Source organism: Micromys minutus (assembly GCF_963924665.1).
Source record: "Micromys minutus genome assembly, chromosome: 26".
In the NCBI taxonomy this organism is placed as follows: domain Eukaryota; kingdom Metazoa; phylum Chordata; class Mammalia; order Rodentia; family Muridae; genus Micromys; species Micromys minutus.
The window spans coordinates 42,469,107-42,541,195 of NC_137961.1; the positions used below are offsets into that span (position 1 = coordinate 42,469,107).

Here is a 72,089-nt window from a genome sequence, read left to right on the forward strand (position 1 = left end):
GGAGTGCTGAGGGTGAGAAGATAAGGAAAACACACCAGTTTTCCATCAAGTCTCTAAGCACTGTGTCAGAAGACCAGGACATCATGTTTGAAGGCCGCATCTAGCCATCTTCTATGGATTCTCAGGCCAAAGGCCACTAAAGGCTCCTCCAGTAGCACAGACAACCTAGATTCTACTTTTCTTTGCTTCATTCTTATAGGACAGCCAGAATAGCCTCTCTGGTGCAGTGACTTCCTTTGGCTTGTTTCAAATCTACCAGCCAGCCTGTGAGGGGCTATGGTGCCTGACACATGGAATAAGAGGGCACACCTGGAATACAATGTCTTAAGTACCTGGTAACAACTAAGATTCCTTTCTAATAGTCCTGGGGCAATGATGAGCTAAAGACACTTTGGGGCTAAAGAGATGGCTCAGTGGTTAGGAGCACACTTGTAGAGAACCCAACTTTTGTTCCCAGCACCCATGTCAGGCTGCTCTCACCCTCCTCTAAATCAAGCTCAAGAGAATAAGATGCTCTCTTTTGGCACCCCCCCCACTCACACCCACACATAGAACTACAATTAAAAATTTTCTGAAAGGGATATACTATTGTGACAATGTGCCCAAGAGAACTGGGCCATCCTCAGGAGTCACATGCAGGGAGGACAGGGCTGGCTTTTCCCCTAGAGAGAGATTTGCAGGAGACTGGAGCTGCAGGCAATGGTGGCAGGTGAGCACTCCTTGACAAGGACTGTTTTTTGGGACCAACTCCTACCCTCTATTTAAACATGTTAGGCATGACTCAAAAGACGTGGGGAGGGGCAATGGACCTCTTGAGTACCCACACTGAACCTCCACTCACTGCTTTTCACTATGACCTGTTTACTGCCTTATTGAGGAAAAGTGGCTCTTGGGTTCTAATCCCCTCCACACACCCCAAAAAAGAAAAGAAACCACAGTTACAAAGATAGGGTCATTTATTCATGTTATATTACTGCATTTCAAAGGCAAAAATACAGATGTCTGTTCTCAACATCAAGGTCAGAGACCACCCCCAGCCCCAATGGTAAATACATCAGTACACATGGAATATCAAAATACATACACAGCATCACAGGTCTAGAGTGGCCCAGTGGGCAGTGGAGACCCTGCCAGGCTAAAGGGCAGGGCTTTTCTTTTGCCTTCCTGTGCCTCTGATCTTTCCCAAAGGCCACACTACACAGGTCACCAACAAAAATATAGACAGAAAGGCACAGCATGTGACACCAGGGTCAGAATTCCCAGGTGAAGGAAATGTTCCCTATCCTCTCAATCCTCCTGTCCCCAATGTAGATGCTAACAATAGCATTCCCTGGGCTAGGCAAATGCCCAGGCCTAACAGGGCCTTGGGTGCGCCTTGGGCCCAAGGTGCCCCAAAGGATGCTGGAAAGGAGGAAATGGAAGACAACTTCCCTTGGTTCTGAGAATGGACCACACATTTGACATGAACAAAACCCAACAGGAACAGCATAGAGAAGGCAGAGGTTTGCTTTAGGAGAGAAAAGACGTAACACACTCAATGTCTGTGGTCTCCCTTCTTTTAAGGCACTTTGGAAAAGTCAGGATCTAGGGACTGAAAAAAAAAAACTTCTCTCAGTGCATCCAGTCTTGGTTTTAATGGCTGTCTAGAGGCACGAGGACCAAAGAGAGCACAGATTTTGCACGGCCTGGCTGCTTTGGCTGGGGAAAAGAGTTTCTAACCCACACATAAAAAGGCTTCTGGAGAAGGCAGCAAGTTAGAGACTGTGGTGCTCAAAGCAATAAAGGCACAGGCAGGATCGGGGCCGGCCACACTGCCTCCATACGCAGGGCTGGAGTCCAGGCTGCCACAGCAGAAAGGACTTCGCTCGGGGATTAGATAGCTGACCCTTACAGTCCCAACCCAGGCTTCCTCTTTGAAGTCCTCTCAGCCTGAGGGTCTGAGTGCCCGGCCTTATCATCACAGGCACACCCCAGGCTTGTGAACGGCACCTCATGGGGTTAGCCTGAGCAGTGGGAGCACCTGCTAAAACCCTGAGTGGTGATGAGGGCTTTATAGGCACCAGGATCCTCAGGAAGAACAGGGATGGGTTCAGGTAAACTTTCCAGACCTCTAATTAAAAGGCACAGTCATGCCGGAGAACGAATAGTCTGACCCTGAGCACCACAGGAAACGTTGGGGAAGGAGAGGAGAGGAGGAAGGAGAAGGAAGGAGGAAAGCGAGAACTGATTACTTTGGGTGGGTCAGAGAGTGTGGTGCGGAGGCTGGAGGGATGGTAAACAACCTGGCTGCTAAGATTTTTCAACCCCACAGCCTAGGGCCATGCGGGGGTCAGTTCTAGGAGGTTGAGGGTCCTTCCACCTGCCCACCTGGGGGAGTGGAGGGCAACAGATGCTGTCTCCCAAGTTTCTGACCCAGAGGTCTGGCAGGATAATGCTGACCTGTTCCTTTAGCAAGGGATCTGAAAATAATTTTGCTCTTTACAAAACCTGGCCTGCCAGCTAAATCAGAGGCTCCTTTGTGACTACTACAGTATGCATTATTTTTTCCCCTAAAAAAGACTCAATCCCTTCCCCCACATTTAAAATACCACAATAAAAATACATAGGAAATTCAAGTTTATATAGCATGCTGAGAAAAATAAAGTCATGACTTAAACACTCAATAGCTATTCCAATTTGGATCAACACAGAAGCAACCTACAGCATAATCAAAACGTGATTTATTCTTTAAAATACTACAAACTGCTTCTAAAAACAAAACAAAACAAAACAAAACAACAACAACCTCTTTACATTCAGAAATGAGACAGGGATCTGGAGACAGGCCACGTAAGTGCCCAGGCCCCTGCTCTGAGGGCAAGGCCTTGGAATCCACACACTAACAGGACCCCAAGTTCCAGGCTCAAGTTTTCAAAGTCCTTTGCTAAGATAAGACACAGTGATCGTAACAGTCGCACACCAATGAAGAAAGCAGGAAAGGGGCAGAACACAAGACTTGATTGAAATTTTGATTTTTGTATAAAAAAGATCCAAGAATATCTTGTCAATCGGAATCCAGCAGCTGTCTCAGTTTGTCATGAAGTATGAACATCACCAATCAAAGCAAAGTTCTTACCCCTGTCACAATTTAGCAGTTTCAACAGTGGGAATTCGACCCACAGTCACTAAGGTTTGAACTGTGTACAGTTCTGACTCTTTGGGGGTGACATGTCCAAGAAACCTCTCCAAAGGCTGACCGATTTTACACTGATAAACACCTTGTAGAATTTCATCCAGTGCCGAGCCAGATTGTGGGTAAACGTTACATTCACCCTGGGCACCTGGAAAGACCTCTGAATGATAAGAAAGGAGAACTGTCATTCAGACTGTACAAATGAGAGGGACCAGCCCAGGCGACTGGCAGAAACACACATCTGAGGTCTCTGGCCATCATTAGGTCTCTTATTTGTACCAAAACGCTATCTCGGTGTCCCGATGTCCACTGTGATTTTGGTATATAACGGGTGTCTCTGTATGTCCAACACCTGGTAGGTTAGTGAGTTCAAACCATCAAAGCGCATAGTTTCCTTTGTGTGTGCGATCCGGTCAAACCTACCAGGAGGAATGGTGCAAAGGGAATGGGTTAAAACATAAATCTTAAGAAACTGGCCGACGTCCGTACTTCCCCAACAGCCCTTTTGCCCAGTGTGGTTACCACAGATGGAATAGCTCTACTTCACTGGAGTTACAGGGCCCTGTGCAAAGCCTGTCTTACAGCCTGTTCCCTTTAAAGGAAGAAGAAACACAGGAACCCACAGGGCTGGAGGAATGGTACTGTCTGCTCTTGCAGAGGAAATCCACACAGTGGATCACAACTCCAGTGCCAGAGGGTCACATAACATCTGCTGACCTCTAAGGGGACCAGGCACACATGTAGTACACATACTTACATGCAGGCAAAACACCCACACACATAAAGTAAATCTAACATAAATAAACAAAAGGACACACAGAGAACATACCTCTGAGGATTGGGCTCATTTTTCTTGTCTCTTGAGTGTCGGATCATGCGACACCTCCCTACCACAGCATTTGGGCGTGATATAGACATGCCTTTATGAACTAATCTGCAAAGAGTAAAGGGGAAGTCATCACCATAGCCCAGCTGCAAGATGGCAGACTCATCCACGGTTAAAAGATGTTCACTAAGCCCAAACCCTCATCATCATCCTGGGACAAGGCCCAGAAAATCTTTAGTTACATTTTAGACTCCTTTCCAATACCCTGAATTGTCAAATTCTGCAATTTGTAGTGTTTACATCATTAAAGCCCCAAATTAAAGCATCAAATATGTAAGTTAGAGGTGGGCACATGTGGGTGAGCTGCATGTTTCTGGCCAGGTCTTCCTGTGGGCTCACCTTAGTGTCTGGCATACATAAATGCCTTCATCTCTTGGAGAACTACTCCATCCCTGTATTTACTTGCCCATCTTTCCAGTCCTTCACTTCATGTCTTTCCCCCTCCCAGCGCTCCTGACCATTCGGGTATGTCTGTGGTATACAGCAGTCCAGCGCTGACCATTTGGGTACGTCTGTGGTATACAGCAGTCCAGAGGGCTTGCCCAGGTCCGGTTATGTGGAGGCAAGTGTGTCTGTCTGAACCCTGTCAAGGTTCTTAGCATCTTCCCTGCTGGATGGGCCTGGCAGTGCTCTGTATGCAGTAGGTACTCAATATGTGCAGGCTTACTAACCAGTTTGCACACTCTAATATGAAGTTTATGTCAAGGCCCTTATTAAGAACTTGGAGCTTTGGCAAGTTCTCACATAGTGGTAACCTTGAACGGCACGGACGATGTTCTGACAGAAACTTTCTGTTAACTCATCAAATGTGTTCCAAGTCAGGTAAAAGCTCAGATTGGTTCCCAGATGGCTTTTACTACCCCAAACCTACAGGAGACAGGTTTGCCAGTTATAAAGGTACCTGGGGGTGTGGACAGGGTAAGACTGGCAAAATGGTTGTCCACACAGGCTCATTAAACTTTTATCTGGGTTTTTTTTTATTATTGTTGTTCTTGTTTTTGATACAAAGACTCACTATGTAGATGTAGCTCTGGCTGTCCTAGAACTCTCTATGTAGACTAGACTAGCACTGAACTCACAAAAGATCACCCTTCCTCTGCCTTCCAAGTGCTGGGATTAAAGGCATGTGCCACCACAGCCAGCATTATTGTCTTTTAAAAAATGATGTATTTTATGTGTGTGTGTGTGCGCGCGCGCGCGCGCGCCTGTGTGTGTGTGTATAGACACCTGAGTGCAGATGCCTACAGACTCTAGAAAAAAATTCTCTGTAGCTGGAGTTACAGGCCATTGTAACTGTAAGATGGTCTGCAATAGTAGTATGTACTTTTACCTGCTGAGCCATCACTACAGCCCCTAATCTGTCTTTCCTCGTCTGTGGGATGGAAACTTGCTTTATTAAAAAAAAAAAAATAGCAGGCCCATAATGAGATGCAAGTCTTTGAAAATGAGACTCTCACATCAAGGGGTTGTCCTGTCCCCACATCCCGTATCACTAGAGCAGTCTGGGTCACAGATGCACACACTGCCACGGGTTATGACATTCAAGCTCTCATGCTTGTCTTCTAAGAGCCCCAGAAGATTGGTTTTCTAAAGACTCTGCTAAGCACCTGTAAGACCTACCAGAACATAACAGATCTAAGCCTAGGGGCTGAGTGGGGACTGCCCTCCCTCCTGGGTACTAATCCTTCCAGAATAACCCAGCAATGACTCAAACACTGGAAGAAAAGCTAAAGAGAAGAGAAATAAACTATGAGCATTACCTGTTAAAAATGTCGTCATCTTCTCCTCCCCAACCCCAATAATTATTTGGAAATCCATTGATGGCAAGAAACTGTTGTTTACTAAGAGCAGAGACACCTCCAAAATACTGAACATAGGGCAGGCTGGAGAGGAAGAACACAGACAGAGGCCCATGGTTAGCAGGTTCACCCCAAGTCATGACTGAAACGCACTAACGGGCCTGGAACTCACTATGTAGACCAGGCTGACCCTGCCTTTGTCTCTTAAGTGCTGGGATTAAAGGCATGATCCACATGAACAGGTATGAACTTTCTCCTTAGGTACAGGGAGGAAATCTCCCTGAATGATATAAAATTGATGATTCATGATATGAAAATTAATTTATTTTACTTACTTACTATCTTTCCAAATCCAACCCTGAACCAAAATTTTTCCTTTAGCTTTTGATGTTTAATTTGTGTTTTTGTCAGGGTTCAGATTACTTTAGTGACATACACATATGTAGAATCTTTCTTTCTAGAGTTCAGTACTGAACCTATGGTCATATAGGAAACCAGTCAGTGACGGTAGGCTAAGTCCAGTTCTTCCAACTGTGGTTCTGAAATCTGCTTTCTATGTACCTTGTTACTGCAAAAAAAAAAAAAAAAAAAAAAGGCCGTGTGCAGGAAAGGCTGCCAATGTCACACGGCCCATCCTTGCTCATCTTATTTATGTACTAATCTCTTTCTTCCAAAGGCACAAGGTTTGAACACCAGTCTGACAGCTGCATCTCTGGAAACTGCCTCAAATTCTCTAGTTATTCTGACTTATTTTTCCACATTTCCAAGCACCGGACACTGGAGGCTTTTGTCCCTGACCTCTTATATCTTGACACTTTCATGGTTAGGAAGAATGGATTCTGCTCCAAAGGCCATGCAAAGGTCTGTCCATGGGCGGGCCCTCTAAACGTCAGTTTCCTGTTACCCTAAGCATAGCTCCTAACACATTAGGCTCCACTTAATTCTAAAGTTAATGTTTAAAATCTTGATTCGTTTCCTTACATGAACCAGGGAAAATGCCGGTCAAGCCACACACCCATAACTGTGCACATGAGGTGAAAATCAGGAGTGTTTCTTTCCTTTTGGAGAGGAAGTTGTGTGTGGAGTAAAGGTCTCACTTTGTATAAAGGCTAGCTCTGGATTCACAATTCTCCTGCCTAACTTGGCCTCTCATCACAATGTCTGGAACTTAGTTCCACCTCCGCCATGACACATGTGTACACACACACAGTACACACACACAGTACACACACACAGTACACACACACACACACACACACACACACACACACAGTCTCAAGCTCAATTGCCTAGGCTATCTTTGAATAAGATGATCCTCCAGGGACAGAGTGTTTCACTGGTTTAGAAGGATTATTTTTAAAAGACTCCTGGAATTCTGCTTGAATGAACAATGGATTCAGATTCGGATGATACCACTAAAGGGTCAAATTATCTATTTTTGGCATACCTCACACACCTTTTTTTGGGGGGGGTCAAATTCACAAATGGGGACTGAAAACATGGCTTCAAGCATGCTATGCAACTACTGAGCCATTGTTCCAATTCATTCACATATATACATACATACACATACATATATACATACATACATATATATATGTATATATGTGTGTATGTGTGTGTGTTGTTGTTGTTGTTGTTGGTTAAAACCAAAGGCTGATGGACAAATAACAGGTCTTGTTAATCAGTGGTTTTCAGTGGAAGTGTGTGCTATCTTGAATAGATAGTTTTTTGCAATATCTCTGTTACTTTTCTTATCTACCTGCTCTATTTGTCTGTCAGCCACTGTTGGTATTGTGGTTTCTTGTGCCTCACCATTACTCTTCAGGAGAAGACTAAGGAGGGTCAGAGTACAAACCGGTTAAAGGGAAGACACTCAAGAAGAGGGAAGACAAGCAGGTACAGATTAACTCCTGAGGTGTCTAAATGGGACGTTCCGGGTAGGTCCTGAATAGCTCTGACCTCCAGGAGACCTATGCTCTATGTGGTCCTATGGGTCTCATATGGGAGGATGAGAGGCTGCGAACACCTGAGTCTGACAGGGTGGCTGTGTTCCCACAAAGGCTCACAGGCCACATATACCTGCACCCAGACTAAACTCTAGTAACTGTGACACAACTTCTTGAAGCTTCAGTTATTGAAGGACGGGAAAGATGATGCTTTTCAAATATGAGTTATCCTTTAATGCAAACAAGGGTGGACTGTGAAGTAAAATGCACATTTACTTACTTCATATTAATTTTTTTCCTTAAAGACAGGATCTTCCTATAAAGCTCTGACTGTCCTGGAACTCAGCATATAGCCAGGCTGGCCTCAAGCTGTAGAGATCTACCTGCCTCTGCCTCTAGAGTACTGGGATTAAGGGTGTGTGCCACTATGCCTGGACCTTTGACTTTTAAAGTTCAACAACTGACTATAAAACTACCTTCCCCACATGTCAGTAGGCACAGCCCCTGAATCTTCACTAGCTCTGTGATACAAAAGTTACAGCCCCAGGTTTGAGCAGAAACACATGTTTTTCTTAGAAAAAGAACCAGGTAATCTTTCAAAGTGCTGAAGGCCATCTGTGAAGATATCCAATCTCCAGAACCCATGCTTCTCAAACTATGTGGGGCAGAGGGGGATAGAAAATGAGGAGATGCAGCCACTGTTGGGAGCCTAAACTTAAGAGCCATGCCAAACACTAAAAACTGTTACCAACATACATAGTAATTATAGGGCCTGCTGGATTCTTTCTCCAGCAATGAATGACTGGAGATTTTTTTTTTAAAGCAACCATTTCTCAGAGGTGGTGTTCTTCTGCAGAGCCCAGAGCACTACAGAGGACCTACATTTTTTAGTTCATACCTAAAAAAAACTTCCATAGTTGCAGGAAACTCTGGCTAAGTATGTCTTACCTAAACCCGAACTTGTCCATTGCAACAGAAATGTGCCGAGGCTGTGAAAAACACCTGTAGGCATTGTGATCATCCATCGGAATGAGGTCCACATCACTGAATACAAAGCAGTTGTAATCATAGTCTTTCAAGGCCTCTTGAAAGCCAATATTGAGTAGCTTAGCTCGATTGAACATGGTGTCTCCAGCCTAGTGCAGAAACAAGAAGTGGTATTAGATGTCACAAAACCTTTGAGCAGAACACTCACAAGGACTAGGGCTCACGAGTATGTGAGAAACTGAACAATATTGCTCACTGTGAAGTATGTATGATAACAGACTGCACATAGTCACATAAGCATCGCCAGGGAATTGGCCAAACAAGTCATGGGTGTCACATAATGAATAGAGTTCAGACAGACAGACAGACAGATAGAAAAGGGCTGGATGTGGTGGCATCCACCTGTAATCTGGCATCCAGGAGTCCAAAGTATGTAGATTATGAGTCTGAGACCAGCCAAACTCTGGAGCCGCTTAGAATATCGTGAGACTCTTCTAAAGTAAGTGTGTGTGTGTGTGTGTGTGCGTGTGTGTGCACGTGCGTGTATGGGAGCCCACACTGCTCTAAAAGAGAAGGTGAAAGGTATTTAAACAATGTCACTTATTATAAACAGACGCCAGCAACAGTACACAGAAAGTGTTGAGAATTAGGGCTGCCCTTTCACCTCCAATCTGTTCCAGTCTGACTGACATATTGTTGGACTTCTACATGTCTATCAGACCATCAATTAGGCGCTGAAGGGACATGGTAAACCTTACTCAGTTCTTGTCTTCATAATGCTCATTGTACAGCAGGAAGCAGTCAGATACACAGGGATAGAGATAAAGCGCCTGCTTTAGGTCCAGCTGATAAGGCCCAGGGTATGAAATCTGATGGGAACTGTTCATGTTTCAATGACTTACCTTGTTTATTCCAGTAGCACCCATGAAAATGTAAATGACAAAAAGACTCACACTTTTGCTTTTCAGTCAACTAGTGCCTTACTGTTACCAAATAAAAGTGTAATAGTTGCCGTCTAGCTTGATGGATGGATGATGGATGGATGGATTGTGGATTTGATGGACAGACAGACTGATGAGCAAGTAACAATGTACAATGGTAGATGATGGCACTTTCTATAAAGTTCCAACCAAAGCAGCTCCTTGAAGATCACTCTGGGGGTGTCGATTCTTACTGGCTCCTGTGGCCCATGGTGAGCAGAGACGGTCCCAACATGGGCCCTGCTGCCCTTGAGCCCAGCAGTTCACAAAGCTCTTCTTGAATATGTGCTTTCATTCTGACCTCTAGTAGTGCCTCAAAGCAGTGACAGCCCCACACTTCGGAATCCTCACTTACTAAGGCTCTTTTCCTTAAAACTCTTGGGGATCAAAGGATTGGTACCTCCACTCTGAGTGCCATTGTCCCACAAGGGGCCTGTAGCCCATAGATGAGAACTCCTCTCTTGCAGAGATGGAGTGTCCATCAAGTAGATAATACAAAAACAAACTACTTAGAAAAAGGGAGGTACCAGGAAGTCAGAAAACAATGAATAAAGAAATGACTTAGCACACAGGAGCTCCTTTTTCCAGCTCGATCAAAGCTCTGCAACGTAGAACAAAAAGAACAGTGTTCTTTGGCTGCTCTACCACAAAGAGTAGATCTGAAATTCTGAATTCAACTAGTTCCATGTAAGCCATGGGGCAAAAAGTCCACTGAGTAGAAAATAAATAGGAAAACCAAGAAGTTATTAGAACCACTGTTATTGTGACAATATATTGATAATGTCCACTGGGGGATTGTAGATTGTCTTGAAGCTGTTTGTATTTTAATGTTAATTCCACTTCCCCAAGAAGGGCTGCCAAGAGGTGGGTTCATCTGAACCACCCCATTTAAAAATGAAGGAAATAGAGTGACTGGGCCGGACGGGGGGGGGGGGTGTCAGAGGGGGAGGAACCAGGTGGGATTGATTGATGTTAAAAACTATGAACATTAAGGATTTTATAGGCCTAATATCTCATATAGAAGGGCAATTTGTATCTTTGTCTATTTGATGCAATCTTGTTGTGTAGAGGGTTTGTGGATTGAGAGTCGAATATATAAAACTGAATGAAAAGCAATCGGGCTGTAGAGTTGTGTTTGTGGGATTTTGGGGTACAGAAACACCCGGGACAGAGGAGGAGAACAGGTGGTAGTAAACCGCCAAGAAAAGGGAGTTGTGCGAACGGAGTGAGATACGGGTGGCAGCTTGACCAGGTGCCCAAGGCTCAGTATCAGGGTCAGGTCTGAGGAGCAAGACCTCAGGGCTGATAAAGAGATAAACTGATTTTTATTTTTTACTATTTACTGCAACAGGGGATGTCATATACAAGGCACAGAGTGAGTGCTTCTACCCTGTAGTATATGAGTTGGTCATCTTGACAGCTTTTAAAGTCATTGTCACAATCCAAATTACACTTTGGAACACAAAGTCCTAATGACCACTTTTCTAATAAGCAAAAGGGATGAATTCCTAAAGGATAACCTCTAAGGATGTCCTAAGGGTATCTCCAAACTCACAACTATGCCCTTTCTCTTAGCATACTCCCATGATCTGGGGTGGGGTTCCTGGTAGCCTTCTCTGAGCCACATAGGACCTGCTGCTGACCATGACTGTTTGATCTAAGCATTGCTCAAGACTATGCAGTGTTCACTTTCCAGGGGCTCAAAATTTGGAACTATGAAGATGCACTTTGGGGGCCACAGCCCATAAATAGAAGTACACAGTTCCTTCAACTCAGAAAGGACTCTAGCTGTCTGGACCACATTCAGAACTAGTCAATTTCCCAAATAACCTGAACACTCTCCCTTGGCCTCCTCTCAAAACAGCATCATCGATATGAACCAGGAAGAAGGAAATATACATGGTACGAGCCAGTGGATGTGCTGTGGCCCACTAGGAACCCGAAATGGGAAGACAGGCAAATGTATCTTCCTCTTCTTTCGTTGAGACTGCAGAAAAGTAAAGTATTTTCTGGATTTCTTTGGGTGAAATGCTTTCCTTTCTTGGTCAGAAAGGCAGCATGCAAAGCCAATTATCGTTTTCTAAGATGTACTCCACCTCCTTAGAGAGAATCCTAAGGGTATCTCCAAACTCACAACTATGCCCTTTCTCTTAGCATACTCCCATGATCTGGGGTGGGGTTCCTGGTAGCCTTCTCTGAGCCACATAGGACCTGCTGCTGGCCATGACTGTTTGATCTAAGCATTGCTCAAGACTATGCAGTGTTCACTTTCCCTCCCCCAGCCTCCTTCCCACCCCATCACTATCTACTGTTTCAGTCAACTAAGTGCAAATTTATCAAGCATCTAGTGCCAGACCAGGCCAAATACACAACTGAGACAAGTGGGTACTTTGATTCCAGTTTCTCTGCTTACTGCTAAGTGAATTATGAATTATACATCTGGGCTCAGCTTCCTGCTTTGTCACAATACCGCATGAAAGGCCTTAGTACTACCTAGGGACAATCCAGTGACTACCATGATTGTGGAAACAGGCTTCTCCTTTATCTGGAGCTATCAGGCTGTCCCATGGCTGGTTCCTGCTGCTACTGGTGACACCACATTCTTTAGCATATGCTTATGGCCTTTCTTACTAGCTTCAAAAGTCACCCCCTCAATTCCTGCTTCACTGATAGGGCATTTCTAAACAGGATTAGGCTTAACTGAATTAGCCCGTGGGTCACATGATTGACCTCCAGCTGCAGAAGAAAGTGAGAGTGAGGTGGAGTGTGAGGATGCCTGGTGGAAAGTCTGGGAGAAGCTTCATCCTGAATGAAGCACATGTCTTTTTTAAAACATGACTCAGCCTTTTTGTTGTTGTTGTTGTTTGTTTGTTTTTACTTTGATTTGGGGTTTTGGTTTTTGTCTGTTTTGAGTATTGAGACAAGATCTCACCATGTACACCAGGCTGGCCTCAAAATCACAGAGACTGACTACTGGGGTTGAAGACTGGCACCACCACCATGACCAGCATGATTCAGCTTTTAAAAGTGGGCTTCTCACATCTCACATTGGTAGACAAGACCACTTCCTAACTTGAGGGAGGAAAGAGGCAGAAAGAACAGCTAAAATCTCTAAGGACAGAAGCAGATAAGAGGAGACAGACTGCGCTGGGGAGGAACATCTCATGGTAAGAGATTTGTAAAAACTACGAAGAAAAAAAAAAACATTTAGAAACAAGAATTCAAAATAGCAGTAGAGGTGGGCCTTCCAGGCCATAGGGAGCCTTACACTATGAATTATGTGGAATGTGTGGTGGGCTAATTCCTACTCTTCTTATAGTTCCTAGCAGCTGGCTTACAATTTTTATGCATAATAAGTTGGTGACCTTGGCTTCAGACACAGTCTCCAAGAAAACTTGATTCTGAGACTTAAGTCTTTCTCCCAGTAAATAAATAAGGGCCCATACTCTGGGAGGCAATTCTGTTAGCGACAGCAGTCAGAAGGGTGAGCACAGACTGGAACAACAGTGAAGGGATTGGGGTGAAGTATGCAGGTCAGCTTAAAACCCCAGGTCCAGAGGCCAGAGCAGAAGGCCCAAGGCACAGAGACTTCCGGTATAAGTCCCACAGCAAAAGGTGGCCCTAAGAACTTCCAGGGTGTGTGAGACAATAAGCTAAAAACAGACTTCTCTTTCAAAAAGCAACCTGTCTACTTGTACCAGTTAACTATAAAAACGTGGAACATATTTCTTAACATACAATCCTTGTGTGAAAATCTAGCCCAAGGAAACAATTCTGAATGCAGAAGAAGCCAACAGAGAGCAAACCTGAGACTTGAGGATATTTGCTACTGTTTATTCAGGCTTCTAGTAATAGAAAGGATTAATTGTAATAGAACCCAGTGATCAACTATTATGAAAGCACTGAAGTTATGAATATGGAGGCTATGAAACAGCGTGGGAAGATGCTGATGATATGGACCTGAAGAGAAAGACAAGATATAAACATTTACATACATACACTATGAGCTCTACCGGGTTTAATCTAAAGTCGGCGAAGTCTCTCAGGCTCTGCACCATGAGCTGGCTTCCACTGATCTCGATGTTTTCCCAGCAAGCCCACAGCAGCCCTGTGCTTGTGTGGGAGGCACCACAGCTGGAGGACAGCACAGTCACAGGGGCTTATTCACAGCTTCCTCCGGCCAGAAAGGCCTGGCACTGTGTCAGATGTGAGGACATTAGCAGAGTGCCAGTGGCAGCGGCGGTGGCAGCGGAGGCGGCAGCCGTAGGTAAGTCGACCTTCCTTTCTTTAGTGGAGGCAGAGGACAGAGAGAAGGTAGGTGAAAAGAAGCCGCCCACAAATAGGAGCCCCTTCTTCAGCTTTGCTACAATCAGGACTGACAAGTAAAAGAGCCCACTGGAAGGGAAAAGGCACACGCAAAGGAGATGGGTGAAGGGCAAACCTCAGGCTGCAACAGGAAAAGACTTACTGGACCACCCTTATAATAAGGCCAAGTCCAAATAAGCCACCATTCCTTTTCTGTTCACTAGGAACTGAGTAAGTGCTATGATACTCCCCAGAACACACAATGTGGTCAGAGGGAGACAGCAGAGCAGAGGGCGGCACTCAGACACTCCCACCATCCCACTCCACCCCCATGCCAGCAACACCCCAAAGAAAGGGAGGGTCAGTGACTGAGCCCTATCCCTCCTAAAGTCCCGTCCCCCACACATTGACTGACAGCTGGAAGAGGAAATAGAAGGCAGAGGTGACAGATAACAAAGATAATCAGTCAAGACAGAAACCACATTATGAGAGCCATAAAGCAGCCACCCTCATGGACAATTGATCCTGACTTCCTGGAGGAACTTTCTCCTTATTAGCCTACAACAGTCCTGGGAGGGAGGGGCTGGAGATGACTCAGTGGTGTAGTTACACTTGTGGAGGGCTGGGGTTTGGTTCCCAGTACCCACATTAGGAGGCAACCAACTGCCTACCATAATTCAAACTCCAGTGGATGCCCTCTTTTGGTCTCTATAGGCACCTACATTCATGTACACACATACACACACACACACACACACACACACACACACACACACCCCACAAATTTTCAAAAAACATCTTCAAAACAAAACAAAACAACACCACAGCCAGACAAAGTTCCATCTGCCCTCCTGGCACAGGCTGTCCAGCTGGGTCTGCCTGGAAGTCACAAGTCAGAAAGGCTCCTGGAGGCTTGGCAGCTACTACTCACAAGCTGCTGCCTCTCTCACACACACACCAAATATACCAACATGGCGATCAGGACTTTCCTTAGCACTCTGTCTAATCCCAGCCTGCTATTGGCCATGATCTTATTGCTTATGCAGCCTTCAGAGCAGCCTTCACTTGAAGTCTATGGAAGTCAAAAAACAAAGGAACACAAAAGACTTTGTTTTCAGTTTGGGGCTTGCTATGTAGCCCAGGCTAGCCCTGAGCACACTATGTAGTGAGGCTAATCTCCAACTTGCAATCATCCTCTTTTGTACTACAATTAGAGGTATGAATCGCCTATCATGTGATCATGAGCAAACACAGGGATAAAGCACATGTGTCTTTCCCAGAAGGAAAGTTACCCTAAGGTTTATCACAGGCAGCCGTCGCTCTCGTCAGCAATGCACAGGGACTCAGGTGAAGGGCCCTGAGGAGGGGCTGTGCAAGTTTTGAAAGGGTCCTAATATGGCCAAGCTAGGTGAGGAGGCTTTGCTTCCAGCAGGAGTGGACCCAGCGAGAGAACCAGGGGCAGGGCGTCAATAAATGAGACCCATGGTCAGACATGGTAATGAGTCTGGCTAGGAACTAAGGGTCAAGGGCCAAAACGAGGCACAAAAATGTCAATTGTCCTTTGGGAAGAAGTATAGGTCACCTCTATTTCAGGGGCTTCACAGAACTCATGAAGTAAAAGAAAGAGGTTTAAATTTATCCAGAAAAGGGTACTGAGGGGAGGCCCATGCACAGAGCCACTGGAGACATGAGGAGGTCACAGGTTAGGAGGACAGGCAGTGCCTGTGGCATGGTGTATGAAAGGTGACAAGGAGAAGTGGCTGGAGGTAGGTCAGGTCTAGTCCCCAGGTGGCATCACACACTCAGGTCTCAGATCACTCAGGCTCTCAAGTCTATGGCAGGGGAGGTTGTTGAAGGCTTCAAGGTAAAGATGTGACAGGCAGAGCCGGGACGATGAGGAGACAGAGGTGGCAGAAGCACCGTAAGTGACGCTGGAAGAGAAGCCAGCTGCTGACCTTGAGACAAAGCACCATGGTGGTGATGACCGTCTGTAATTTATGATGGAAACTCTAATGTGTCTTACTTCTGTCTGTCGGTCCTTCTGCCCCTCTCTCCCTTCCTTTCTTTCTCTTTTTCATCTAAGGCTGGTGCTACCTATTACCTGACTTCATGCTTTCCCAGCTGAAACATGCATGACAGAAGGCATTCCTGTTTGCTATATGACATTCCCTTCCACACTGAGGTCCATCCCAGCGCTGGACTCCGCCAGATACCCAAATGTCAGAGTAGAACCCATGACACCAAGTAGGATGTGATGAGACTCTCGCAGGACCCACATATGTATGGCAAGAGGAGAGACAGAAACCCAAAGGATACCTTTGCCCCTCTCTGTAACAACTGGGGAGTACCTCCCACACACCCCTTCAGCACACTTATGTTGAGCTTAAGTTTCATAGTGGCTGGAGGGGCCTACATTGAACAAGGTTAACAGCAAGTATAAACCACACAAACTCACTGCACATAGGACACAACCCTCCTCTAAGGAAGTTTATAAGGCATGGCCCCTAAGTCTTATGAGAGCCTATGTCTGACTCACACCGCTATTCATTATTTTCTAACCCCATAGAGGCCCTAACAGGTGAGAGGCAAGACCGGATATTGGTACTACTTGGGCTAAAGTAGAAGGCAGGAAAAAGCATAAGGAGTTTATCAGCCAGGTACCAGGCAGAGGCAACAGGCAAGGATGAAGGATGGAAAAGAGTAACAGCTAATGTTTCCTGAGTAGTCAGGGGCATATGTGACCTGCCCATGATCAGACTGGGAAATGGCTTTCCAGGTATGGTGCTCACTCACAGCCCCAGATACCAGGCTTTGGGAAACACACAAGAAAGAGGAGAAATGGCCCACTGGGAGGACATTATTGATCCTGGGAAGCTAGGTGGGGTTTAGTTACAACCCACTGTCATTTATGTGACCAGCAGTTATCTGTTTACTCCCTGCCCTCGAGGGTCCAGGCAGGTCCTAGCAGACAGTGACAGGGAAATGTGCTGAAGTTCTTTCTCCCTTTGCTTCAAGGCTGACACTCAGCTTAGACTTCACGAGTACTCAGCAAGCATTCCACCACTGAGCTACACCCCCAACTCCTAACAGAGATTCCTTTTCTGACACTAAGGTACAAGTGGGGGAAAAAGAGAAGGGGGTTGTTCCTAGTATTCCAGGGAAGGTAGGCAGAAGCAGAGAGCGGGTAATTTACGGTTATTTCCTCCAAAATGTGACTCACAGAATACTCATCATCTGTCTAGACTAGCTAAGGAAGTGCTTCAGTAGGTCAGAGGTGATGTTCACGGGAGGACCTGTAACAATGAAACCTGCCTTCCAACAGATTTAGGAACTCCTCTACTAAATATATGGAGGTACAGCCTTCTCATTAGACAATCACCGTCCAATCACATGCTTTTGTTTGATAGTTTCTTTGTTTTTTGAGACAAGGTTTCTCTTTGCCCTGACTGTGCTGGAGCTAGCTCTGTAGACCAGGCTGGCCTCAAACTCAGAGATCTGCCTGCCTCTGCCTCCAGAGTCCTGGGATTAAAGACATGCACCAAGAACTTAAAAATTATAAATTCAATAAAAATGAAAAACTTTGCTTTTTTTTGGTATGCTTAATAAGCAGTACTGTTTTCCCTACGAATATAACTTTAGCATTTCAAGTTAATCCTCAATATTGAAATTCATGTATATCCTGTAATCTAGGTGAGTACTTGGGTGCCACGTTTTATTGAGATGTGTTTGGAAAGACTGTTTGCCCCTTTACTTCAACATAAACTTTGAGCCTGCTTGAGGTAGTAAAATTGTGACTGTCTTTATTTTTATTTTTATATTTGCTTCCATAAAAGTCTGGAGGCTTTATGTTACAGCAGGGAATCTGGGATAGCTGAGGCTGCCTCAGTTGCTAAAGGAATGCTTAAAAAAGTGTAAGATCCCAAAGCTTCCTGTCCGCCTTAGGAAGGTGAAGACTTTGCTACAAAGCAGTTTGCTCACAATTTAAAATCGCATGTGAACCAGGGTGGTGGTGGTGCACATATTTAATCCCAGCACTCACGAGGCAGAGGCAGGTGCATAGCTCTGTGAGTGTGAGGCCAGCCTAGTCTACAGAGTGAGCTCCGAGACAGCCAGGGCTACAGAGTGAGACCCTGCCTCAAAGGAACCTTTAAAAAGGCTTAGATCTACTGAATCTCTGGGTGTGGTGACAGAGGCTGGTGAGTTTTCAGCATTTCTATCCTAAGCAAAAGAGAGCCTGACACACAGTCTGAGGGGCAGCAAGAAACTCACTCTCTGAAGCTCTAAAATAGGACCCCCAGACTTTTCACCCATAGCTGGCTGTACATGGGTGAAAATATGTATGTACAATAGAGACATACATATGGTCTCTTATGGATACCCCACAAGAAAGATACTGACTGCCCAGCTGGATACATTTCAAAGTTACACAAACATCTGAAAAAAATGGATTGTTTTGTAATTATTATTATTAGTAGTAGTAAGAAAACTATAGTAACCTAAAAATGGTAAATAATCAGTGTCTTACTTTGTGACAATTGGAGATGACTTTTTCTTTCAGATTTGCTGGAAGGTTACTCCTAAAAAGCCAAGCACGCTCTATCTATTTCTCTTGGCTAACAGACCTAATATCAACAAGCAAGCATATTGTTTGGCACTTAGCTCACCGCACTGTTTAAAGAAGGACAGCATCAGTGACAGAGTTGGCAAGCCCTTGTAAAATGAGATGCTCCCTTCCCTCAGCGCTAACTGAGCACACATTTGTGTCCCCGAGCTCTACCTCCCTTGTCCCATTTCCCAAACCTCACCTGATTGATGACGTAGATGCCATAGTCGAGTTGCTGGCGCTGAAGGACTGGATGCAAATAATACAGCCAATATTTGAGGTGCTCCTGCCGGTTACGGAATGGGATAATAATGGCCACCTTGTGAGGAGAGATACAGTCCTTGGGGGAGTAACGGCCGCCCATCTTTACCTCTGGGTTCTTCTTTGCCAGAAGCTCCAGATCCACAGGAATATTAAAGTCAATCACCATGGGGCCAACTAGAGAGGTGAAAGGAAGAAGTTAGCCAGCCACAGGGCCCACTCTGCTGGAGACAGCATTAGTTGACAGTTCCTCCCTCTGCAAGAGCGAGGAGACAGGGTGCTGTAAAAAAGGCATCCGTGCCCATCCCTACTGTGACCAGTCACCTCAGAAGACCTTGTTCCAGGAACTCCTAGTACTGGGCAAACCCAGACAGTTAGTTACCTGTGGAGCACTCCCTGCACAAGAGATGTCCTCCTTGGGCTGCACTGTAAAACTGAATCACTTTCTCAGAAATCCTGAGCTCTGCCATCTGTGTGGTTTTAGACAAAAGACAAACTCGGCTCTTTCTAAACCTAACTAAATCTAACAGGGGAAAAGGAAGAGAAGGGTGTGGTGTGGGCAAATCACTGTAGAGGAAATCAGATTCAAAATGAAGCCAGTCAGAGAGTAGAAGGGATTCAAAACAAAACAAAACAAAAACTTAGAAATAGTGGCCAATAAAGTCGAGGGATAAATTGAGAAGGCAAGGTCAGGATGACTCCCAGAGTTCCTGTCCCGGAAGAAGAAGTTAGAGACATGGATCAGTAAGAAAGTGCTTGGCTTAAAAGACTAGGGGAAGGCAGACAGCAGATTCTGACATGGTCAGCTACAGAGAGAAGAAAGGAGCCTGTGGAATACACAGTGGTCCAGGTACAGCCCAAGACCACAAGCCCAGGTCCACAGTACTCCACGCTCCTCAACAACCTCAGAACAGGTTCCAGAAACATAAGTCCCAGCAAGATGCTCAGTAGAAAAACTATGCTCAGGACAAGTCAGAATGGGAACCTCAAAGATTAAATTCTGCTTCTGGGAAGCATCCAAGGGCACTGAAAAACAAAAGAACAACAACAAAAACAAAAACCAAAAAAAAAAAAAAAAACAAAAACAAAAACAAAAACAGGGCAACCAAGAAGCCCTTTGAAGTTTTCTACCTCTCCATTGCCTAACTACATCATCACTGAACTGATGTTGTCATTTGGGGACTGTTAGTCTGTGGTGGCCAGCTTCATATATCAGACAAACCAGGCACCAGAGCACAGGGAGGAAGCCATAGAAGGTGGGGCACTAAGCAGATCAGAGACACCTAAAATACACGAATGACAAAGACTCACGCCTGCCCACCCCTGTGCCGGCTCCAATCGATCCTTTTCATCTAAAACATGCAGTAGCTCACATGCCCAGGGAGCAGTTGCCTTCCTAAAATCTACATCTAGCAAAGGAAGCCATGAGCCTGTGCCCCTGTCTGGAAAGTGTTTCTGGACAGCTGCCACCTTCTCTCCCCCCCCCCCCCCCCCCCCCCCCGGGAATCCTCCTCAATCTTATCTCCCTGCTCCTTCCCCACAGGACCTGTTCCCATTAGTTCATTCTCTCCCGAGACAGTTCTGATCAAATCCCCTTCATGGTGAAAGCTGTGTGGCCTGGCACAAAACAAGCCAAATGCCTTGAACAGGCCCTCTGCTGTAGTGGTCTTCCCTAGGTTAGCTATTTCCTTAGCCATTCCCACTTCCTTGAACCAATTAACTTCTTTGCATTGACAGGCAGGCCTCAGCAGAACTTCATCCTTTGATTTTCCTTAGAAACACAGAGCTTAGGCAAAGAAGGACAGCCTCAAACTTAAAAAAGCTGTGCCTCGAATCGTCCCTCTTGGAGGTTAGGGGTCCTGCAGAATCATTTCGTAACAATACTGCTATTGTCACAGCTCTGACCTCCCAAGATGACCTGAGGTGCAGCACTCAGCTCCAGGACAGTTAGTGGTCACCTGGCACAGGGGATCTCAATCCTATCATGGGGATCGCCTGAGGCCCAAACACAGTCTCAGCCCAACTCAGCTGATCACGGGAGGGACATTAACAAAAAGCTCAAAGATCTTGGGTTTAATGTGCCGTGTATGCATGTGTTCCTATGAGTGTGTGCAGGGTGTGGTCTCGCTGAACCTGGAGAGCAATGACTTAGCTAGTCTGAGCTCTGGGAATCTGCTCTGCCCAGCACTGGAGCTACAGATGTATCTGCCAAAACTAGGAGCTAGGGGTCTGCCCTCAGGCCCTCATGCTTGTACGTTACTGGTAAACTGGACAACACAGAACTTGGTGGTTCATTTTCACAAGTCTTGAAACCTTCAAACAATGAAGGTCCTTAGAGATTCCCACTCTTGCTCATGAAACCAACTAGGCTTAGGGGCCTCCATTCCCCAACCCTAAGACAAGACCTCTGGGAGATGTCAAGGTACAGTGGACTCATGACCAACCACTGGGTTCTTCTTTCTTCAGGAAAACCCATGCCATCTACAGAAGTATTGAAAAACATAAACCCTATTTACAAGACCCCAAGAGGAGGCATCTGGATTGCCTTCCTACCAGCTTGCTTATACTTTCTGAAACCAACCCAGAAGGCAGGAGTTCACATGTGGTCTGCCAGGCCTCCACAAGTATACACCTGCAGGGAGAAAAGTGTACTGTGCAGCCCCGGTGGAAAGATGCTGAGTTAAGGAGCCCCAAATGAGAGAGAGAAGCCTGTACCCTAATGCAGCCGCAGCAGTGGGTACTGGACGATCCCTGAACAATTTCCATCTACTCCCATTCATAAATTGCAAGGATTGGACCTGATGAATTCTAGTCCTGACAGGACCAGGAAGAACAAACCCCAAACTAGGATCTTCTGAAATTCTTTTTCTTGTTTTCTTGCTCCCAAGATGGCATGAATGACCAAGCAGAAAGGAAGAAATGCAGATCCTAGATGGGTAGAAGGAAGGATAAGAAGAAACCTTAATTACCCAGCACCATGACCACCCCTACCTGTCACCTACGCTCTCGAAGTGTCTTGCCTTGGTAACAATCACTGTCTCTTTCACTCGGGTGAAATGACCATTCCCCAAATTCTGTTTCCATTCCCTGTGATTGTGTTCCTCCTTGGCTCCAGTGTCAGCCAGGAAGCTTTGGACCTTCTGCCATACCTCAAGGATACACCAACAGTATCTGTAGTTCACTAGATTCGGGTTAGCAAAAGCAGTGACATGACCTAGCAGAAACAACCAGGCCTCAGCCTCAGCTCGAGTCAGCAGGAGGGACCAGCAGGACACCAGAAGTTCAGCTGTGCCTCTCACAGGGAAGTGAAGGTCAGCAAAGACTGAGACTCACAAGCATTGCAGAGCGAGCTGTACCAACAAGCCACACTATCTCTGTACTATTTATACCCTCCAAACATCACATGTCCTCATCACGGTCTTGGTTCATCACATGCATCCAATTAGCCCAAATCCTTGCAAGTGGCAGCAAACTGCAGTGCCCCAGAAGGTTTTGGGTGCATTTCTCCCTATGGAGTCCTGAAGAATCTTTCATCACGTGTCCTTTCATATGCTTGCTTTAGCAGAACATCTTCTCTCCTTGTCTGCTTCAGTAAAACTTTCCTTCACTAGTCTGTGTCCACTTTAATGAAATGTTCCTTCAGGTGTTTGCCCCAGCAAAACACCATCCAACCAACTTACCAAAGAACCCTTGCGTTTCCACTTCAGAGTCTAGTTTCTTGGACTCTTCTCATTGAGGTAGAGCTGGGTGTGTAGCGGAGGTTAGCTACAGATACTGTTGGTATCCATGAGACATTTGTGAGTGGATCAAGCTGCTGCAGCCTGTTAACCTCCAAAGAACCTTTCTAAACAGGTCCACTCCCCACCCCCTCACCCCTGCCACCCCGTATCCTTTCTTTTCCACTACCTCTGGTGGGTGGTGGGCTACAAGGAAGGTTAAAGCATTTAAGAACCATCATTAAAAAACAAAAGTTACAAGACTCCAGGCAGGCAAGGACTGACGGCTTTCTCAAACGGGCCTCTGCTACCAGTGCTCAGAGCTGCCTATGGATGCAGGAAGAGGAACAAGAGGCAGCAGCAGAGGCCTAAGTACTTCATGCTAATCCTCAGGCCGGGCCCAGGCGCTCTCTCTGTGTGGAGCACGGCGTGTGCATACAGGCTCTCTGCGCTGCTGGGCTGGCTTGTATGTTTTCCTGGCTCTGAAATCTGGGAAGCAGGGTTATGAAAGCACAGATGTGAGTTGTCCTCAGCTCCCCAGGCCAAGCACTGCCACGTGGACCTCGCGGCTGGGAGTTTGGGTCATGGCCTCTTGTGTAAGTTGCTCAATAACTTCAATGTGTGAGTTCAACTTTGTAAATTCTGCTGCTTCCTTGAAGAATACAGCAAACACAAATGCACATCTGCCCATATATGTATCAAAAGCAGAGCTAAGCCAGGGGCAGTGGCCACACATTTAATCCAAGCACTCGGGAGGCAGAGGCAAGTGGATCTCTGAGTTCAAGGCCAGCCTGTTCTACAGAACAAGCTCTAGGGCAGCCAGGGCTACACAGAAAAACCCTGTCTTAAAAAAACAAAACAACAACACTGACAGTTAGGCTGGAACCCCTGCTCAGCTCCTGTACAAACTGGGAAACCCCATCTCTCCCCCTTCTACCAACCCCGGCCGCTTGGTGAAAGCTCCAGGCTCACAAGGTTTCCGGCAGCTCACACGAGAGTGCCTGCCCAGTGGACACCATCCCAGCTCGTGGCTGGCACAGCCTCGCTTTAGCCTGGATGTGTGACTTCAATGAGCTCCATCGGTGAGACCATGAACGCACCTGAGAGTTGCCTCCTAATAAATCTGCCTTTATCTACTTTTAATTTTCCTATCAACAACAACAAAAGCAGGACTAAATCTAAGCCAACCCTAATACAGACTCAGCCCTCACTTCCACGTTGGCTGGGCACTGCTTCAGTCCTCTAGACTCTGCAAAACAGGCTGGAACATCCAGTTCACTGATTTCCAGCTGACAGGCTAGTGAGTGGTTCAGGAAGTAAATAATCCTTAGCCTGAGGTTGAGTTACCAGACTAAGAAATGCGGAAACCAAGTCGGTCAAGTTTAACACAGCCCACTAGCAGAGCGTTCTTCCCTCCACAATCAAGTGTTTTGTATCTGCTCAAACGTCTCCCCCACACCTAGGAAAGTAAGAAACCATGGTGGATTTTCATAGTGGAATGGCTTTTTAAATTTTACTTTTAAAATATTCTTCTTGATATTCAAGGGTCAGGTCCCTAAATTCCTTCTGAGCAAGAAAACCCACCATTTGGGGAACATGTAGGAGAAGACATACAGGATTGCCAGGAGACAATCGCCCTCAGAGCTATGATTTTGTATTTGTTCGTATTCCGCGGCCAGGTCTCAGATCTCTTCACCTCGGCCCTCTTCTGGCCTTTCCCCCAGTGAGGTGCTGTTCCACGGATTCAGTGTGTGTGTGTGTGTGTGTGTGTGTGTGTGTGTGTGTGTGTGTGTGTGTGTGTGTGTGTGTTGGATCTTTCCTCTCTGTGGCTCTGATTCAAAAGGGCAGGAAAGCACCAGAGGTTAGCAACAGCAAGACTGGGCTTGAGAAAAATATTATTAAACCAAAGCTAATGATACAAGCCAATAATCACAACACCTAGGAAGTATAGCTTAATCAGAAGATCAAGACCAGCCTTTGCTACCTGAGGTTCTATCTCAAAACAACAAACAAACAACAACCCCCCCCAAAAAAAAACCAAAACCAACTCAGGCGGTCTTTAAATTAGAAATGAGAGCAGTGACTACTACACGGAGCTCACCCCAAAGCTTTCCTTCAGCCCGTTGAGGGCTCTCTAGGTATGTGCACTGACTGTCGTCACCAAACCTATTCATGCTTCTAACATGAACCCCTAGGAAATTTGTTCTTTATTTTCATCCACTTACTCAAAATATTCACAATGCCAAATTCACTCAAACATTTACCTCATTATTAATTACTATGTACCAAGTGGTACTAGGCATACAGAAGGTGGGCTAAGAAGTGGCCAGTTGCCCTTAGTGTGGCTGCTGAGAAAAACACAAGACAAAACATTAGGAAGGCCAGCACAGCTCACCACAGTGGGGAATGTGAGCATGGTGACCTGGTACCAAAGAGGGGACATCAACCCAGTGCCATGGAAGAGTCAAGGAAAGCTTTGCAGACAAGTGACTAGCTCACCTGGGCCTTTGGTGCCCCTTGGGGTGGGAGTCATCACACAGATTTGTATCCACTTGCCGGTGAGCTGCCTCTTCTAACACATAAACACACCAACAAAACAAGCAAAACAAGACCCCAAACAAACAAAGTCTTTCCCCCAGTGGCCTGCTGCTCGCTACTGTCCTAAACGACAGACGTGCACCGTGAACTCCAAATGAAGATTTGACGCACATGAAGAACCCGGAACGGACTCTTCATTCCCACGTGAAGCATTTCTTACTGACTTGTAAAATCTAACTCAGGGTGAGGCGCTCACTACCACACTGAAGACCTGAGTGTGATCCCCAGGAGAGAACTAGCACCTCCAAGTTGTCATCTGAGCATTACACCCATGCTATGGCACATGCTATAGCACGGGTACACACATCACATACATACATGCCACAGCCTAGTTTGTTAAGACCAGGCTAGTGTGATGGCTCAGTGGATGATGTACCCACTGAAGACCTGAACTTAAACTTGGAGATGGATGGAGAAAACTATCCCAAGTTGTGACTTCCATGTGCAACTATGATATGTGCACCTCAAACACACACAGAGATAAATAAACTGTCATTTTACATTTTTAATTAACAAAATTTAAACTCTCAAGCAATTTCAAAGGCACTATGCCCCTCTCCCACCCCCTTTAGAGGCAGGGTCTCACTCTGCAGTGCTGGGTGACCTGGAGCTCCCAGAGACCTGTGTGCCTCTACAAGGTGCTGGGACTAAAAGTGTGCCACCACACTCAGCATAATTTACTTCTTAACTCATTGTTTCTGTCATTGTATTGTACCTTTGGGACATGTCTTTAAAGCTGAACTAATAATCATTTAAACTATAACCCAGGAAAGGTGATCCCAGCTTTAGTTCCACTGCCAAAGAAAACATCTTCTAATATAAAGATTTCAAATGAGGGCTGGCAAGATGGCCCAACAGGTAAAGTTTCTTGTTGCCTAAGGATGCAGACCTAATGGGGGAGGGGAGAACCACCTTCCACACTTGTCCACAAGTGTGCCATGGAACACATACTCAAAGACACACATACATTAAATAAATAAACGCAAAAAAAAAAATAAGATGTAAACCATATAGCTGTGGGTTTTCTGTTTGTTTGTTGAGACAGATTCTCACACAGCCCACGTAAGATTCAAACTCCCGATGTTGCTGAGGTGACCTTGAATTGATCGAGTCTCCCTGTCAAGTGCTGGGATTCCAGTGTACAGCTCTGCCTGTTTAAATCACAGGATCTCACTATGGAAAAACGTTCTCTCTCCCTACATGACGCCTTGAGCACAGGCTCCACACCCGTTCTTTCTGCCACCTCAACACCCACAGTTAGAGCCGGAGAGGGTGGGGAGCCCCTTCCAACAGGAAGCACAACACATCTGTGGTTTAAGAACTCCATACTTAGAGGGAAAAAACGAAGTATTTAATCAAAAAGTACAAGAATCTGCCAGACTAGACTGACAAGGCAAGGCAAGAAGGTCAAGCAGAAAGCCACGTCACGGTGGGGACGCTTCCTCCTCTGTCCATCTCTCTGCTTGGGACAGCCTTGTCATACACCCACAAAGCCCCACTTTGTAACCTTCCATGTCCAGAAAGTAGTTCACCAACAATGAGCCACCAAGTTCTTGGAACTGCTATTTCTCACACAGTGACACATGCCTGTCCACATCATTAAAGACCTACACAACCTTTATGCACTGTGGCTGGCTTTTGAAACGCTGGTGAGAGAACCACCTATTGTACTTGAGCCACACAGAGGGGGTCACACTGGGAGACTCACCCAGACATTCTGAGTAGCCCAGAAAGCAACATCATTGATTTCTATTTTAAATTTCTTTAGTTGTGTGTGAATGTTTTATTTCCATATATGTACACCATATGTGTGTCTAGGGCCCTCAGAGGCCGAAAAAAGGACACTGGATCCCCTGGAACTGACATTATACACAGTTATGAGTCCCCATGTAGATGCTGGGAATTGAACTCAGGTCCTCTAGAAGAGTAGCAGCTGATGTCAGCCACTGAGCAATGCTCCAGCCCCGGGAAGCTGCATCTTGATATGAGTGCTAGGGTTGTTTTTGTTTGCTTGACTGGTTGGTTGGATTGAGTTTGGGTTGAGACAGGGTTTTGTGTAGCAAACACACTCATCTCTATACACACTCATCCATCTCTATACACACTCATCCATCTCTATACACACTCATCCATCTCTATACACACTCATCCATCTCTATACACACTCATCTCTATACACACTCAACCATCTCTATACACACTCATCTCTATACACACTCCTTTCTAGACTCCTCAGCAAGGTCTGTTTCCAGGCACAGCTTCTGATTCATCAGCTGCTGACACTGCTCAAAATAAGTTTAAAATTTAAATTTAAATTTTCTCTAGGCCACAGGAGAACCTCACACTACCATACAAACCAGGCTTTTCACCCTATGCTATTCCTTCCTGTGAGAAAGAAGCCAATCTCCAAATCTCAATGTCCGATTCAGGCTGTAGGACGACCAGAAAGGCCTCAGCCTTGGCCATTCAGTCCATGGAACTGTCATTAAAATGCATTAAGACTTATAAATCTAAAAGGAAACAAAGTTATGACCAGTTATATCACCTTGAAGAGTCAGAACTCACCTCAAACCAGACCCTACAGACTTCTGCCCAGGCCAGAGGAGATACCACAATTCCTTCGTATGAAGGGTAAGACAAGAGGGGCTGACCTTGCCAGGAGCAATCTTGGATCTTAAGAGTTCCCCTCCCTTGCCTTTAATAAACCTTTAGACCATCATGATCCATGGAGGACAGGCGATCCTAACAGTCCTGCCTATGCTGTCCTCATGCTATTCTCTCTCTCTCTCTCTGAATTCTTAATGTCAGGCTCCAGGGGGTAAACTGAGGGAGACAGCATAAAAGTTAGGTTTTGCTTGACTTTGCCAAGCTAAACTCTTGTATGCATCAGTTGGCTATGGCCCTTGAATCCAGTAGTGGCAGTGGGAACAAGACAGTGCAAGGAAACTTCCTGAAGATTCCAGAACTACAGTAAACTGACAGTTTGCTTCTGTTCAAAAGTGGAAAGGTTTCCACCAGCACTGAAAACAGAAGACTCTAGGCTCTAGGATTGAGTTTGTGGCTGGAGGTCAAGAATGTTTATGGCCCACTAGCTTCCATTAGCTTGGTGTTCACCTTTGTGGAGGAAATCCAAGAATGAATTTCTACTTTGTTTGGTGCAATCCTAAACAGAGATTTACCTCCTTTACCTCTTAACCTGGATTCATATAATGTGTGCCTGGCTTTTTCTGTCAGTTCCTGAACAAAGGTTCCTAGAAACCTCATGGTAGGTGGGGAGGTGGATAAAATATTTACTGTGCAAGCATGTGGACCCTGAGCTCAAATTCTCAGATCCCACACAAAGCTGGGCTTGGAGCACACATCTCTAATCCATGTCCTGTGTAAGGTTGCTCCACAGAGCGATATCTGGGCAAGCAGCATGGGAACCATGGGAGTATCTCTAGGTACTCAGAATCAATAGGCTAAGTGTACACATGGCAACAGGGATGGACCCAAAAAACCCAAAGTGAATCCCTGGCAGCTAATTCTTGTTTTCTACATACATTCTCTCCTGAAAAGAACTAAGACTCACTGAAGAAATGGCTGGTGCCAGGGCAGAGTCAAGGAAAGAACAGCCTCCTAGAATACCTTACTCCTTCCTGAAAGAAGTTGCTCCAAGAACAACAGACTATATCAAAAGGATAAAACAGCTACCCAGTGGGAGACAATTCCACTGGTAAACCTGGGATGGTAAGCATTGGAATAAAGTAAAAGCCAAGAATCAACAGTCTAGCAGGTTGTTTAGGTATTTAGGAATATATATTCATATACATATGTATATAACAACAGTTAGTGAAGAAAACAAGACCATAAATTGAAAGAGAGCAAGGAGGGGCACATGGGTGAGTTTGAAGACAAGAAGACGAAGGGAGAAATGATGTAATTATAATTAAAAAAGAATTTTTAAAAAAGCATTCATATTCTGCATTCATAAATCAAAGAGTAGAGGAAAGGAGAGAACTAATGGGAGAGGGACTCTTTAAGTACCAAATACAAAGAAATCAACCACTATAGTAATTGATTCAGGAATAAATAAATAACTATAGATGTTAAAAACACTCCTGTGGAGAAAAGTGGGAGGAATAACAGAATATTTACATAATAGGCTGAGGAGAAACACAAGTATAAGGCCAGCCTCGACTACATGGTGAGACCCTGTCCAAGCAAAACACACAAAAAGAATAATCATGAACAAACAGCAAACCTGAGGAAATGTCTACAAAATAACCGGCTTGTACTCTTCAACAAGGTTCTGTCAAAATACAAAGGAATTCTGAATATAATACACAATTTCTGATTTTCTTTTTAACCACAGTATTGGTACAGCAGAAAAATCTTCATATGGTGGTGTATTTAATGCCTAGGATTCAGGAAGCTGAGAAGGAACATGAATTCTAGACCAGCCATATTGCAGAGATCTAGTCTCAAAACACATGGGCACACTGCACATACACACACACACACACACACACACACACACACACACACACACACGTCTTCTAAAGCTGGGGTTCGGTGGTAACACGCTTACCTATCATGTGTGAGGTTCTGGGATGGAGGAGGGCTTCGGTGCAGCTGTCCTGTATAATGAGCTCCAGGACAGTGTGTACTGTACAGTGAGACCTCATCTCAAACAAGACAGAGCTGTCCAGAGTTAAAGATGGGAGACTCTGACTAGTAACTGGGACTTTGGAAGGGACTAAACTGTTGTGTATTTTGATTTTGGTGGTGCTTACACAAATATACGCATGTTTGAGTCCATGCAACTACATGACAAATAAACCAATTTTACTGCATGTAGATCTAAAAACTGTGGTGGTTTTAAGTTAGAAGGACATCGTACACACTCCAGTGGTCTCTCTGTGGCAAGTAGAGACACGTGTGCTGCAAACACAGGAGTGGGACTGCTTACGGTGGGGTCAGTGGCAAAACAATGGCAAAGTATGTCCGTGAATAAGGCAGGAGAATCGATCAGTACAGCAATGGAGAACTGAAGACTGGTAAGAGGGGGAAAGAAGAACCTAAGAAGTGGCCGTATAGAGTGAGGTGTGTTTGTTCTTCAAGGGCTGCCGGTGGGGGTGGGAGGGAGGAAGGCATGTGACTCCTAGGCCTGCAGGTCTGGGTTATATGTTAGCCATGACAGCCTGCCATGAACTTCATCCAGAGCAAACTTATGTCTCTACTCTGGCTTTTGACTTCTCAGCTCCCCGAGTAAATTCTGATTTTCTATGTAGGGCTGTCTGCATCTTCAAATTCTTTTTTTTTTAAAGACAGGTTTCTCTGTGCATCCCTGTATTATACAGGACTTGAATAGATCTGTAGACCAGGCTGGCCTCAAATTCACAGAGAGCCCCACCTGCCTCTGCCTCCCAAGTGCTGGGATCAAAGGTGTGCACACAGCCACATCCACAGAGCTATAAAGCACTTGCTGACAGTTTTACTCTTCTGGTAAAACAGCAATTTAGCATCCCAGCACATACGTATGGAAAGCTGTATTGCTACATCAGTCAGTCCTTTGATCAGTTCCGGAGCCCTGATGTAACTTCCTGACCTACAATGCTACTTACCTGTATCTCCTTCTCCCTCCTCCTAGGACCAAACTTTAGCCTGTAGAAAGCCTAATAGGTTATCTGGGCAATCAGCCAACCATGAATTCCAGGCAATACTAAGCTATCAGAAGCACTGTAAATGCAGCTATCTCTAATTTCCCTGTACAGGGTGGGGATAATTATAAACATACACATTCTTACCACAGTGCCTGGCACTTAAGAGATACTCAGTGCTAATTCCCCTTCTCCCCAGACTCCCTAGAACGTGACAAGGAAATGTTCTATTGACGTAAATGTATAAACTTTATCACTGAACTTTGATCCACTGGCCAATGCGATGGATCGGCAGAATCTGGTACTTACGAGGACCCCAGGGATATGAGAGACGGAAACAACAGCTGTTCTGCCCACCATCCAGGGGTGAGCACCAAAATGTTAGGGAGCCAATTTAGGACTCATGAAGCCCTTCCCAATTCTGAAAATAACCTGAAGTCACAGTTAAGAGACAAGAAAGCAGAAAGCCTGTGTAGCTAAAGATGGCAGAGATAAAATTAAAAGATGAGTGAGACTTTCTATATAAACAGAAAGCCAGGTCCAGGTGGCTTCCCAGAGAAGTATACCGGATGCTTAAAAGGGTTAGACAAACTGACACCTAGTTTTTCAAAAACAGAAGAGGTGGGGATATGCCCTCCTCATCCCCTGAGGCATCGTTATTTTCCTAAAACCAGACAAAGATGTCACAAAGAAAGACAGACAAATCTCTTATAATTAAAAAAACTAAAACTATACACTATTAAACTCAAACAAGCAAAAAATAAGTACACTATATACTGTGACCAAATAATATTTATCCTGGGCATACAAGGTTGCTTTAATAGCTAAAAATCATTCAACATGAAAATGCATTATATCAACATAATGGATCAAAAAGAAAAAGAAAAACAAACAAACCCACATGATTAACAAGCACTGTCAAAACCCACAGCATTTCTTTTCTTTTTTTTATTGGATATAGTTTACTTATATTTCAGATGTTAGCCCCCTTCCCAGTTTCCCCTCCATACCCCCTACCTTATCCCCCATCCCCCTGCTTCTATATACACTGGGGGATGGAGCCTTGGCAAGGCCAAGGGCTTCTCCTCCCATTGATGCCCAACAAGACCATCCTCTGCTACATGTGCAACGGGAGCCATGGGTCCATCCTAGTACACTCTTTGGATAGTGGCTTAATTCCTGGGAGTTCTGGTTGGTTAACCCACAGCCTTTCAATGATAAAAACACCAGACTAGAAACAGAGGGGGCTTCACCATTCTTTTTTTTTTTTAATCTTATTTGTGTGTGTCTGTGTGTCTGTGTGTGTGTGTGTGAGAGAGAGAGAGAGAGAGAGAGAGAGAGAGAGAGAGAGACAGACAGACAGACAGACAGACAGACAGACAGACAGACATGTGCCAAGGTATACATGTAGAGGTCAGAGGCCAATTTGAGGAGGTCATTTTTTTCCTTCCTCCATGTAGGTTCCAGGAACCAAACTCAGGTTGTCAGGTTGTTAGGTTTCTGGCAGTCGCCTTTACCTGCTAAGCCATTTTGCAAGCCCCCTAACAGAATTCTTCGTTTTTGTTTGTTTGAGACAGGGTCTTACTATGAAGACTCAGATATCGGTCTGTTTCTACCTCTTTAGTGCTGGGATTAAAGGTATATGCCATAAAAACCTGGCTTCCCAACACAACTCTTAACAGTGGAAAACCGAGTATTTCCCCACTCAGGAAGAACAAAAGGATATCCTCTTCTGCCATACCTAGTCCACATTCTGCCATACCTAGTCCACATTAGAACAGAGGTTCTAGTTAGGACAGTTAAGCAAGAAAATGAGCTGCTGTGGGAGTTTAGAAGAACTTTCCCATGCCTAGCATGTGGGATGCTGAACCAATATGACATCATGCACACATGATGCAGCTGTGGCTGTAGTCCAGGACTCCATGTTCAGAACAGCTCTGTTTCACACCAACCAACTTATCAACTCATCTGTAGCTTTTACCTTCCTGTTTAGGCACCGGGTTTGCCAGGTGAATCTAAGCAGATGTGTCTGCCAAAAGCAACCTCGGATAGTTATGATGGCAGCCCAACATGTTATAATTTACATGGAGTGTGTGTGTGTGTGTGTGTGTGTGTGTGTGAGAGAGAGAGAGAGAGAGAGAGAGAGAGAGAGAGAGAGAGAGAGGGAGGGAGGGAGGGAGAGGGAGAGAGAGAGAGAGAGAGAGAGGGAGGGAGGGAGGGAGAGAGAGGAAGAGAGAGGGAGGGAGAGAGAGGGAAAGAGAGAGAGAGAGAGAGAGGGAGGGAGGGAGGGAGAGAGAGAGAGAGAGAGAGGGAGGGAGGGAGGGAGGGAGGGAGGGAGAGAGAGAGATCTTTCTTGTAACTCAGCTGCACAGCTCTCAAGTGAGAATTTGTAAATGACAACATCACGTGAGACAGGGCAGGTGTGAGTTTCTTCAGTTAAGCCTCAATCTGGTTCTCAAGGCCCACTGACAACTCTCTCAGCTTTACAAGGTGGCAGCAATAAGCACTCCAGTATCCTACAATAAAGCCTCTTAACTAATCATGGCCACACTAGCAACATCAGGCAGAAAGTCATTCCAATGAGCGTTCAAGCAAACCTCCATTTTATCTCGTGATAAACTGAGACACTGGCAAGAGAACTGGGCATCCTGGATTTCAACTCCAGCCCCCATGTATAACATAGAAGGCTATCCCAGGCCTATGTCTGAGGTATTCTACCAACACTCCAGACAGACAACCTAACTGAAGATACTTATATTTATTCTCCATTATTTTGTTTCAAGACAGGGTTTCTCTGTGTAGAATTCTCCATTTAAACTTTTTTGAAGATTTATTTATTTTATGCGTATGAATGTTTTACCTGTAAATACGTATGTTCACTATGCGTGTGCCTGGTACCCAAAGAAGTCAGAAGAGGGCTTCAGATCTCCTGGAATTGTAGTTTGCAGATGGTTTTGAACCACCACGTAGATACTGGGAATCAAACCAGGCTCTTCTGCAAGAGGAGCAAGTGCCCTTAATTTTAACAACATACCTTCTCACCTCTCCACAAACGTCCTTCTGGCTTCTTCCCAAAACACTCAACTGTTGTGGTTTGAATATGGACAAACTGTCCACGTAGAGACGACTGTGGACAGCCATAAATACCTGGCACACTTCACACACGGAGGAAGCACATACTCCAGGAGCGTTCCCAGTGTGGATTTGACAAGATTCTTGTGTCCTGGAGTCGGTCTGTCCACACTGGCCAGGCCCGGAGACGACAAGTTTCCACTTCCCTAAGCTTTGGTCACAGTTTCACATCTCTGTACTTGGAAATGACTTTCCTACGGAACTCAGTGCACGCCTCCTGTGCCCAGGGAACAGTACTGATCAATATTTATATGCTTCGTGTCATTGAGTCCTCTTGTCTACACTCTAAGACATGATCCCACCTCACACAGGTAAAACCAACTCTGTCCAGATGCAATGAACCTAGAATGCCCTCTTAAGTCAGAAGAAAACTGTGAATTTGGTAGAAGATTCAGGAAGAGCCTAGAAGAGAAAGATAGTGTCCCTTGTAAGTTGAGAACGGCTTCATCTCCTGAATCTATAAAGTTGGGATCATTAGAAATCACTGGCTCTAATCACTTTACTATTTAGGCAGGTTTTTATTAATCTCTCAAAAAGGTCTGTCCTGACATGTATGAGGTACTGAATTCAATCTCCACCTGTAAATAAAAATGTGCAAGGAAAATACTAGCCCTTCATATTTAGGCAACTGCATCAACTTATTTTTAATCCAATATAATTTCACCATTCTTTGATTTGGGTACTGTTACTAGATTCTGTACACCTGAGTTATATGGGAATTTGTCCACTCAGGTTAAATGACCAAGCATTCAGGTCAGTCTGTCGGAAGCTATTAATAACAGTCTCTATGGCTGACTTCATACGGGTGTGTTACCAGCAACCAACTCACAAAGGTTTAGATCAGTATCATTTTAAAGACAGGTTTTTATAGCCAACATCTGATCCCATTCTACAGGGTTGACTTACAGGGTTGGCTTTACATATAGGAAGAAGGAAAGGTCATTCTTAATTGTATGAACCCTTATGGAGTACAAAAAACCAACAGACTCCTTTTTAGAATACTGAGTACCTGGGCAGGAATGGCCTAGAGGGAATTACTGTCAGGAACAGGGAACAGCGCGTTTCACTTGGGAAACCATACACACACACACACACACACACACACACACACACACACACACACACACACACGGCTCAGGATAGATTCAACACTCTCTTAGCTGCACATTTTTTAGAAGCCAGAAATGCCTAATGTGGAGACTATGAATGACTCCAAACTGCTCAGAAAGCAATGTGGTAGTTTGAACCTGTCATCAACATGACCATATCTGGCCAGATTCCTTCCAAAAATTTATCCTGAGGAAATCATGTAAGTGAAATAAAGAGCTATGCCCTGCAAAATGTGTTGAAGATTATGACAGTGAAACCCAGAATGAAGAACACTAAGAGATCATCAGTAAGGTTAGTAAAGAGGCATGAGGCTGAGGCAGGAGAATTATGAATTTCAGGTCAGCCTAGACTACATAATGAAAATCAGAGTATATCATATGAGAAAAATTTAATTAGAAAACTAAAAATTTTGTAATTAAAGAAAATTTAAACCTGATGTAGTGGCACTCAGGAGACAGAGGCAGGTGGATCTTTGTGTCAGAGGTCAGCTTGGTCTACAGAGCAAGTCCCAGGACAGCCAGGGCTATACATAGAAACTCTGCCTTAAAAAATTAAATTAAATTAATTTTTTAAAAAATCTTAAAAAGCTAAAAAGATACTAGGCAGCCACAACAAAAGATAATCAGGCAAAATTACACTTTGGAAGGTAATGGATGGAACCAACTCAGTGGGTAAAGTACCTGCTCGGCAAGCTTGGGAATCTGAGTTCAGACCCACAGCATCATATAAAAGTCAGGCATGGTGGCACATGTCTGCAAACTCGGTGCTGGGAAGAACGAAACAAGTGGACCCCATAGCTTGTAGTCGGCCAGACCAGCCAAGCGAGCTAATGAGAGACCTTCTCAAAACTAAGATGGGAGGCTACTGAGGAAGACTTAGGACACTGGTCTCTAATCGCTAGACTCCACAAGTGGATGCACACACAAGCACACACACACACACACACATACACACACACACACACGCACGCATGCATGCACACAAGAGTCTGGGCTGAGGATGTGGCTCAATGGTACAGTCCTTGTCTAGAATATATAAGGTTCCCAGTTCAATTCCTGGCCCCCGACTAGGGGGAAATTCATCAAAAGTAAGAGTTAGAGTCATCCAATCCTGTTCAGTTTCCCATCCCATTCCACTCATATCCACTGTTTGAAAATACCACATGGAATGTTCCAGAAGCAAGTCACCATCTTAAATAACTTGTATTATAGCATATTGGTAAACAATTATAAAATCACTCCATTTTTACTGTTATTGTCTCTTACTATGCTTGATTTATAAATTAAAGTTTGTCATGGGCAAATGGGTTTCAGTACAATTTTTGTGGCCTCAGGTATCCTCCAGGGATGATACAGAATAATAACATAACCAGAGCTTCACATGTGCTAGGCAGCATTTTAGGCCATTTCATGGCCACTCGCTAAACCCGGAATCTCTTAAGTAGATCCCATTATGACCCCATTTTAAGGCCCAGAGACAGTAACAATGTTCTCACATCTCACAACTGCCAAGTATGACAGGGATATTCCTCACTTCGCTTTTGTAGTAATTTTCTTTTTTGTCTGTGTCTGTATGAGTGGATACTGTGTCTGCCAAGTATGCTTAACAGTCAGGAGCTAGAGTTACAGTGGCTGTGACCCAAACTTGGGTCCTCTAGAAGAGCAGTGCATGCTAATCACAGAGCCATCTCTAGGCCCTTTGCTGCATTTCTTACAGTCAGTCATGCACCTGCTACAAAATCACGCCCATCTGACAGTGTCAGCAAACTCCTCAGAAGAAGCCTCACCACAAATGCTCTCAAAAGTAGTGGGTGGTGAGCGTCACAGAAATTTCTGAGGCCTTTCAGACTATAGCTACTACCTCTACACTGACCCCACACTAGAACTTAAGAAAAGTCAGTCCACTTGAACTTCAGAGAGATGGCATGACCTAAAGGAGTCTAGATTGGTCGAATACTCACAGAGAACTTTGAGTCCACTGGTGTTTCAGGCTTGCCTCTGCCCTCTACAGACAATGCACTGGTTCTGCAAACTCCCAGAAACTCCCTCATTCACTGCCTCGCTGAGGTCCCTTGGCCTCTGCCGCTCCCAGCCCTGTCAGGCAGCACTGTCTCTTCCACCATCTTCCCTCCGCCACTGTCACTTCCTGTCCACTCTTATCCTATGGGTAAGTGGAGGGCAACAGCTGGACAGCTGGCTGTCTGACAGCAACTAGAAGAAATCATGAGCTATTTCCAGCAATAGACCCCAGCCCACCACAGCACAGGAGTGTTCAGACAGGCTGAGACAGGGTTTCCAGAGCCTGTGTGTAAGGGGCCCTTGGTTTCTAATGCTGGCCCTAGTTCAGACCACCCATCTTACTCTGCCCCTCAGGCCTGTGAACATCAAGGCTTCTGGATCTGGCTGGCCAAGACTCACCCATGGCAAAGGCACTTTTCTGTAACAGATGGCTGGACCTTGTTTGTGTCTACCTCTTGCACTTTGGATAATATAGTTTCTTTCTTTTTCTTTTTTTTTTTTAGGTTTATTTATTTCATGTATGTGAGTACACTGTTGCTGTCTTCAGACACACCAGAGGAGGGCATCAGATCCCATTACAGATGGTTGTGAGCCACCATGTGGTTGCTGGGAATTGAACTCGGGACCTCTGGAAGTCAGTGCTCTAACCGCTGAGTCATCTCTCCAGCCCAGTATAGTTTCTCATTAAAAATCTGCTGTGTAAGCCAGTGAAGCCATGTCTGCTGGCCACAGAACCTCTGTTCAGGCTGACAGTGTTCACCCAGATAGAAAGCTCCTCAACACGTCTCCATGCTTGCCCAACACAAACGTCAGCTTCCCCGAGTCTCCATTAAAAGTCTGCCTGCTTGTCTTTCTTTCTTTTCTCAAGCTACTGGTGTCTTGTTACACCAACAGCTATGTGGTTTCAGGATGTCTAAGGCAAAAGGACATTATGCAAAACAGGAAGGAACTTTTAAAGAAAATGTTAAAGACATTTTTAGAATGAACTCTGTCGTCGGGCCAAGCATTTACTAAAGCCCCTGTTAGGCCCTGCCAGGCCCATATGGTACGGCAGGAAGGAGTCTGACCCTGACACTGCATGAGTCAAGCTGCTCTGGCAGAATCCTGTCCCTTCAGTGCAACCGACCCTCAGCAGATTCTCTGCACCAAATACTCCCTCAGAAGAGAGTCTAGCTCCACCGATGACATTCAAAATGGAGTAACTATGAAATACACTCCTTGGGAACTGCCAGGCAACAGCAGCCTGAGGCTTTATTGAGGTAATCCACCAAGTCCTCATAGAAAGCCAGCCTCTATTACTCTCCCAGGCTTTTTCCCTGAAGAGAATTCCCGGAAACGTAAAAGATTCTCACACCACAGCCCCTCCCTGGAACTCAGGAACATGTGGTAGTAGAAAAGGAATGTCGCGTGTTTCAGAATCTGACTTGCTGGCTCATTTCCCACCTCTCCTCTGTGTCACATCTCAATGATGTCAATAGTATGGGTTAGCCCACCAGCATGCATTCAGCACTCAGCTCTGGAACCATATTTGGCCATATAAATCTACCCAGGGATTTGGCAGCCAAGGAAACAACCAGAGAAGTTACTGAGGAAGCACCATCTCTATGGATTTTATTTACAGCAGACCTCTGCTCAGACAGATCTTCAGACCTGCTTGGGATCCTCTGGCCCTACCCCAGGCACTTCTTCAACCTTTTCTCCTTTTGATTAGAATTTTAGACATATCATTCCACGTAAGTGATATTCATCTGACAGCACTGTGCAAACCTGTAATTTCCCAATACACTTAACCCTTTGTAAGAAGGCTTGAAACCTAGTGCTTCTCAAAAAGAATTCATTCTTTTTTTCCTCTCTTTTGGAAAATGTTCTACAGGTACCATCAAAAAGTACAACTTTTTGCACAAGGCTCACTACACCACCAGGAAAACAAAAACCACATCTATGTTTCTTACAGCCAAGTGATAAGCTATGGCATATGCCGCTCTTGTGATTTACTGATTATTTTTATTTTATTATTTTCTCTAGGTGTGGGGATCGAGCCTGGGGCCTCACACCTGTTAGCAATCACCTTTCCACTGAATTACATCCCCACCCCCATCCCACCTGTGCGAGCATGAATATATGCGTGTGTGTGTGTGTGTGTGTGTGTGTGTGTGTGTGTGTGTGTGTAAAGATGCAGAACCAAGATTGTAACAGAACCTTAAATGAAAAAGAATGATCACCTACATAAATTCATATCAGTCGATTCCTCCTGTAAAGACATCGGGTGTCTTAGGATTCCTATAGCTTGACCAAAAGCAACATGGAGAAGAAAGGGTTTATTTTATCTTAGAAGTGAAGCAGAAGCCATGGAGAGAGACTGTATACTGCCTTGGTCCTCCCTCATGGCTTGCTCAGCAGCTTTCTTAAAGCACCCAGGATAACCTGTTTAGGGATGGTACCACCCACACCCACAATGCACTGGGTCTTCCCACGTGTATCAATCATTAAGAAAATGGGTAACAGGCTTACTCACAGGCTAATCTAGTGGGAACATTTTCTTACTTGCAGTTCCCTCTTCCCAAATGACTCAAGTTTGTGTCAAGTGACATAGAAACAAGGCAGTACATGGGGTACGGTGTCACCATAATGGAGTCCTAGTCCCAGACAACCTGAGGCAGGAGTTAAAAGCCTAGGCTACCTTGCCAGACATTGTCAAGTAAATTAAAATAATCCAAGAACAAGTTATCAGCTGATTCTTTTCTTAGGCATGCAAGAAGAGAACACTAGCAGAAAACAGGAGGGCACGTTTATCTTAGGAGAAAAGAATGTGGTTTTCTTTTGTATGTTTTCAGAGATGATGATCCTCAAACCTGGGACTTCCTACAAGTGCTCTACACTGAGTTAAACCCTCCCACTCCACCTTACTTTCCACAAAAATTATTACTAACACCCTCACAAAAAGGCAAACACAAGACCCATAGCCTTTGTCGTGACACCTATGAGGCAAATCATTATAGCTACACAATAGGCCCAGAACATACTTAAAATCACTGCCACAGAATTCAACAACAGACATCAAATGATACAGCCCCTGGCCCTCGTTTGTATAAGGCACTGGAGGGCTCTGGCCAAGCTGAAACATGGAACCTGGACGCCGAGCATGTGACTCACCTCTGTCTCGTAATGACCAATCCCTTTAGGCCACAGTCACCAAGAACCACCTCAGGACAAACCACCGCAGTCCTCAAACCTAGAAACCTCTGACTTTCAGAACAGGCCTTTAGAGAGCTCTCCTCAGGGCAATGGTCCCCTCACCACAACCGGCACAGTCCCCAACAAACAAGGCTTCACAACTACTGCCTTTTCAGGCACAGTTCCAGTCAGCTTTCAGGAGACTTTGCCCAGTTTAGACGCAGGAAGGCTGGCTCTATGGAGATCATGAAGTTCAAACAAACCAAAGCTGCAGGCTCTGGCCACTGGCTCAGGAAGCGCGTCGTGCATGGCCGAATCAAATATAAAGTCACCACAGTGCCAGAGTCTCAAAGGATTTGGACCAAAAGGGAAGTCTGTTTGTCACAAGACCACTCCAGAACTAGGGAGATGGTCCGGTGGGTAAAGGTCTTGCTGTGAAATTATGAGACCCTGAATTTGAATCCCCATGTAATATGCCAGACCATAGCATGTCTATATTCCCAGTACTCCTATAGGAGATTGGGAGGTGAAGACAAGAGAATTCTGAACAGCTCATAGGACAGGTAGTACCTCTGGTGTATGCAGCAGCAGACAAAAAAAACGTGATTCAAACAAGTTGGAAGGCAAGGACTACTAATGCCTGAAATTGTCCTGTGACCTCCATAAGAGTACCATGGAAAACATACACACACACACACACTCACACATACACACAGATTCACACACACACACTCCCGCACACATTCACACACACACTCATACACACACTCACACACTCATACATTCATACACATACACACACTCATTCACACATTCGTACTCACACACGCACTGTTTTTTTTCTTATAAAAATTACCACACTACTGCATATAAACCATGCAAATTCCCAATGCACATCAATTCAAGCAGAATTTCAGTCTCCCTTGGCTGGAACAGAAAGGGAACGAAGAACGGGAATAAGAAACAGAGGCAGTAAATAACTGGGACTTAAAGAAAATACCAGGTTTGACCAAAATAAATAAATAAATAAAATAACTAGGCCCCTTTCACCGAGACCCTTAGCCCACTGAGCCCAAGATGACCCTGATGGCTATGCTTTCCGAGTCTGAACGGTCCCAGGGCGGAATCTGTGGGAGGGCTCAGACTGACTGGGCATCAACTGCCCCATCATCCTCAACCCCTAAATTAGCCTGGAAATCCCTACTCCGCTGCTACTCAAAGACCATAATACCCAGGCAGATGGCTGTTGATATCGCATTATAATCATTACAAAGCAGAAAGTTAAGATTACCCAGCAGAACTAATGTACAGCTTTGGAAAGAAAAAGAAAAAATTCACACAATCAAATAAAAGCAGGGCAGAGCTATGACATCAAGCCTGTGCTTCCTTCTGAATAAGAGGCGCGTGCAGGTGTAGGGTGTTCAGAGACATCAGCACAATAATTAAGTCTCTCTAGCCTAAACTGCAAGTTGCTACGGAAAGACATTTTGTCTTCTTTACGGCTCTAGCTCACTGTAAATGAACAACGTTACCAGTCACCCAGACATCCGCATAAGACCTGTCAGAGGAAGGGTTGCACAAGCACATCTTAGAAGGATCTTCTTTCCAATCTCTGGAATATATCATGACAACTTCTGGTCCTCTGAACTAGTCTCTCTGGGCATTAACCTGAGGCAAGAATACCAGAGTCCTCTCCAGGAATGCTAAGCCAAAAAACTATGGTTTAAAGTCAATCCCACATTTGGCCCTTGTTTTCCACGTCCCAAGAAATGTCTACCTGCTCTTCTGCCACAGGTAGTTCCCACACTTGTTCAGAACCTGGGCCACTTTTCCTCATTGCTGGGATTACGTCCAAGGCCTTAAATATGCAACCACTGAGCCAGACTAGCAGGTGTAGAATAAATATCAGGCAGAGATCACTTCTCCTGCCCTAATGCTATTTGGGAGAAATTAACAGGTTTCATCATGAAAAAGACCCAGACTGTCACAGAGGACATTTCTGACTGACCTTGACAATCAGGTTTCCACTTTACAGCACCTGTCTGAATTAGGAAGAGCTAAGGCCTTGTAATGGTTTTCCTGGACCGTACATCTCTCCTCCAGGTAGGTTAGGGTGTGTCAATGTAACTGTTACATAAAGACTGTAGGATCTGTGTGTAAACAATAAACCACTGCCTCCAGAGAAAAACAGCAACTGGCTTAAAGGACCAGATACCCAAAGTCAAAGCTGCAAGATCTGCATCCTAGTGAGGATCTCTGTGTCCCCTTTAAGACCCAGGATAAGATTCCACCCTAAATCAGAGGGTGATGGAGTCCCAAGAGCCATCCCACAGTGTACAATAGGTCAAGGACAGCCTCTTCCAAGTCTCAAAATGCAGGCAGTTCTAATCAGCCTGCTGGAGTCTGCACATGTGGGTGCAGACAGTATGACACAGAGGAATGCCTGAGAGCCAAGAGCCAGCACATACCCAGTAAGTACTTCATCTTCAACGTCACATTCCACGGCAGAGGCTCAGTAAAAGTACCCCCAAAAGCCAGGGAAGTTAGCTAATGAACAAATACTCTAATAGGGCTGTTTGCTTCTAGATAAAAATCCTGGGCCAGCAAGACAGCTCAGCGGTAAACGTGCTTTCCACCAAGCTTGATAACATGAGTTCCATCCCTGAAACCTCTGAGCTCCACACTCACACCATAGCATATGCGTCTACACACACACACACACACACACACACACACACACACACACACACATATATACACACACACACCTTCCCTTTAAAACAAATGAAGGGTATCTCCTTAAAGCATAGTTAGACAAAAAGGGTCTCTGAGGTTTAATTAAGCTGCCCAGAATTTACTGCCCCCCTTGAAAGATCTGTACTGTTCCAGACCCCAGCTACGCCTGCCAATCCTGCTTCCCCAAATCAATCCAGCCTGATATGCTGTCCCTTTTCCCACCAACACCACACCCAAAATGCCTGTGCCACAGTCAGTCCAATCTTGTTGAATTGTGCCAAATGCGAGCAGATAAAACCTTCTGGAAAAAGATAAACGTTCCAGGCAAGAAGCACAGGGCTGTACCTCCTCACATCTTGGGCAAACATTCAGAGGCCAGCAAGGAGAGCTCATTGCTATGGCCAGTAGAGTACACAGTGACAGTTACCTGAGGCCTGTCACAGGGTACAGAAAAAAGCCTGAACTAGAGTTGTCTAGGCTAACAGAAGGACTTCTCGGGCACGGCCAGCTAACCCCTGTAGCCCACAGTGAAGGAGGACAGGGCAGAGAGCCAGAGACTCACACTAGCCCCACAGGAGAGAGGAGTCTCCACCACTAGTACTGCAAACAGAACAGCTTGCCCCAGTCACACATACTGCCTAAGCAGGATTCCACCCTCAGTCTATCTAAAGTCCATTCAAATATTCTGACAAACCAAAACCAGATCTAAGAACAACCTATCGGCAGCCTGGTCTGGTCCCTTACCACCTCAAAGTCACCAGCTATCAACTGACAAAGACCTGGCTTAGACAGCTGGACACCAGAAAGCAAAGGAAAGTTAGTGAAAAGGTCACTGTGCTAACCCCCAGGGACGCTTTCTCCCACCAACCTCAAAACCACGGCCAAGGGCTTTGGCCGACATCTGCCCGGAGGAACACACACACACACACACTCACAGAGAGGCGTTCAGGGCGGGGCGGGGGGCGGGGGGGGGGGATGAGTGAGTCCCGGATACACTTAAAGCTTTCTTAAGATTCCTCCTGGTCAAGAACTGCCTTCCAAAAGCTACACCTAAGCATTCAAATCTAAGGGCTCAATTTAAAAAACAAACAAAACCCAACCTTCAACCCAGGTTTCTGGGATTGCGGCCTCAGCAGTAGCCTAAACATCAGTCCTACGCAAGTCACGTGAAGGTAGCCAGGCTAGAAGAGGCTCAAGCTTCTGACTCCATAGTCTAAAATGATCTCTCTCAGTAAGATCCTTTTGAGCTGCCTATTTCAGGATCAATTCAGCAACCCACATTACCAAACCAAACTGAGGAGAACTATAGTTACCAGGGCCCTCATGTTTCAGCCGGAAGAACTCTTTACCCTGGACAACTATAAACTTGGGTACCTGGTTTCCTCTTCAAGACAGGGTCTGATGCGTGCTCAGTTTTATATGGTGTTGGGATCAAACCCAAGGCTTCGAGCATACTAGACAAGCACTCTGACAACCAACTGAACTATGTCTCTAGTTCTGGGTACTTTATGAATTAATTTCTCTTTTTTCTGCATTATGCTCAAGCAGCAACCAAAACCAAAAGCAAAAGGCCCAGACATCCTGTGCTCTGGGGACTTGGTCTCTTCCTCCTCTTCTGTGTTGTTTAGTGCCATCTCGGCGGAGGTCTAAGAAATCACCTCAAATCCTCAAACTGTATTGTTGATTACATGCTATCTTGTACTGAGTGCCTACTCTATATACAATCTCAATTGGTCCTAAAAATAACCCTGTGAGGTTAGCACAGACAAATCCACTTTCTACAATAGGGAGAAACACTATAATATGCTTGAAGTTTTTATCAGTATTTTTATCAGTATTGAAGTATTTATCAGTAGACTAATGCTCTACTTCACTTTCCACAGGACTATTCCGGTTTCCCAGGTTAACAACCAAGTCCAAAGGAATTCCATTTTCTGTTCATGTTTGGCCAATTCCAAGAGGTTCCTCTCAAACCAGATAAGAAAATAATGAAGTAATTATTGGAGAAACTGAGCAACAGGCTATAGGAAGGTCTGCGTGGCCAAGGCTTTCCCAGAATGAGACAGAGCTGCTGGCATGCTGCCTGTCTGTGGGGAGGTGGGATTCACTCTGAGCAACATTCTCTAAAACCTGGCACAACCTGTGATCTACAGGTCAAAGGTCTACCCTGAGCCTGTCTCTTAGTACTAGGAACACAAACTCATATATTTGCCCCCTGCCTGGTGAAGGCCAGGCTTCAGATCAGCTGAACAAGTAATGCCAGGAAAGTGCAGCTCCCATCGATCCGGTTAATTTTAGTCCTCTGGTCCCAAGTACACAGGCCCTCTGCTCCCCCCACCCCCCTGCCCTCAGAGGGCCCTGCTCACTTTGGTTTCGAGGAACCGTCAGGAGGAGGGACTTGGGGTTTGGAGACAGAAGGCCCCTTGGTTCAGAACCTACAAACAGGACAAAATCCCACAATTGTAGCAACATTCTAAAAGTTCATCCTCATTGTTTAAACCCTTAGTTACAGTGTTTCATTTACTCCTTCGAAACAACTCCCTAAATAGATGTGGTTTATTATCTCCATTTACCAGAAAGAAACCTTAAAGAGAAAGTTAAGCCGCTTGTTCAAAGGCGGAGTGGGAGTGGGGGTGGGGAAGGGGATGGTTTGCTCACTGTCAGTCTGTCCTCAAACAGTACAAGTTGCTACTGGTGTTGCTATAGATAGGGAAGGTTGCAAAGCAGCCTTCTGAGTCTACCCTAAACTGACCCCAACTTCAAACTTCCTGAGTCCTGGGCCAGAACAAGGGTGTCTCTAGGGCCTTGTCTGGCGCTGGGGCCAGAAGAGCTTGAGGGCTTCCCAACAGGGCCCCAACCTCTTGAGACACCAGCCAACCTCTCTTCGGGTCATCCCAAAGAGGATTAAAGCCCGTCTTGGGGATTAAGCACTCTGATCAAAACCTACTGGCTGGCAGTGCTGAAAGAGATCTCAGGATAATATCCCGGGAACCCTACGGAGGAAATCCGAGGAGTCAATGTCCTCGGATCCTAGGTCTTACCGAGCAGCGGGGACTCCTCAGGGCAAGCAGGCAGCGACAAGAGTCCAGTGGTGGTGGGCACTAGCACAGAAGTCAAGTTGCTCTTGAGGCCGGGACCAGAAGCCGCAGCAGGGCTGGAGTCGGGACCGGGGCGAGGCTTCGGGGAGACGCCTAAAGGAGGCGGCGGCCGCGAGCCCCGAGACCGGTGCTCTCCCGAGGGCTGCTGGCTGGCGGCGGCGCCGTTCGTGCCGCCTTGCAGTGGAGAGGAAACTCCGACCAGCTGGGGCAGGCGGCTCAGATCGCGGCCGGAGAGGTAATAGACGAGGGTGACGCCGAGGTGCAGCGCGCAGACGGCCACGAGCAGGCGGCAGGCCCGCTGCAGGGTCGCGCCCGGCATCGCGGCGCTGCCGCCCAGGAACGGCTCACGAAACCTCATCTTCCCGCCGCGGCTTTAAGAGGGGGTGGGCTACGGCTGAGAGGACGGCCCGCCCGCAGGCCGCCCGCCAGGCGCTACCCGACCGCAGCGATCGGAGGAGGAGCCGGGGGCTGGGGGGGCGAGGACCTAGCCCAGCACCGGCCGCCTGCGGCAGAAAGCCGACACCCCTGGCCGCGGGACTCAGGAGAGATCAGCGGGGCACCACCGGCGCGGATGGGCACGGGGCGGGGCCTGGACCGGGGGCGGGGCCTCAACGCGGTTTTCGGAGGGCTCTTCGCAGAACCTGAAGGGGCGGAGTCTGAGGGGTGGGGCCGAAAAGCGGGTCTTCGGAAAGGGGTGGGGCTTGAGGGACAAGGCTGGGTTGAGGGGACGGAGGCGCGGAATCTTCAGCCGGGTTTTTCTGGCAGTTAATGGAGGGCGGGGACTGGGGGACAGGCACTAAGGGGCGGGCTCTCGGAAGGTTGGGTTGCAGGGCGCCGGGACTCTTGGGGACTAAACGTGGCGCTCCGCCAGCCGGACTGCATCCTGGGGTTGGGCCGGCATCCCATGCCCAGGGGCGCTTGACTTTTTTCCTAGCGTTCACCGTGGATCCTAAGTCTTTCTAAACCGTGCCTTCTGATTCTACGAGCTGCTCTCCGATGGCCCCACCACTTCCTGGCGTACCCAATGACTCGGGTATGGGCCTGGAACAGCAGCTAGTGAGGCCAAGAGAACTGGCACTGGCGGATAGCCTTTGAGTAGTGAGAAAGAAACTGGAGTGGAGAAAGGTTGTCTAGGAAACCGGCTTCGACGCCCCACGAGACCAGCGGACGAATTCTCTGGAGCGTTCCAAAGATCCTCTTATCCTAACTGGGTCCGCCTGCCTGTGAGGGGTTAACAAGGAAGAGCGGCTTATTGAGAACCTTCTAGGGAAGTTACCAACTTGCTTTACTCTTACTCCCACTTTGCTGTTTGCCGGATTGGGGAACCTCAGGAGCCTGCCCAACTTGGTTCTAGATGTAACAGGGCCTCTAATGCATGCCACATGGAGAAGACACATGCTTGTGGAGATGGGGCTGGCAGAAAGCTGCATTAATTCCTAAACTGCAAACAGAACAGCTCGTTGTACACTGCGCTGGAACACAGTCCCCATTTGACAGAGTACTGGAATCTAGGAGCGGTCATGCACACTTGTAATCCCCGACTCTGGTTGCGGAGGCACAGAGAGCCAGAGTTTGGAGCCAGCCCGGACTATATATAGTAAACAAAGATTTCAGGGCCTTGGAGAGAATAGGCATGAATGCCTGTAAGATCTCACAGCTGATGAAACGCTTTGTCACTGCATGCTCTTTTACCCCCTTGTGGATTTGAAGGAGGTAGCTGGGATGCCAGGGAAACTTAAGCACTTGAAGCCTTGACACCCGAGGTCTCTGACCCATTTATCCTTGAATGTGTTGAGAACCTAAAGACCAGGATGCTAACTAATTCTAGCTAATCCTGTATTTGGAGAGTTTATTGTTTAACAGTACATGCCATGAATTAGGGGTTGCTAACTGTCTCCGATTCATCGACGAGGAAACAAACAGTGACTAGTGGGACATTTGGTTGCAGTCATACAGAATTCACTTCCCAGCAGTGACTTCTGGCCTCTTTTTCTGACTGCTCCTCCTCATCTCTGTGGGTTCCTTAGGTGTGGTTCTATTATCTATAGGCTGATGACACCAAATACTCCAGCCCACATTTCTTTCCTAACCCTCCACCTTCCAGTAGTATCATGTCAGCCGAATGAGTCCCACCCACAATAAACTAATCCCTACACCCCATTTCCATCCTCACCCCCCTCAAAGAGAGACACCCTTGTTCTTCCAGTTTCCCAACACCAAAACCTGTTCTGGAAAAGACCCCCTTGAACTACCCTATAACTCTTGCAAAATCTGCTCAACCTGCTTGTGGTTTGGTTTGGTTTGGTCTGGTTTGAGATCAGGGTCTCTCTACATAGCTCAAGATGGTCTCAAACTTGGCATCTTCCTGCCTCAGCCTCACAAATCTGACATTATAAGTAGGCCTCTATTATCACTATCAGGAATATCTGTGAGCATCCATCTGACTGTCTTTTTTTCTCCTTTTCTTTCTTTTCAATAGGAGCCCACATTATAGCCTAGCCTAAAACTCTCTATAAAACCTAAGCCAGCCTTGAACTCTCATAATAATCCTTCTACCTCAACCTCCCAAGTGCTGGGCTTGTAGGTGTGAACACACCTGGTTTCTAGAAATGGTTATCTTCGTATAGGAAAAGGGAACCTCCATTGCTAAGTTATCGTAGAGCACAAAGTCACAAATTATCTTCTGAGAGTTGGTCAGAGTAAAGAACTAACTCTACTATCCTATGCTACTGGGGAACTTTTGCTTGAGCTACGCTGAGGCATATGAGTTTCCACATCTGAAAAATGAGCAGAGGAAAATAGAGACAAGTCTTTCTGGGTACACATGACAGCTAGGAGACAGGAGAAGAATGTTAGGGCCACAGATAGATCCCAGAACCCTTTGGGCCAGAAATATGGGGAAAATAACAGCTGCTAATTGTCTATTGAATGGGATGATGAAGAACCCACTGAGGACTGAGCCTTTTTTTATGCCTGCCAGTTTACATTGCTGTTTCAGCACTGCAGATCAGAAGAGCAGAGGACAGTGCCTGGCGAACTACAGGCAATGATTGCAAGGTCTATAGTGCAACTCCCAGGCACCTTCACAGCAACCACCCACACAGGCTGGCTGGCAATTCTGATTCCTGTAGTAACCGGAAGTAGCACAGGTAGAAACTTCAGAGCAGCTTCTTCACACAGCACTTCTCCAGGCCCCTGTATACCCTGCTCAGTGCTAGTACAGGCTGGAAGCTCACAAGGCCCAGCTGGGGTGACTTATGGGAACGCACATCTGGACCCTTCAACTCCTCCCCAAAGGCCTTCCATGATTTAGGCTGGCAACAGCTTAGGTGTCCTCCCACAGTGGAGGACACATTCCAAAAGTGCCCCAAAGACCCAGCCTTGAAACAGCTCTTCTTTTAAATTGTTTGTCTCCCTCCCTCCCTCTCTCTCTCTCTCTCTCTCTCTCTCTCTCTCTCTCTCTCTCCCTCTCTCTCTCTCTCTCCCCCTCCCTCTCTGTGTGTGTGTATGTGTGTGTGTGTGTGTGTGTGTGTGTGTGGTGTTCAAACGTATCACAAGTATTTGAAGTTCACAGCACAACTTTAAAAGTCCGTTCTTATGCTGTGGGACCTGATGGCTGAACTCAGGTCATTGGTTTGGATAGAAAGCACTTTTACCTGCTGAGCCACTTTGTTGGTCCCCAAAATATCACTTCTTAGAGAAGTTTTTGATTAGCATGAAATTCAGAGCTAGGCACAGTCACACAGGCTTGCAATCCTAGCAGTACTTAAAGGTAAAGACTGAAGAGGGTCAAGTTTGAGGCCAGTCGAGAGTATATATTATATATATATGTTATATAATCTGTCTCAATTTTCCTTAAAGTACTTTAAACTTAGGTATGGTGACATGTACCTGTAATCTCAGAACTTTGGAGGCAGAAGCAGGAGGGACCATCCTTAAATAAATAACAAGTTCTAGTCTGGACCTGGGCTACAGAAGACCCTCTCTCAAAATGAACAAGAAAGTTCCTGGGCGGTCTAACTTTAAAAAGAAAGGAAGAAAGAAGAAAGAGACATCTTGATGGATGAAGGACAAACAAGAATTTTACAGGCATTAATGCACCAATGTTTTCAATAGCTACAAATTATTTTAAATTCTTCTTACATGCAAATATATACAAAAATATTGTATATATAAGGTTCCAAGTCCTATCCTTCACTCTCCCCACCCCCAAAGCTCATTCAAGTGCAAAATTTCATCATCCAAACCAGTTCCAGGTATAGTCCCTAAGTTAAGGAAACTATGAATTATTTTTTTAAAAAAATCACCTTCCTCTTCCTCTTCACATCCTTCTGAGAAATTTAGTCTAGAAGTCACTGGAGTTAAACAAGATATGTAGTCCGATGGCATGAGCAGGCTGGTAAAATCCAACCAGGATGCGGAGGACAACAGCCTGATACAATGCAAATGCCAAGCAGAATAAAGAGAGCACCGCAGGACCTCAGCACCCTGTGTGTACATGGTGTGTGTGTGGTGTGTGTGTGTGTGTGGTGTGTGTGTGGTGTGTGTGTGTGGTGTGTGTGTGGTGAGTGTGTGGTGTGTGTGTAGTAGAGACGCTTTATAAAGTAGAGCAATTCAAATCAGAGTGTGTTGACAAAGGGAGGAAAGGACATCTTTAAATACAGGCAGACAGTTTTTCAAGACTTCAACTGTATGCCAACAGGAGGTGGATGAAAAGAGCAGGAACTAAAATGAATCTTTCAATACTTGTTTGGAATGAAAGAAATTTATATGAATTCATGACTTTCCATTTAGAAATACTACTTTTGCATTGCTGGTGTTGAAGGCCCAGAATCTCACACGCATGCTAAGCAAAGTTCTGTCTGAGCTGCACCTGCCATCGTCCAGTGAAACTGTGACATCAGCAAATGTATGTTGTAGATTCTGTGTAGTATATTTAAATGTAGGTGGAGGCAGGAGGACTCAGAGGTTAAGGTTTCGAATTGTCCAGTGATTTCCTGGCCAGCCTAGGTTATGTGTGAGCCTTTCTGGAGCAGACAAATGAAGGGATATGAGTACAGTGCTCAGATGTAGCTCAGTAGGAACAGTGCTTACCTGGTGTGCTTGAAGCCCTGGGTTCCATCCCAGCACAGAATAACCCAGGCATGGTGCCAACACCTATATTAGCTGGGCATTAATGGTATGTGCCTTTAATCCCAGTATTCAGGAGGCAGAGGTAGGAGGATCTCTGTGAGTTTGAGGCCAGCCTGGTCTACAGAGCAAGTTCTAAAACAGCAAGGGCTATGCAGAGAAACCCTGTCTCAAAAACAAAACAAAAACTAAAAACAACAAAATGAGGGAAGTGTTTGGAAGCAGAAATTTTACCAAAGTGATGAGTGCATTTAGTCACCTGGAACCAGTGTGTTTAGGAGAAAATCTAACTCTGATAGGCCAGAACAATTACAAGATAAGACTAAAACCTCTTAGGCCAGAAAAGGAAGGTGAATCATACCCAATCAAAGGTGAAGATATGTAAAAGAATTTAGAAGTTAGTTCAAAATTCAAAGAATATAGAACAAGGTGAGCATGGAGCTAAAGGAGCAGAAAGAGCTGTGGTCAGCTGAAGATGGAGACCGTGAGCCCATAGTTATAGGAATGAGCACACGCAAGTCTGGTAAAGGACACAGCCTGTCAAAGTACCGATCCGTGGAATACCAATCATTCCCAAGAGAAACAGGGCAATCCAAGTGATAGATGTTTTATGAAATGGCCACTTCTTAGAGCCTTCCAAAATGTCAATCTCACAACAGATTTTTTAAAAATCTGGAAAACCACTCCCATTCTAACTGAAGAAAAATAGAGGAATGACAACTAAATGTACCACATGACTCAAGTGAATCCTCTGCTCAAGGATCGTATGGATATCCAAAGTGAAACTGAGTGGGAGGAAGGGCAGAACTGATCGTCATGTCTCAATGTTAATTTTATGATTTTTTTATATATTTACATATATTTGTAATAAATACATAATGTGTAACACATCACTATATTATTATATTAAGGTTATATTAAAGATTTGGGGGTGGTGGTGAGAAACATTTTCTTCATTGGTATAGTCACTAGCAAGCTGCCTATGCTCCAAGAACCAACACACACCCATGCTCATGCAAGAAACCCTAATTAGGGCTGGAGAGATGGCTTATCAGTTAAGTGCAACTGACTGCTCTTCCAGAGGTCCAGAGTTCAATCCCAGAAATCACACAGTGGCTCTTCTGTAATTGGATCCAATGTCCTCTTTTGGTGTGTCTGAGGGCAGCTTGTGTACTAATAAATAAAATAAATCTTAGAAAAAGAAAAAGAAACTCTAATTAAACTCAGCAGTCACAACAAAGTCAGGAAAAGAGGGAAGTAGAAGGGAGCTTGGAGGGAGGATCTGTGGGAGTAGGAGAGGCATGAGAGGGCTAGGAGCCGTGAAAATGACCAAAATCCAACACACAAGTCTGAAATTGTAAAGAATTTTAATTTCTTAAGGATTTGGTAATAATACGGATCACCAAATTTACTCTCACACAGTTCACAACATTATTTGCATTTATATTTGGACTCTTCTATGACGTATCTTTCTTGAACATCCAGGATATAATGGGAAAACAGACAACAGGCAAACCAAAATCGAAACTCCCATTTAGAAAGACATTATTTAGAAGCACATAACAGCCATTAGTAAATCTGAAAACCAATCATGTTTCTTTGGACAATTCCCTGGGCTCTGTTCCCGAGACAGTGATTCTGTTTTTCTGTGGCTCTTACCTCTGCCCTTTCTGCTCATGGCTGCACGCTTGGCTCCGAAAGCAACTACTTCTTTGAGCGATTCTTCTTTTTCCCCTAAGAAATAGTCCATGTTTTTATCCAGCAACCTGTTGATGATGATTTACAGGGTGCCCATTGTCATCTTTTCACTTGAAACCATCTTTGATTAGTCCGTGTGTGGGGGTGGGGGAGTCTGATTTTCCATGGGTTTAGTGCACTTCCCTCATTAGATAAAAATGAAAGCCTCAAATTCCAAGAGACATTGTTCCCTCTTTTAGGCTAGGTTGTGAATCAGAGAGCTGAATTACAAAACACTTAAGCTTTTTGTGTGTCTTTCAGTTTGTTTATTTTTTTATAAAATCTGCAAGTTTCCACTGCTGGCCTGGAACTTCTCATCCTCTCTTCCTTCTCCCTCCCAAGTGCTGAGATTACAGGTGTGCATCACCACAACTGACAGTTTGCTTAAGATTTATTCTATCCTTTAATTTTTATTTTTATCTTTATGCCTGTGTTTATGTCTGGGACTTATACATATACATATACTACATGTGTGCAATTACCTGAAGACATCAGAAGAGGGTGTTTTATTCCTTGTTGTAAGCCTTCTTGTAGGAAGCAGTTCTGATGCTTTGATCAGGAATCTTCATGTGAACGCTGAAGGTCCTATTCCCCAATTGGTTCTTGATCGATCACTAAAGATGCTAGCGTGGAATGGGGACACAGACTCCATGTTCCCATAGACAGGCTAGGAGACACAATGGGGGGAAAGAAATTGACCATGCTTTGGAGGGAAAGAGAGTCACCAGCCATGTGAGATCTCCAGTAGAATAGCCATTGGCCAATTCCCCTACTGAGCCTGGGGTAACAGACAGGAGATTAGAACTGCAACTAAGCTGAGGGCATAATTAGAAATGTTGATCTGGGAGTAAAAGTAAGGGCCTGTTAGGTACAGAAGGCTCAGAAGAGCCTGGTCATTAAGCTAAAAAGCATATTAAAAACAAGCTAGTGTGTGTGTACATCTTTCATCTGTGGATTCAAGGGAACCAGGGCCAAGGATGGTAGCACTGTCCACCTGGAGCTTAAAGTGGGGTAGTAGAAACTGCACACTACACCTTCTGACATAAGTACCAGGAGCTGAACTTAGATCCTCTAGAAGAGCAGCCAAGGCTCTTAACCAGAAGGCCATCTGTCCAGACCCCACACCATGCTGAGTTTTATGCAATGCTGGGGACTGAACTAGGGTGTTATACAAGCAAGGCAAGCACTATACCAACTGAGGTACAACCCTAGCCTCCCTTAAGATTCTTTTTTCTTTTTTCTTTTTTTTTTCTTTTTTCTTCCTGGAGGGGTAGAGAAATGGATCAGGAGTTAGTGTACTTACAGAGGACCCATGTACAATTCCAAGCACCAATATGGTGGCTTACAACCACCTATAACGTCACTTCCAGGAAATCTGACATCCTCTCTGAACTTCAAAGTTACAAAGCATGCACATGGTGCACATACACACATGCAGGTAAAACCCATATGCATAAAATCAATAAATTATCTTTATTTTTTTTTTAAATTGTCCTTTGGCTTTTGGAGACAGTCTTGTTATTAGCTTGGAGCTATCTATGAATTCATTTTCTTTTTTAAAAATATACCATGTCCAGTGAGATTTATTACAGGTATGTAAGGATTGTTCAATATCTAAAAATCAATTATATCATCCTTTCCTTTCAACAAACCAATATAGGAAAAAATCTTAATATATACTTATAATAATGTATATGTAACATAAAAATATAGTTCAATGTATCCAAATAGATTTTTCTTTGTTTTGAAGACATGGTTTCTCTGTGTAGCCCTGACTATCCTGAAATTCTTTCTGTAGACTAGGCTTTCTTTTAGTCTTTGAGATTGTAATTATATTTCTTCCTTCCATTTTTCTAGAGATTGTCCTAGCTGAGCCTTCTTTACTTCCTCTAAATTTTGCCGAATCACTAGTTTTTTCTTCCTGTTGTCATGAACGCAATAAGCTAAAAACATAGAATGCATTTTATGTCTGGCACAATGTCAAAGTTACTAAATGACAGTAAATTTACAAGATTTAGAAGTTTAGATAACAATAATTTCTCATAAAATTCACCAAGTAGTCTCCTGGCCAAAGTTTTTTTTATCATAATTCTAGTTGTGAATATTAACTCTCTTAATCACACAGCAAATATACATGTATGTATGTGTATACGTGTGTGTGTGTGTGTGTGTGTGTGTGTGTCTCAAAAGATACTGTGAGCAGAGGTCAGGAGGATAGAAGTGGGTTGAGCAGGAGTTGGTATTGATAATACAGTGAGCCTGGACAATGCTGGGAGAAATGGCTGCTGAAGCTGCAGACTTCAGCTTCCAGGTAAAAGCTGGAACAGAACTGAGTCCAGAGCACAAAATGGCAGGTCAGATCCAAGTCCAGACAGAGGAAGAGGCAGACCAGCAGATGCACCACTCAGTAGGCTGTTCAACAGTAGGAGACTGAGCTGAGTCTGGGAATCCCCAATCCTTGACAAGATATCAGGTGATAGGCTGGCACAGGATCATGCCACCATGCTGCTGGGTGCCTGCCACTTTGTGGAGTCAAGAAAAGAAATGTATTAAACCCTTTCTTTGATTGTGTGTGCCCCATAAGTTCTTGAGTCTAGTTTACCCAGTGCACTTTTAATGTGCCGTATGTCTCAAATGTATAAGGTGCCCCCCATTCTAGTCCCAGGAGGAAGTCACTAAGCAGTTTTTTCTGGGTGGGTGGTATGTGGCAGATATAGCAATTTTTCGGTTTACTTGAGTGAAAAAAGTTAACCTTTCCCCACAAAATGAGAAGAAAGCTGCTTATAAAATAGCTTCCTGGGACCATTTGCTTGGAAAATATTTTCCTAGCCTTTTACTCTGAGGTAGTGTCTGTCTTTGTCATTGAGATGAGTTTCCTGTATGCAGCAAAATGCTGGGTCCTGTTTACATACCTAGTCTGTTAGTCTATGTCTTTTTCTTGGGGGAATTGAGCCAATTGATGTTAAGAGATATTAAGTAATAGTGATTGTTGCTTCCTGTTATTTTTGTTGTTAGAGGTGTAATTATGTTTGTGTGTCTATCTTCTTTTGGGTTTGTTGAAAGATTACTTTATTGCTTTTTTTTAGGGTGTATTTTTCCTCCTTGTGTTGGAGTTTACCATCTATTGTCCTTTGTAGGGCTGGATTTTTGGAAAAATATTGTGTAAATTTGGTTTTGTCATGGAATATCTTGGTTTCTCCATCTATGGTAATTGAGAGTTTTGCTAGATATAGTCAGTCCTTCTTAGAAGGGGGAACAAAATACTCATGGGAAGAAATACAGGGACAAGGAGTAGAGCAGAGACTGAAGGAAAGGCCATCCAGAGACTGCCCTATGGGGATCCATCCCATATGCAGCCACCAAACCCAGTCACAATTGCTGATGCCAAGAAGTGCATGTTGACAGGAGCCTAATATGGATGTCTCCTAAAAGGCTCTCCCAGAGCCTTACTGATACAGATTAAGATGCTTGCAGCTAATTATCGGACTGAGCACAGGGGCCCCAGTGGAGGAGTTAGAGAAAGGACTGAAGGAGCCGAAGGGGTTTGCAACCCCATTGGAAGAATAACCACATCAACCAACCAGATACTCCAGAATTCCAGGAACTAAAACACCAACCAAAGAGTACACATGGAGGGACCCATGGCTCCAGCTGCATTTGTAGCAGAGGATAGCATTGTCTGGCATCAGTAGGAGGAGAAGCCCTTGGTCCTGTGATGGCTGATTCCCCAGTGTAGGAGAATGCTAAGGTGTTGAAGGAAGAGTGGGTGGGTGGAGGAGGAGCATCCTCATAGAAGCAGGGGGTGGGGGAATGGGAGAGTGGAGAACAGGGAAAGAGGAGAACATTTGAAATGTAAACACATAAACTATCTAATTAAAAAAATTTTAAAGAAAAATTAATAAAATGGACTCTCCTAGAGCAATGCACAGAGCCAAAATCAATCAAGACAAACAACCCCCCCACTCTATACAATGTGTAGTAAGCTAGAGTAGAGTTCACCCTGATCTCACAATATGTAGTAAGTTAGAGTAGAGCTCACCCTGATCTCACTGCTGTACTTTTCTCTGGGCTGCTAAAAGGAGTCAGTTGGAACTTGGAATATTGTACTTAGAAGTACCTATGAATTCAGTCCACAGTCTCTCTGGCTAAGGCATGAGACCAATGTGTAATTAAGTTAATAACCACTAGTAACAGTTTGATCAACCAATCCTCACTACTCTTCAGAACTTTGCAAACTTCCAAGTCCCAAAGTCAAATAAATGTTATGCTTTTAGGTTTTGATTAGGAAGCATTCCTTCTCAGATGTAATTTCTGTGTCCATTTTCTACTAGGGAGCTTTGGAAATTAGGTCCCATGCACTGAACCTGCCACCTATTTTTGTAAAGGATAACAAATTAGAGCTCAGCTGTGCACTTTTGTTTGTATTTTGTCTGCAGAGACTTTCAAACCATAACTGCAGAATTAGAGAGTTGTAACAGAGGCCATATGCCTATAAAGCCAAAAATACTTATTGCATTATTTCATCTTTCACAGAAAAAAAGGTTGCCAACCTTCGATTTATTGCTATGTAAAATAAAACCAAACAAAGAAAAATTTTGACCCAAATGATTCCTGCCCCCAAAACTGTTGGGTTTGAATTCTCTATTTGAGGCCCAGACTGGCCTCAAAACTCTTTGTCTTCCTGTCTTTACCTACAAGTGCTGCCACCATCATGGTTCAAAAATGAGCCTTTCTTTCTTTCTTTCTTTCTTTCTTTTTCTTTCTTTCTTTCTATTTTCTTCCTTCCTTCCTTCCTTTCTTTCCTTTGATTTTCCTTTTGTAAACTAATTAAATACTTTATTGAATAAATACAATACCAACATAATGCATTCAATTTTTCTCTTAAAAAAAATCACCTTTAAAGGCCTTTCTAGTCAGGCTAATGAGAAACACAGTAAAGCAGATATGATAGTTTAACACAATTGGCTGATTTTATACAGCACTTATATCTTTTAGTCCACAAGTATATTATTAAATGATAGAGAACATCTAATACAACCATTTCTACAAACTAGTAAATGAATTTCTTTTTTTTAATTTATTTATTCATTCTATATAAGTATACTGCAGCTGTCTCCAGACACACCAGAAGACACAGTACAGATGGTTGTGAATCACCATGTGGTTGCTGGGATTTAAACTCAGGACCTTTAGAAGAGAGTCAGTGCTCTTAACCACTGAGATATCTCTTCAGGCCAAATAAATTTCTAAGAAAAAAAAAAAGATTTTACAGACCCCATCTTTTATACCCACCCCAACAGTCTAACTCTAAGAGGATAAAGCCAACGCCTTTTCTCACAAGAGCTCAGGACTAAAGTCGCTTTGCCATCAGAATCCGTATTTGTGATCTGTTATGAGCATTGAGACAAGATTCAAATATTCTCAAAGCACAATGCACGTTGTGATCACCTATTCCGCAACAGCAAGCACTGCATTCAAAACTCTCATCCCAGGAATTAAATCAGGTCGGCCACGTTCATGGGCATTTCCTCCACTGTAGTATTGTAGAAAGTCTCAGTGTCCCGAAGAATCCTCTTGTCTTCTTCAGTAACAAAGTTCATAGCCACACCTTTCCTCCCAAATCGACCCCCTCTGCCAATTCTGTGTGAAAGAAAGGAACCAGCAGTCAGCAAGCTGCTTTAGTGCTATTTCAAACTACTGAATATGACGATCCACTTGTTAACCATCAGCCGCTGTTTACTTATGAGGGTTATAGTATAGTTTATGTTTCTAAGTGGAGCACTAGCTGATAAAACCAATATCCAGGTGGAAAAACATCTTCCTTTGCAGACAGTGCCAAGAGAATTCAAGGCTTGTCTGGCTGCAGAATGAGACAGGCGCGTTGAGCACTGCCGTGAAGCAGATGACAGCACTGTGTTTGGGGTGGAATTAAAGCCCATAAGGAAGCAGGCCAGCCAGGAGCAGCTGCCAGCCTGGGACAAATGTAAACATCAGGAATAAAAGAAAACAGATAATCTTGACACACTTGTGGAACTGTGAACTTGTAAATACAAATACTGCCAGCTTAACAATTTCTAAAACATGTTTTTTTTCCAGTGTGAAAACAAGTCTTTGGCATGGAAACCAAAACTTATCACTTCTCTTCACACGTTATTCTCAAATGTGATGCCTCCAAAACAGCTCTCTACCTTCCTACAAAGTACTAGACAACACAAACCACTGAGTGCTCCCTACCAGAAATGCTAACATACAAAATGCCTTGAGCTGGAACAACTTAAAATATCAAATAATCATGAAAAAGAAAATCAAATATAAATACTGACTTGCTCTTTATTCAAACAGTGTGCTGACTTGCTTACAAGTCCATGTTCTGAATTATGTGGACGTTTCTGAGTGTTACTTGTCATGAACCGCCGCTAAGGACTCCTGTGAATATAGTGTTCATGATTGGTAGGCAGATCACAGTTTATAACCAACAAGTCAGTAGTGATTAGAACACGGCTTGACCCTGATCGGAATTCTGTCACGACGACATCTCTTTCCTTCTGGTCCATGTCACTGTGAAGTCCCTGCCATGCATTTTCTCTTCGAGGCAGTCCACCTTGCGCCTTGTATTGAAAAAAGTAGCTGCTTGTGTGATTGTCAAAGTCACACAGAGTGTCGAGCTTCCACTACTCTCTCTCAACATTAATATAAAATTGTTTAATTCCTTCAAGGGTCAATTCTTCCTTCTTCACCAGAGTTCGAATTGGAGCTCTTGTGAATCTCTTGGTCACTTCTAGCCCACCAGTTGGCACTGTGGCAGAAAGTAACACAACCTGAATGCTTGTATTTAAGTTTTGGAAACTCTTGTAGATCTGATCCTTAAACCCACAGCTCAACATTTCATCTGCTTCATCCAAAACAAAACATGTTGATCCATTTTGGAGAAAGGCATCTTCTGTTTAGCATTTCAAACTCTCCCTGGAGTGCCAACAACAATATGAGGGGCTTCAGCCTGACACTTCTGCATTTCACGTTGAACATTTGTCCCTCCAGTGCAAGCATGACAAGTCACTCCCACATCTCCAAGAGCCGAAAATTCTTTTTGGATCCTTAATACACGGGATAATATCTCTCTGCTGAAAAGCTGACAGCTTCTTAAAACCATACACATAGATGTCTTGAGGAATGGAGTCTTTTAAATTCATACCATCAAAGTTATCAACAATTTCATTCCAGTTGCTCTCGATGACACCATCGGGGTCCATTCCCTCTGGGCCTCCATGTTCTCTGTTGTAATCCAAGGACCCACCAGACATAATCCGAAAACCTACTCAGCACCTGACTAAAAAGCTCCTTTGAGTTTTCAAGACAGAGTTTCTCTGCATGGTCCTTGCTGTCCTAGAACTCACTCTATATCAGGCTAGCCTCATATTCAGAAATCCTCCTGCCTCTGCCTGATATAAGAAGGGTGTTGCACTACACCTGACTCCAAAAGTGAGTTTCTTAAAACAATAGTATTATTTCTTATGAGGCTGTGCATTAGCTGGGTGTCTTTGTGTTTCATATAGTGTTTTCTGGAATTATGGAGCATGTGGAAGGTACAAACTGCCTCATTCACATGGCTAAAAACTGGTGCTGTCTGGCAACTGACAGCTTAACTGGAGCTTTTAGCCCTGGTAGTCTTGGAATTTAGCAGTCTGTAGACCAGGCTGGCCTCAAACTCTTCTGCCTCCTGAATGCTGGGATCAAAGGCGTGCACCACTGCCCACCTGAGTAACCTCTTAAGTCCCATCTCAGCTGGTTTTTTGAGATAGGCTCTCATATACCCCAGGCTATGTAACCAAGGCTGACCTTGAACTCCTGACCCCCCTGCCTTCACCACCATGTTTTGAGATTGCAGGCAGGCACCCCTATTTTTCCTCTTATTTATAGCATGATTCAATTCTTTTATTTTACCTATTAGAATACCATGCCAGAGATAAAGAGCCCTGTCAATAGATGAACACATCTGCTTGCAAGCAAATAAACAAATAGACCATTGTGGTCTGTTATTTCAGGGACCTGTCAAATAGGAAGTGTGATTATGTTTGCTCTGGCTTATTCTGAGAACTCTCCACTTCCTTGATATCTTTCAAAACCTACTTCCCTATGAGAGTACAGTTTGCAGAATTAGTTTTTCTTCTGTAGTATGAATTTAATTTATCCCCAAAATGCCCATGTGTGAAACATCTTAGCCCCTAGCTCAGTGCTACTGGTGGGTGTAAGAACTTTAGAAGGTAGGGCCAACTAAGAAGTCTCCAGGTAATTGGAGGTGGCCTTGAAGATTTGTGGGGCCCTGATCACTCCATCATTGTCTTTCACTCCCAGAGATGAGGTCTGTGGTTTGTTCCATCATGAACTTCTATGACCTGCAACCTTGCCACAGACCCAAAAGAACAGGTTCAATCAGTTATGGACTGAGCTCAGTGTAAGCCCATGTCTGTAACCTCTGCCAGTGGAGGGTCAGGAGTTCAGTGCCATTCTTTCAACACAGTGGATCTGAGGCCAGCCTGACTACATGAGACGCTGCCTCAACAACAACAGAATCATAGACTGAAATCTCCAAATTCTTAAAGTAGAATGAGCTTTCTATTTACAAGTGGGTTATCTTTGATATTTGTGACCTAAAATTGACTGGCTGATGCCCTAGAATAGGCAAGTGTTGTTTTTGTATTGTATTGGTCTTGTCTGGCTTCTATTTACTATTTCTTCTAATAATAGGTCCCCTCTTCAGGACTGTAGAAATGGCTCAGCAGTTAAGAGCACTGTCTTCTCTTACAGAGAACCTAGGTTCTAGTCCCAGCACCTACAGGGTGGCTTACACCTACCTGTAGCTCTAGTTCCAAGAGATCCAATGTGTCTTCTAGTCTCTACAATACATGCACACACTGGTACACAGACAAACATGCAGGCAAAAAAACCCATACACATAAAACAATACTAAATTTTAAAAAAAATTTTACTTACTGTAGCTGTTTTCAGACACACCAGAAGAGGCATCAGATTCCATTACAGATGGTTGCGAACTACCATGTGGTTGCTGGGAATTGAACTCAGGACCTCTGGAAGAACAGTCAATACTCTTAACCGCTGAGCCATCTCTCCAGCCCAACAATACTAATTTTTAAAGAGAGACCTCTCTTTCTTCTCCATATGGTTAAGATGCGTTGAGCATAGATTTCTGAATGGATTGGACAACCTACATTAGATAGAACACTAAAATCCCTCAGACAATAGCAACTAATTCAGGAAACAACCCATGGCCCAAGGATAATTCACAAGCAATGCCCATTCTTTCCTTAGAACTTCTGCAATTAGTGTTGAGAAAGTTTGAGTATTACATTATCTTTCTAGGATTTCTGGGACAAATTGCTACATACTTGATGGTTTAAAACAACAAAAATTCAATGGTGGTGCACGCCTTTAGTCCCAGCATTCAGGAGACAGAGACAGCTGGATCTCTATGAGTTCAAGATCAACCTGATTTACAAAGCAAGTTTCAGGCTAGCCAGGGCTACACAGTATGACCTTGTCTCCAAAGATGAACCTGAAATAATTCTTCCACAGTTCTGGAGGTCAAGCCTGAGGTCAAGATGGCAGCAAGACCATAGTCCTTTTAAACATGCTAAAGAATTCTTTGGGCTGGAAAGATGGCTCAGAGTTAAGAAAGCATATTGCTTTGTCAGAGGAACCTGGGTTGTGTTCCTAGAACCCACATGCTGGTATGATCATCCAATTCCAGTCCAGAGACTCCAGTGCTGTGTTCTGAGCTCTTGGGTAACCAGGCATACACATGGTACACATTCAGGCAAAACATCCCTACTGGCAAATAAATCTAAAACAATAATTTAAAAAACAACGCCCCCATACATCTTCCAGCTTCCAGTGCTCGGGAATCCTTCGCTTTGTAGCTTCAGCTTCCTAGGTTCTGCCTGTCTTCATGCCAACTGACTTCTTCCTGTTTATGGTTCTTGTATTAGTTAATTTTCTCATAGCTGTGACAAGGTATCCAACAAAATCAACATTGGGCTCACAATTTGTGTGCAGTTCCCCATGGTGAGGCGGGAAAGGCAGCAGGAGCAGGAGATTGGTTGCAAGCTTCCACCAGCAGGAAGCAGAGAGGTGGTCTCCAGCTTGATTTTCGTTCTTATTCAGTCTGGGACTGCCCATATTCAGGATGGGTCTTCTCGCCATAGGGAAGCACCCCACAGGCACACTGAGATCCTTGTCTCCATGAGCGTTTTAAATCCAACCAAGTTGACGATGGAAATTAAGCATCACAGTCTCCTTGTGTCGAGTCATCTTGACACCCAACGACATCATGCTGAATCATGAACAGCTCTTTGCCGCTGTGTCCTTGGCTCCTTTCTTTGTCTCTTTCTTTTTATTTCTTACTCTTGCTTGAGTTCTTGCTTTGTTAAGACAGAGTCTTCTCTGTAAACCTATCAGTCCTTCAGCCCAAATCTTCCTGCCTCAGTCCCCTGAGTTCTGGGATTAAAGCCATTCACAACACACCCAGCGTCACCGTTTCTTATAAAGATATTTGAGGTCTACCCTAATCCAGTATGACATCGTCATCTTCACTTAACAAATGCATTTGCAAAGACGGTGTTTCCAAATAAATCTAATTCTGAAATCTTGAATAAGGTAAATTTTGGAAATTCACTATGTAATCAACTACAGACACAGTGTAGGAGCCAACAATGATTCAAGAGAAAAGTGCCCTGCTAGACCATGCAGGACTCCCTGAGGTCACCTGTTACAAGCATCACCTCCTCTTTTTCATTAAGTTGATCTGAAGTAACAGTAACAAGCTACTATGTTTCCTTTGGTAGAATTAGGAAAGCCTTTGCCATGGTCAGTGTGCCAGACTTCCTCTGCTATTCTCACTTCCCAAATCCTCTGACAGGACTGAGCAACTTCACTGGCAAGCTGGCTTTGTGCCTTGGATTCCTTCACTTGGCTATAAAACATATTTATTTTGAACTGCAATAAAACCAAGACCTGACAGTGTCTTTAGCCCTTGCTCTTTTCTTTCTTGTTTTGCTGGAAACGCATACCAAGCAGAGAGAAGAGCAATGCTCCGTGTTTCTGTCACCTTATTTAAAACATCGTCAAAGGCCAGCTAGGTGGCTCCGCAGGTTAAGGCACTTGCCCCTTCAGCCCTCAGACTCTGGACACTGGGAGGAAGGATTCTACTCTTACAAGTTATTTTCTGACTTCCACACAATCCCAAATAAGTAAAAATGTAACTTTTTTTTTAAAGTGCAGATACAGCTTTCCTGGACTAGGGAAGAATTCTTTAGCATCTTTTGTTCATTTCCTTGTTTTGCTTTGAATTTCTTTTTAAAAAATTTATTATATATGTGTGAGTGTTTTACCTGTCTATGTGAATCACATGCATTCCTGGTGCCCAAGGAGGTCAAAAGAGGGCACTGTCTCCCCTGAAACTGGAGCTATGAGTGGTTGTGAGCCACTATGTGGGTGCTAGGAATGGAACTCAAGACCTCTGCAAGAACAAGTGTTCTTGGATGCTGACGCTGAGCCATCTCTCCAGCCCTGCTTATTTATGTGCTTCATTGAGACAGAATCTCACTGTAAACTTACTGGGTATCTCAGGCTAACCTCAAACTTAAGATGCCCCTGCCTTAGCCTCACAAGTGCTAGATTACAGGCTGGGATTTTGTACTAACACCACTTATGTGACACAGATGCTGTGAACCATAAAGTTACAAGGCCCTGAACTGTAAAACAGAGAAGAAAATCACAGGGTGTTCTAGGAACAGTTGCTGAAGAGCTTATGCCCCAACTAGCCCATAAAATATTCCAAAGTGAGACTAATATAGCACCAAGAACTGAAGGAGACAAGGAAATGCTGATTTCTGGGAAGAAGCTGGGACTCCAGCTGAGTAGCAGGACACTTCCTTAGCTGTGCACAAGGCCCTGCTGGGTTCAGTCACTGACACCCAAGAGAAAATGGAGACATTCTGAGAAGTGAAGGAACAGTTGTGTAGAAGTTCTAGGAAATGTGACAGAGTAATCATGTCCTGACACCCAGGACACATGCTGTCTCTTAAAACTTGCTGTCCTCCAAAGGGTCTTGGTAGTTTTCTGTCTTTATCTGTTTCTGTCTGTCTATCTGTCCCTCCCTCCTCTTTTTCCTTCCTCCCTCCCTTCTCACCTCTCTTCTTTTTTACCTCACCTCCCTAGGGGAGAGTATCGAGTCAAAGCTAGGCTAACCAGATGCTCAATACTTTGATACTGAGTATTTGGATTGAAATTCAGGAAAGCCAGTGTAAATGGTCATGTAAATGAGAAACCTCTTCTGCCAGTGTGCAGAGAAGCAAAGAAAGCTGAGAGACAGAAACAGACCACAAAGCCAAGTGGGCATGAGAAGGAATAGACAAATTCTTGCCTGTTTTCCTGAAGCTTGCTTGCTCCTTTCCTCCTTTTCTTCTTGAGGCCTAGCAACTTTTTGCCCATAGATTTTGTTCTTCAGAACCCAATCTCCTGGATAAACGTGGAGCTCAAAGGTAGAATACTTGCCTAGCAGGGGCAAGATCCTGGATTTGATTCCTAGCACCACACACATATTATATATCATCTCCTTGTATTAAAATGTCATAGGTGTTGTATCAGGAAGTTTCAAATCTTCAAATCCAGAGAATAATAAATAGATAGAATTCCACAAATGAGAACAAATTCTGAGGAGAAATGGATCAGGCCTAAGAGCACACACACATCAACATAAGTTCCTCGGGTGAGAACTCAGGAGCAATTTCTGATAGGAGTAAAGTTGGAGACACCAGGAAAGACACTTGCTAGGCCATGGTCCTTTCTGCAGACAGAGAGGACTATGCCCTATTTCTGGGCCTTCTTTATAGTGTTACCAGGTTTTTCCTGACCTCCTATGGGCAGTCACCACTGGTAACCCCCAGCAGCTTTTCCGGATTTGTTAATATCAGCCATGCTGAAAGGAATCTTGGTTTCATCAAGCTCTGGGGATCTTGTTGCAACATGCGGTTTCTTACAACATGCAGTTACTTACAGCATGCAGTTACTTACAGTTACAGCATGCAGTTACTTACAGCATGCAGTTACTTAGAGTTACAGCATGCAGTTACTTAGAGTTACAGCATGCAGTTACTTACAGTTACAGCATGCAGTTACTTATAGCATACAGTTACTGATAGCCTGGCTATCCTGAGTATCTATAAAGAGCTATTCCCAAGGGGTTGACACTCTACCTATCATCTATAATCAATATATCACCTTCTGATTCCTTAGATTGAGGCAGAGCCTAAGACTTTTCCATGACAGATAAAGTTTGTTCTTGTTTGCCCAGAACGACCCTACTTTTTTTCTAAGATATATGTATTTATTTTATTTATATGAGTACACTATAGTTGTCTTCAGACACACCTGAAGAGGGCATCAGATCTCATTACAGATGGTTGTGAGCCACCATGTGGTTACTGGGAATTGAACTCAGTATATGTGGAAGACCAGTCAGTGCTCTTAACCACTGAGCCATCTCTCCAGCCCATGACCTTTAAGGGAGAAAGTCCAACATTCTGTTTCCTTCTTCAAATCAGGAAAACTGAGATGATCATAACAGCTTGATGGTGTCAATAGAAACCAGCCTGAATATTGTCCCCTAAACAATATCATCCCAAGCTCCTGGCCACCAAAATCCCAAATCTGATATTCTAAGAATTGTCACATACCTGGGAATTTCTGTAGTACCGGGAACTAAACATACAGGCTTGCACATGCTAGGCAGCTGTTCTTTGACTAGCAGACAGACCTGCACATGCTAGGCAGTTTTCTTTGACTAGGCTAAATCCCTAACTTTGAATAGTTTTAATGTGATTCTGGAATCTCCTACTTCCCCCCAGAATTTGTAACAAGAGAGTAGGCACAGCATAGTCAGACTTAAGAGCTGCATAGAGTCTTCCATGCTAGGGTAAGTAGAGAATTCAAGACCAGACTCCATTATATGATATTGTATCTCGAAGGGTGCTGGTGGCACATCCCTTTAGTCCCAGCACTCAGGAGGCAAAGGCAGGCAGATCTCTGTGAGTTCAAGGTCAGCTTGGACTATATCGAGTAAGATCCAGGAAAGCCAAGGCTTCACAGAAGAACCCTGTCTCCAAAAACCAAAACCAACCAACCAACCAAACAAACAAATGAAGGTTGGGAGAGGAAGGAAGGATAGAAAGAGCAGGAGCTCTGAAACCTCACATCAGAACTTAGCTGACCTTGGAAGAACAAATGATCTTGCTTCTCAGAGCCTTATTTGGACATAATTATGTTCTGTTTTGCAGCACCGAAGACTAAACCCTGGGATTCACACACACAGGGTAAATCCTACCCTCAGGCCTTTCAGTACCATACTGCTTTGGATGCAAAGGCCCCCATAAACTCACATATTTGAGTGCTTAGTCACTGGGAACAGCCACTATTCAAAAGCATTGGGAGATGTGACCTTGTTAGATGAAGTGTGTCACCGAAGGTAGCTTTAAGGTTTAAGAAGCCCACACCAAGCCTAGTGTCCCTCTAGCACCATGAGTTTTCCATCTTCCCTGCCATGATGAAAATAGACTAAGTCTCTGAACCTGTAGGCCACCCCCAATTAAATGCTCTCTTGGTAAGAGGTGCCTCTTCATGGCACCACAACAGCGACTAGAATGCTATGTTTTCTTTCTGAAAAGTAATAAGAACAGCTTACCCACACCTGTCTTGTCCCTCCTGGCCTTCCTGACTGGGCCAGAGTCAGCTCCATCAGGACACCCTGGCCTCCCCCAGATGAGCAGGCCACAGTGCCCTGCCTTATTGCTGCCAATGGTTATATAGACCTTAAGATATTTCAACAATATAAAAGTCATCAATTATTTTCCTTGTGGTGGTCATAGGTTTTTGTTGTGGTTTCTTTGTTTGTTTTGAAAACAAGGTCTCAAAATGCAGCTTTGGCTAACCCAGAACTTCCTAGGCAGACAGGGCTGGCTTCAAACACAGAGTTCTGTCTGCCTGAATCTGCAGAGTGCCAGGATCAATGAATGCACCACCACGTTAACGAAACAACCATTTTCATTTGCTTACCTTGCTGTATAACTGCCTCCTTCTTCCAGGAGCCCCACCCTCGCTCCCAATCAGTGCATGTCAAGATGCCAGTAGTGAGAAAGGCCCTGTTGCAAGGCCATGAGAAGATACAGGCTGTCTCCAGAGGCTTCATCTTATCTTGCTCTCTCTGGCTGCAGGTGTTAGGTCTGAGAATAAGGCCTGGTTTCTCTCATTTCTGGGCTGAGTCCCTGGAGGGAGAGCTCCCAGAGTGTGTTAGAAGGCCTCAGCAGAAAGGAGCTTCCCCAGCGGCCATATTCACACCTGCTGTCCAGAGCTCAAGAGCGAGTGGGAGTTCTGAGAAATTACAAAAGGAGTAAGTACAGCTGGTGTTTTATGGTGATAGCTTACTAAGTCCTTACAGTCAGCTGGTCTACCTGACCATTGTTCCTTGGAGTGAGGCATGTCTACCTACAAAGGCAGCCTGGTGTGTGTAGACCTCTCCGTTGCAATTCGTCACTGGTAAGTGCACACACCAGTGCAGACTTTGAATGTCACGATGACAGCAGGTCCCAAAGCCCTGGGATTGGATTTCAGGCCCTCTGTGGAATAAAAACTCCAGGACTACACACAGGTCTCGCCATCTCCCCTCAGGCCAACCTCCCCTGGCCAGGCCTCAAAGGCCTCTTGTGGCTATTCTTTCCCTAGGCTTCCCCAACTCTGATAAATGCCCTGGGAATAGCCCTTCTGTATTTGTTGGATGAGCAATTTGTGTGTGTCTGACAAAGCTACATCTGAATAATATTTGGTACAAGCTGAAGAAATGTGATCCACTACATTTCTCTTCAGCCTGCTCCCTGGAGCCAGCCAGGCTCCTGCCAAAAAGGCTGTAAGATTCTACCGCCGAGTCTGGCAGCCTCAATGTGTTTGCAAGTAGGGAGGGAAGGTGGGGGATGTTCGTACGGTGGAGCCAAAGACAGAGAGGCAGAGAGGCCTTAGTGACCTGACCAGGGATTTTAAAGCCCCTGTAATAATTTAAGGACACCACAGGTGACCATGGTGGTTACCCAGACCTGGAGACAGGAAACTATGGGGGCCTCATGCAGCTCAAGAGTCTGGCTGGTTTCCTAGGCTCAAGGTTCTGGGTATGAATGCAGTCAGGGAAATTCAAGGGAGTCCAGTGGGCAGATCCCAGGTGTGGGAGGGTAATGAATGCTGAGCTCTTGTTTGTGCATGTGTGGGGGGTGAGGATGGGTAAGGTGAGGTGTGTGGCGGTTATTTAAATCCTTTCTATTAGTGTACGTTCCTGATCTGAGGAGCACAGAGCTCGCAGTTGTGGAAGTCACAGGACCAAGGTGTAAGGGGGTACGGGAATGGGAGTACCAGAATGCCAAGGGAGAGGGAAGTTAGCATGTGGGTGAACCGATGCCAGCAAGCTCCACCCTGCATCACCCCCACCCTCAGGCATTCCACCACAATCCCTTAGAATCTCTGCTTTTTCTTAGGAACCACATATCACTCTCAAGATTTGTTTCACCCTGTTCTCTGGATGTCAGAGATTGGCGACAAGGTAGGTTACTATCTTGAATCCCTAACACTGAGTACCAAGCCAACCACTGAGACAAAACAATGGTTTCCTGAAGGGAGGGGTGGATGAAAGAGGCTGGGAGCTCAGCTACTACAAGAATATCACAAATAACATGACAGACAGAAGTCACCATGCAGGAAGTGCATGATTTGGGCTTTGATGAGGGTTGGACATCAAGACTCAGGCCTGTAATCCCAACACTTGGGAGGCTGAAGGCAGAAAGGTCACAAGTTGGAAACCAACCTGGGCAGCTTAGTGAGACTGTCAAAACACATTCAGCAGGTGCTGGGTGTGGTGACATTTATTTCTTTGGTTTTGTTGAGCCAGGGTTTCTCTGTGCTACCCTGGCTGTCCTGGAGCTCTCTTGGTAACAGACTAGGCTAGCCTCAAACTCAGAGATCTGCCTGCCTCTGCCTGTCAAATGCTGGGATTAAAGGTGTGAGCCCTCACTCCAGTCCAATGATGTCACCTATTTTTTTAAAGATTTATTTGTTTGTTTATTTATTTATTATATATAAGTACACTGTCGCTGTCTTCAGGCACACCAGAAGAGGGCATCAGATCCCATTACAGATGGTTGTGAGCCACCATGTGGTTGCTGGGAATCAAACTCAGGGCCTCTGGAAGAGTAGTCAGTGCTGTTAACCACTGAGTCATCTCTACAGCCCAATGGCTCCTATTTTTAATCCTAGCCTGTAGAAGAAAAAGCAGGCAGATTTCTGTGAACTCACGGCTAGCCTGGTCTACATATGGAGATCTAGGCCAACCAGAGCTGCATAGTGGAACTCTGTCTTAGAAAGAAAGAAAGAGAGGGGGGGGGAAGGAAGGAAGGAAGGAAGGAAGGAAGGAAGGAAGGGAAAGAAAGAAAGGAAGGAAGGAAGGAAGGAAGGAAGGGAGGGAGGGAGGGAGGGGGAGGCAGAGGGAAAAATGGAAGGAAGGAAGGAGTAAGGAAGGGGTAAGGAGGGAGGGAGGAAGAAAAAGAAAGGGGGGCTGAAGATGGCCCAGTAGGTAAACACTTGTTTCATAAACACTGTACTCATCTCCAACTGGGCCTTGGCGTGCCTCCATAACTGCAAAGCTGGAAGGCAGAGGTAGGGCACGCGGACCCCAAAGGCAAGCTGCAGGTTCAGTGAGAGACCCTGTCTCAAAAAATATAGTGGAAAGCAACAGATGAAAGCATCTGACATTAACTTAACTTCTTGCCTACATACACGTGCGTGCACTCACACACACACACACATACACACAAACACACACACACACACACATGCACGCACACATGCATGCACTCGAAAGTGTACCCACATATGCACAGTCACAGGAACACCATCTTCAGAGTCTGCTGGAAAAATGCCTGGTGAGTGTGAAGCCAGACCTTGAAGCAGCTGTGCAGCTGTGCAGCTGTGCGTCTGTGTGTCCATCCTGTGGAAGAACCGTTGAGGTTTCACACAGTTCCACCTTGTCAGTAAACAGATTATCTCATATGCCACAGGATACCATCTGTCTCTCAGACACAGAAAACCACACGTAGCCATGAGAAGGCAGGTGCCATCTGTGCAGGGCACAGAGACTGCTTTATGAAAGTTTAGAAATAGATTAGATTCATTTCACTTGGAGGAAGTGGAAAGGTCTCATGACGACAGGTGGCATGGCACTGGCTTTGGAACAGGTACTCTTTCCCTATACATGCAATGCTTTTAACAGTTTTAGTTTTGTATTTATTACTTTTATTTGGTGGCCACATTTACTTATTTACTTGTATGTGTGTATGAGTGTGGGCCTACATACTGCAAATGCTGAGGTCAGAAGGCAACTATGGGAATCAGTTCTGTTTCTCTACAACGTGGGTTCTAGACGTGGAACTCAAGGTGTCCAGCTTGGCATTTAGTGCCTTGACCTTGCACCCATTTTAAACACTCCACTGTACCGGCTGGTTCTGTGTCAACCTGACACAGCTGGAGTTATCACAGAGAAAGGAGCCTCAGTTGAGGAAAGGCCTCCATGAGATCCAGCTGTAAGGCATTTTCTCAACTAGTGACCAAGGGGGAGGGCCCAGTTCATTGTGGGTGGTGCCATCCCTGGCCCAGCCCATTGTGGGTGGAGCCATTTCTGGCCCAGTTCATTGTGGGTGGTGCCATCCCTGGGCTGGTAGACCTGGGTTCTATAAGGAAGCAGGCTGACCAAGCCAGGGGGAGCAAGCCAGTAAGCAACATCCCTCCATGGCCTCTGCATCAGCTCCTGCTTCCTGACCTGCTTGAGTTCCAGTCCTGACTTCCTCTGGTGATGAACAGCAGTGTGGAAGTGTAAGCTGAGCAAACCCTTTCCTCCCCATCTTGATTATCGGTCATGATGTTTGTGCATGAATGGAAACCCTGACTAAGACA

General features: G+C 44.9%; 1 protein-coding gene and 1 pseudogene across 3 annotated transcripts; both read right to left on the bottom strand.

The window, feature by feature from the left end:
- Window positions 1-953: 953 nt before the first annotated feature.
- Window positions 954-46,679, bottom strand: B4GALT1 (beta-1,4-galactosyltransferase 1). Of its 2 annotated transcripts, XM_080938492.1 has the most exons (6): window positions 46,110-46,679; window positions 18,884-19,119; window positions 8,755-8,942; window positions 5,819-5,941; window positions 4,002-4,106; window positions 954-3,591 (listed from the first exon to the last, which is right to left on the bottom strand). In XM_080938492.1, the coding sequence occupies exons 1-6, from the start codon at window positions 46,522-46,524 to the stop codon at window positions 3,459-3,461; spliced, it is 1,200 nt and encodes a 399-aa protein (XP_080794618.1). In that variant the 5' UTR covers window positions 46,525-46,679; the 3' UTR covers window positions 954-3,458. The 2 variants fall into 2 exon arrangements, with proteins under 2 accessions (XP_080794618.1, XP_080794619.1); XM_080938493.1 differs by lacking the exons at window positions 954-3,591; window positions 4,002-4,106; window positions 5,819-5,941; window positions 8,755-8,942 and adding an exon at window positions 13,798-14,058.
- An 11,849-nt stretch (window positions 46,680-58,528) lies between these two features.
- Window positions 58,529-60,334, bottom strand: LOC308437494 (eukaryotic initiation factor 4A-II-like; annotated as a pseudogene). The gene is made up of 2 exons: window positions 59,460-60,334; window positions 58,529-58,673 (listed from the first exon to the last, which is right to left on the bottom strand). The product of its transcript is annotated as a eukaryotic initiation factor 4A-II-like (transcript).
- Window positions 60,335-72,089: the final 11,755 nt, after the last annotated feature.

Bases quoted from the DNA above. Each gene is read 5' to 3' on its own strand.
- B4GALT1 (XM_080938492.1), bottom strand. From the start codon at position 46,524: ATGAGGTTTCGTGAGCCGTTCCTGGGCGGCAGCGCCGCGATGCCGGGC. The intron at 8,943-18,883 runs GTGAGGTTTGGG...TTTCTGCACTAG, and splicing joins GCATCTACGTCATCAATCAG to GCTGGAGACACCATGTTCAA. The intron at 4,107-5,818 runs GTAATGCTCATA...TACTCTTTGCAG, and splicing joins GATGACGACATTTTTAACAG to ATTAGTTCATAAAGGCATGT.